Source organism: Alexandromys fortis, unplaced genomic scaffold (assembly GCF_014885135.2).
Source record: "Alexandromys fortis isolate MF-2015 unplaced genomic scaffold, M_Fortis_MF-2015_v1.1 scaffold_243, whole genome shotgun sequence".
Lineage (NCBI taxonomy): Eukaryota > Metazoa > Chordata > Mammalia > Rodentia > Cricetidae > Alexandromys > Alexandromys fortis.
This window is the reverse complement of record NW_026068121.1, coordinates 1,588,881-1,640,165: the sequence shown is the minus strand read 5'-3', so window position 1 is coordinate 1,640,165 and position 51,285 is coordinate 1,588,881. Positions and strand designations below refer to the sequence as shown.

At 51.3% G+C, this 51,285-nt stretch overlaps 2 protein-coding genes across 4 annotated transcripts; both read left to right on the top strand.

The window, feature by feature from the left end:
- Positions 1-2,445: 2,445 nt before the first annotated feature.
- C3 (complement C3) lies at positions 2,446-32,352 on the top strand. Of its 2 annotated transcripts, XM_050125337.1 has the most exons (41): positions 2,446-2,610; positions 3,624-3,813; positions 4,611-4,773; positions 4,869-4,939; positions 5,621-5,715; positions 5,813-5,895; positions 6,006-6,096; positions 6,182-6,284; positions 6,463-6,589; positions 6,704-6,819; positions 6,904-7,050; positions 7,545-7,754; positions 8,373-8,579; positions 8,999-9,157; positions 9,380-9,509; positions 10,038-10,109; positions 10,241-10,441; positions 11,087-11,195; positions 11,598-11,683; positions 12,319-12,461; positions 12,897-13,109; positions 13,956-14,022; positions 14,117-14,203; positions 15,298-15,501; positions 16,018-16,093; positions 16,369-16,528; positions 17,511-17,609; positions 19,070-19,226; positions 19,873-20,036; positions 21,532-21,690; positions 22,140-22,199; positions 22,305-22,395; positions 22,507-22,558; positions 27,072-27,159; positions 27,260-27,349; positions 28,595-28,700; positions 29,196-29,285; positions 29,745-29,828; positions 31,769-31,852; positions 31,932-32,067; positions 32,166-32,352. In XM_050125337.1, exons 1-41 carry the CDS (start codon positions 2,534-2,536, stop codon positions 32,305-32,307), a joined length of 4,989 nt encoding a protein of 1,662 aa, XP_049981294.1. In that variant the 5' UTR covers positions 2,446-2,533; the 3' UTR covers positions 32,308-32,352. The 2 variants fall into 2 exon arrangements, with proteins under 2 accessions (XP_049981294.1, XP_049981295.1); XM_050125338.1 differs by lacking the exons at positions 31,769-31,852; positions 31,932-32,067; positions 32,166-32,352 and having other exon boundaries at positions 29,196-29,330; positions 29,361-29,802.
- A 9,217-nt stretch (positions 32,353-41,569) lies between these two features.
- Tnfsf14 (TNF superfamily member 14) lies at positions 41,570-46,184 on the top strand. 2 transcript variants are annotated; one of them, XM_050125279.1, is made up of 4 exons: positions 41,570-41,874; positions 42,924-42,960; positions 43,191-43,235; positions 44,805-46,184. In XM_050125279.1, exons 1-4 carry the CDS (start codon positions 41,662-41,664, stop codon positions 45,227-45,229), a joined length of 720 nt encoding a protein of 239 aa, XP_049981236.1. In that variant the 5' UTR covers positions 41,570-41,661; the 3' UTR covers positions 45,230-46,184. The 2 variants fall into 2 exon arrangements, with proteins under 2 accessions (XP_049981236.1, XP_049981235.1); XM_050125278.1 differs by having other exon boundaries at positions 43,176-43,235.
- The last annotated feature ends 5,101 nt before the right edge of the window (positions 46,185-51,285 follow it).

The window sequence follows — 51,285 nt, the reverse complement described above, 5'->3', positions numbered from 1 at the left end:
CCAGGACTCTCAGAAAGGTCCTGTGCAGGTGTGTGTGACCACCCACCAACTCTGTGCACTCCAGAACTGGAGGCATGCTGGGGGCAGTGCTTGCCTAGCAAACATGAAGTCCTGAGTTCCATCCCCAAAACCACATAAACCAGGAATGGTGAGGACCTGGCACCCCAGCACACAGGAGGTGACGCAGTAGAAGCAGGGGTTGAAGGTCACCTTTCTTTACATGGGGACTCTGAAGTCAACCCAGGCTACAGAAGACACTATCATAAATCAGAAAAAAAAAAAAAGAAAAAACAGCTAGATTTCATAGCTGCCCCTTTAATCCCATTCAGCACTTTGGAGGCAGAGGCAGGAGGACATCTGAGTTCTCAGCCAGCCAAGGCTACATAGGACCCTTTCTCAACAGATCTGAAATTCATCAAGCAAAACCTAGCAGCCAGGACCTAGGGAAACTGGGAATTCACTTCCTGGAATTTACAACCCAGCCAGCAGGTGTCTAAATCTGTAGAACCCAAGAGAGCAAGCTGGCAAGAGCTAGTAAGCCCAGGGAGACACCAGGTGTGCTGGCACTCTGCTTGAGGCCCAGGGCTCTTCCATGCCTCCAGAGAGTGGCAGCTTAGACAGGAAGTGACTGCCAGTGAGTGAGGCCGGTGATGGACCTGCTGCTTTCACACCAGGGCAGTTGGCAGGAGTGGTAAGGGTTCTGTGAGCATTGATCTGGAACAATCTTTGAGGAAAATCTTTCACACACAGAAAACACAGACTATTCAGGAAGAGCACAGAGAGGCGGCTAAGAGTTACTGTTGAAGCTGTGGTTGGACATTGATCTTTCTCTTGGAACAGAGTCTGTGGGGCCAGAGAGATGGCTTATTGGTTGTCATCTAGCACGGGTTGCCCATCCAAAGAATTCTTATTCGATTCCCAGCACCCCTATTCTGCTCTAACAAACATCTGAAATTCCAGTTCTAGGGGATCCAATGTCTTCTTCTGCCCGCTATAAGCATCAGACATGCATGTGGTGCACTGACATACATGCACGCAAAACACTCAGACACATACCTATAAAATAAATATTTAATTTGGGTGGTGATACATGCCTTTAATCCCAACAGAGGCAGAGGCAGGTGATTCTCAGTGAGTTCGAGGCCAGCCTGGGCTACAGAGCCAGTTTCAGGACGGCCAGGGGAGTTACACGGAGAAAGCCCGTCTCAAAAATCCAAAATTAAAAAAGAACAAAAAAGCATGGAGGTGGTGGTGCACGCCTTTAATCCTAGCCCTCGAGAGGTAGAGGCAGGCGGACCTCTGTGAGTTTGAGGCCAGCTTGGGCTATAGAGCTAGCTCCAGGAGAGCCAGGAAAAAACAGGAAAACCTTGTCTTATAAGCAAAAAGGAAAAGAAACGGAAAGGAGAGGGGAGGGGAAGGGATGGGAGGAGAGACGAGGGAAGGAAAGGTGTCGTGTAGCCCAGACAGGCCACTAACTTGGAGGTGAGGCTGACATTGAACTCTCGATTGTCCTGCCTCTATGTGGTAGTACTGGGCTGATAGGCCTGCAGCACAGAATTGAGTTCCATGCCACTGAGACAGATACCCAGTCCTTCTCGTGTGCTGGGCAAATTCTTTTTCCTAGCACACTTCTTGGCGATTGAACAGCCAAGCTGAACTGTCCTCCCCTCCAAGAAGCCCTCCTGGATCGTCTCAGCAGCTGAATTCTTTCTCGCTGCAGAAAACATCCCACAGAGCTGGGGCTGTGTGTTCAGGGGTACCCAACACCAACCCTCCTCATAGTAGAGGCTTGGTTTATAAATGCCTTTGTAAGTGGCTTGGTTTATAAATGCTTGGTGATGCCCAGCAACCAGGAAGGTGGCGGCAGGAGGATTGCTTAGATGCAGGAGTTCAGGATTATTTAGCACAGTGGTTCTTAAGCTTCCTGATGCTGCAATCTTTTAATATAGCTCCCCATGTCATGGTGACCCCCGCCAACCACGGAATTATTTTCATTCCTTCATTATGGCTGTAATTTTGCTTCTGTTATGAATCATAATGTAAGCACCTGATATGCAGCCCACAGAGGGGTCATGACCCACAGGTTGAGAACTGCTGGTTTAACAAGACCTGTGGGTGGTTGGGGGGTGGGGGGTAGAACCAGACAGACAGACAAGCTCTGGTGCTGGAACCCAGCTCAGTGTGGAGAGAGTCTCTTTAGACTTCAATTGTTTTTTTGTTTTGTTTTGTTTTGTTTTTCTTTTTCTTTTTTTAACTGTAACCAAGTACAATAGGGATCAGCCAAGGTTCAGCATTTGGCCTTGACCCCAAGAGCCAGGGAAATGTGCGTTGGGATACTCCCCCAAGACGTGTTGGCCCCAGGCTTGTGAAAAGCTTAGGAAACAGTGTTGCAAAATCTGGGGCAGTCCCTGGGTGCAGGAACAGGGAGGGCCCAGAGGAGGAGGTCCACATAAGAAGCAGTCCTCCACAGCCTGGCTCACTCCTGCCTGCCCCTGCCCCTCACCTCCCTCACTCCCCACCTTAGTCCTCCACTATGGGACCTGCTTCAGGGTCCCAGCTGCTGCTGCTGCTGCTGCTGGCCGGCTCCCCCCTGGCTCTGGGGAGTCCCATGTAAGTAGTTACCTTCTGGGGTGCAGTTCTGGGTAGACTTCCTAAGTTCCCTGGGTGAGAGTGCTCTCTGTGGGGGAAGGGTACAAGATATGGTTGTTAGGAGTTTGTGGTGGGGACTGGGAGATGGCTCGGTGGGGAAGAACTCTTGCTGCATGAACATGAACCTTGGTCAAACTCCCAGCACCCATGGAAGAGCCAGGAGTGACCTCAGTGCCCGTAACCTCACACTGTATGGGGCTGGAGACAGCCCAGCACCAGGTTCAGAGAATAAAGACCTTGACTCAAGGGAGTAAGGTGTGTGAGTGGGAACACAGGACACGTGGCATTGCCCTCGGGCCTCCACACACGCGCATGTCAGGAGCATATTCATGAACATGTGAACACACAGAATCTGGTCCGCTTCAGTGTGAGGGTATTTACAGGCTCATGATCATCAAATCCCCTACTGTAGCATCGAGGTGCCTACTTATAGAACAGAAGATCTGTCGACTTAGGGTGTCTGATGCCTCATGGTTTAGGCATTGGTGAGGTTGAGATTTGTGAACTGGGGCACTGTTGGGGTCTGCAACCGTTGACTGTGTGGACTGTCAAAAGCCAAGCTCAGATAGGGCCTGATGACTCTGGCCTGTTATCCCAGCTACTCTGGAGACAGAGGCAGGAGGCGCGCACATTCTAGGCAAGCCTGGACTACATAGTGAATTCAGGGCTAGCTTGGGCAACTTAGCAAAGGGCAACTTAGGAAGACTCCATCTCCAAATAGAAGAGTGAGAAGAGGTGAGGGTAGCTCGGTGATAGAGCACTTGCTCCTGCGGCCAAGTGCTAAGACCAGGGAGAGCCAGCTTCCAGTGACCGAGGGGGAGGGAGAAGGAAGGGAGGTGGTGGTCCTTGGGGAGGAACATGGATCCAGATGTCTGCTCTGGAACCCAGCACTGAGAGCCCTCCAGAAGCAGCGACAGGTGAGGGCCGGAGTCTGCAGTCTTGAGGTGACATCCTCTCCGGTACTCCTCACGCAGGTATTCCATCATCACCCCCAATGTCCTGAGGCTGGAGAGCGAAGAGACCATCGTGCTGGAGGCCCATGAGGCACAGAATGACGTCCCAGTCTCAGTCTCTGTGCACGATTTCCCAAAGAAGCAGGTGCTGACCAGCGAGAAGACAGTGCTGACAGGCGCCACTAGACACCTGGGCACCGTTAAAATCAAGGTGGGCAAGGGAATGTGGAGCTACAGACAACTACAGCCCCTTAGGTCCAGCCTGAGTCCCCTCTCCTGAGTACCTCTACACTGAGCTCTGCCCCCTGAACCCCTCCCATCTGAGTCCCACTCCTCTGGGCCCCTCCCCTCAGACTCTACCTGCTAAGTCCCTCCCCTCAGTGCCATGCCCCTCTGAGCCCCGCCCCTGGGCCCCTACCTTCTGAGTCTCCACTCCTCTGAGCCACTCGCCTCAGAATCTACTTTTTAAGTTCTTCCCCTATGTGCCCCAACACTCTAAACCCCGCCCCTCTTAGCCCCCTTCCACGCCCCCGCGCACCTCTGAATTCTGCCATCTTAGACCGTCCCCCATGAGCCCCGCCCACTGAGCCCCTCCCCTCTGAGCGCGGTCCACTTAGCCCCTCCCTTTGAGCCCCTCTCCTCAGAATCTACCATCTAAGTCCCTCCCCTCTTAGAACTACCCCTCTGAGCTCCGCCCCTCTGAGCCCGCCCTCGGCAACTCTGAGCTCCACCCCTCTGAGCCCCTCCCCTCAGAATCTACATTCTAAATTCCGCCATTCTGTGCTCTGCCACTCTGAGACCCACCCCACTGAGTCCATCCCCTCTGAGGTCCGCCCTCTGAGCCCCTCCCCTCTGAATCTTCTTTCCAAGTCCCCTCTGAGCCACTGCAAAACTATACTCCCTGAGCCCCAACTCCCTGACTCCTGCCCATCTGAGGAGTGACACAGGAGGTCCAGAGGCTCGGACTCCTGACTGTCCCCCCTTCCACACACACACACCCATGTGCAGATTCCGGCCAGTAAGGAGTTCCAGACAAATAAGGGGCAAAAGTATGTGACAGTGGTGGCAAGCTTCGGGCAAACGGTGGTGGAGAAAGTGGTGCTGGTGAGCTTCCAGAGTGGGTACCTCTTCATCCAGACAGACAAGACCATCTACACCCCAGGATCCACGGGTAAGTGCTGCGGGTGGCTGCACACACCAGGGCTGGAGGACCCTCCCAGAACCTGAGGTCTAATGGGACTCGCTTGTCTCCCCCACACCATCTAGTCCTCTATCGGATCTTCACCGTAGACGACGAGCTACTGCCCGTGGCCAGGACGGTTGTCATCACCATTGAGGTACCAGCTACTGAGTTTCCCAGAGAGCCTCAGAAAGGGGCAAATGGCTGCACAGCATGGCCAGTGCAGAGGAGCCAGAGACCTAGAGATCCCCATAGGAGGGATACCCATAGGAGGGTCATAGATGCAGGATCTGAACCCAGAGAAGCTTTCTGAGCCTGTTTTCCAATCAGAAGGTAGGGATGACCCTTAATTGTAACTCCGTGTAATATACTCTGCCCAGTAGAGGGCGCCTGGGAAAGCCTGAGTGAGGATCCCCCCCACTTCTCCCCCACAACCTTCCCACTTCTTTAGAGTCAAAGCCCAAGTCTTCCTGCCGTGTTCCTTCCTTGCCTTTCTCCTCTCCGTCTCTCATTCCCTCTGCTACACACACACACACACACACACACACACACCACCCCTGATCTTGTAAACAAACACCCAGTCAATTTGCTGGATGAACTATGTCCTAAGCCAGTGAGGTCAGGACCTTTTATCTAAACATACATAAAATGCACAGCACAGAGAGGTTGAGCCATCTGCCTGAGATCACCCAGCTTGTAAGTGGCATAGTAGGGATTTGAACCTAGGCTGACTGAACAAGGTCTGTGCTTTTAAATGCCACCTCAGCAGACATAGAAATGTTGTGGTTGGGTCTCACAGAGTTGCTTTAATCCATATGCCTTTCCTGACTCCTTACAGACCCCCGATGGCGTGCCCATCAAGAGAGACACCCTGTCTTCCCAAAACCAGTATGGCATCTTACCCTTCTCTTGGAACATTCCGGAACTGGTCAAGTATGTCTGGGTCTCCAGGAACAGGACCCCCCTGTCCCAGGAGAGGGATGGGGAGGCGCTTGGAGGCCCGGTGGGTCACACTCCTCATTTCTTGCAGCATGGGACAGTGGAAGGTCCGAGCCTTTTACGAGCATGCACCACAGCAGATCTTCACCGCGCAGTTTGAGGTGAAGGAGTATGGTAAGTCCCGGTGGGTCAGACAGGCTTGGGATAAAGAAAAGACCGCTGTGCCTGTGCTACCCTGGCAGTCCTGCCAATGCCATCTTTGCTATCTCCACACCCCACCCCAGTGCTGCCCAGTTTCGAGGTCCTGGTGAACCTTGAAAAGCCATTTTATTACATCGACGACCCAAATGGCCTGGAAGTTTCCATCTCGGCCAGGTGAGGGTCGGGGAGGTGCATGGGGGACGGGTCTCCAGCCACAGTCAGAGAGGTCTTCATTACCCGAAGTCTTCTTCCCTCGCAGGTTCCTGTATGGGAAGAATGTGGACGGGATGGCCTTCGTGATCTTTGGGGTCCAGGATGGCGACAAGAAGTTTTCTCTGTCCCAATCCCTCCAGCGCGTAGTGGTACTGCCCCAGCCCCTGACAGCCTGGAACCTTGCCATCTCCCCCGAGACCACGCCCCCGCCCCAGAGCCCCTCCTACCTCTTCGCCCCTCCCAGTCCCTCCTCTAGCTGAACCCAGCCACCAGTCCTGAGCTCCTCCCCTTCCCAGCTCCTCCCTCAGGCTCCCCTATCCTCCACAGATCGATAACGGTTGGGGGGAGGCAGTGCTCCAACGACAGACACTGCTGGATGGGGTACTGCCCTCCAACGCTGATGCCCTGGTGGGGAAGTCCCTGTACGTCTCAGTCACTGTCATCCTGAACTCGGGTAAGGCCTGTTGAGGTGAGGGAAGTCATATAGCAAGGCTAGCCTGAGGGAGGAGGCCTGGCCCTGAGGGGCAGCTGAGGAGCCTGCCCAGACCTTTACCACTCCTCCCCTCAGGTAGTGACATGGTGGAGGCAGAGCGCAGTGGGATCGCGATTGTCACCTCCCCGTACCAGATCCACTTCACCAAGACACCCAAATTCTTCAAGCCAGCCATGCCCTTCGACATCAAGGTAAGATGAGGGGCCAGTCCCCGCTTCCAGCTGCGTCCTTCCTACCACACCACCTGACACTTCCCCGCCCGCCTCTGTTCACAGGTGTTTGTGACCAACCCTGATGGCTCTCCAGCCCCCCGAGTGCCCGTCGTCATTGAAGGACTTGACTCACAGGCTGTCACCCAAGATGATGGTGTGGCCAGGCTGAGTGTCAACACGCCCAACAACCGCAATAAACTGACCATCACGGTGAGTGTCCAGAGCTCAGATCCTAGTCTCCATTGTCAGAGAACTACTCGGGGCTCTGCTCGCTTCGTGACGGGTTCTGTGGGTCACCCAGAGGATCCCAAGTCGCTGTAATAAAAAAAAAAAAAAAAAAAAACTGACAAAACCACTTCAGGAAGGAAGGTGTACAGAGAGTCCAGTGACTGGGTGGGCGCAGAGGCAGGAGACTACCTAAAGCAGCTGTTCATATGCCATCCGCAGAGATGAACAGTAGCATTCGGCTAGGCTGCTCCTTTCTCTTCAGTCCAGCGCTCTAGCTCAGGGGAGGACGGTGCCACCCATAGGGGTCTTCCCAACCTAGAACCCCTCGCTGGCAAGATCAGAGCTCGCCTCCTGGTGGGTTCTCCATGCTGTCAAGCTGGCAGTCAGTATGGAGCATCCCAGAGCCTTTGTGAGCTTCAGGGATTCCACCCTGGGCAGCGCTGGGAACCAGCATGCCTCCCTCTTCCCCTCCCTAGGTGCGCACTAAGGACAATGGTATCCTGGATACTCGACAAGCAACCAACACCATGACGGCACAGCCCTATGGCACTATGCACAACTCCAACAACTACCTGCATCTGGCAGTGTCTCGTGAAGAGCTCAAACCAGGGGACAACCTCAAAGTCAACTTCCACCTTCGCACAGACCCTGGCCAAGAAGCCAAGATTCGCTACTACACCTACCTGGTCCGTGGTCACCAGAAGCCTCAGCTCCCCTACATGACTCTCCAGTATCCTAAAGATCCTTGCCTGGCTCCAGGGTTTCCCCTGCCCATCTTAGGGATCCCCACCCAGCCACGGGGTCTCCCCTGCCTATCCTAGGGTTCCCTGCCCAGTCCTGGGATCTCACCTGTCGATCCTAGGGATGCCTGCCCAGCCCTGGGTCTCCCCTGCCTATCCTAGGGATCCCTACCTGGCCCCGGGATCTCCCCTGCCCATCATCGGGATCCAGGCACAGCCCCAGGGTCTCCCCTGCACATCCTAGATATCCCTGCCCAGTCCTGAGGTCTCCCCTGCCCATCCTAGGGATCCCTTTCCAGCTCCGGGGTCCCCTTAAGAATCCTAGGGATCACTACCCAACCTCAGGGTGTCCCCTAACAATCCTAAGTATCCCTATCAAACCCTGGAGTTTCCCCTGCCTATCTAGGGATCCCTGCTCAGCCCCAGGATCTCCCCTGCCATTCTAGGGATCCCTGCTCAGCCCCGGGGTCTCCCCTGCCCATTCTAGGGATCCCTGCACAGACCGGGGTCCCCTACCCATTCCACCTAGCCCCATCCTGGTTCTCATGCCCATCATCCTTTCAGATTATGAACAAAGGGAAGCTACTGAAGGCAGGCCGCCAGGTTCGGGAGCCTGGCCAGGACCTGGTGGTCTTGGCCCTGCCTATCACCCCAGATTTCATTCCTTCCTTCCGCCTGGTGGCTTACTACACCCTGATTGGCGCCAATGGCCAGAGGGAGGTGGTGGCAGACTCTGTGTGGGTGGATGTAAAGGATTCCTGTGTAGGCACGGTAAGTCTCTCTCTCTCTCTCTCTCTTCATCTTCTCCCTCTTTCATCTCTCTTCCCCTCATTCCTTTCTATTTCTTAAAGACATTGTCTCACTATATACCCTGAGTGTACTGAAATTCATTATGTGGACTAGGTTGGGCCTGGACCTCACAGCGTGCTGCCTGCTTTGCACCCCCATCACTTCCGCCCTTTGCATCCCTTCTTTTTCTCTTCTCTCTTCTCTTCCTAACCCTCTCCTGGCCTCGCTCACTTTCACTTATCTCTTCCCTCCACTCCTACCCCATTCTCTCTTCCTCCCACTCTCTCCCCCCATTTTCTCTTTCCATTTAGTCTGTCTGTCTCCCCTCCCTTCCCCCCCCCCTCTCTCTGTGGTCCTTCCAGGGTTGACTCATCCATCTTGCTTCTCCACCCTCCCTATAGCTGGTGGTGAAGGGTGACCTGAGAGATAACAGACACCCGGCACCTGGGCAGCAAACAACACTCAGGATCGAGGGAAATCAGGGGGCCCGAGTGGGCCTGGTGGCCGTGGACAAGGGCGTGTTTGTGCTGAACAAGAAGAACAAACTTACACAGAGCAAGGTGAGCACCTGCATCCCAGAGTCTGGCCTGGAGGGGAGTCTGGGGAAACGAGGGTGTAGGGTGTGCCCGAGGCTGAGCTGGGAGTTTGCTGGGGGCTGCATATGAGCATATGAGGGATGAGGATGGCCAGGTCAAACATCATGGTGGGTTGAATGAAGCTCTGCCAACCTGGCCTCTCCCCTTCCCACCTCCGCCACCCAACCCATCTCATGCCACCTGCAGATCTGGGACGTGGTAGAGAAGGCAGACATCGGCTGTACCCCAGGCAGTGGAAAGGACTATGCGGGGGTCTTCGCGGATGCAGGACTGGCCTTCAAAACAAATGAAGGCCTGCAGACTGAGCAGAGAACGAGTGAGAAAAGGGATCAGAGGTTGACAGGACGGAGGACATGCCTTCACCCCCAGATGCCCACCAAGAGCAGGACCCTGAGAGCAGGAAACTGAGTCTCAGCCCCTCCTCCACCAGCAGCACCTGCTGTTCTGTTTAAAATTCATTTTCAATTGTATTTGTGTGCATGCTCCTGTGAATGGACATGTGCATGGGTGTGCATGCAGATGTGCATAAATGTGCACATGTGTCTGTGTGTGCTCACACCACAGCATACATGTGGAGGTTAGAAGACAACGTGCAACAGTCAGTTCTCAGCTTCCACCACTTGAGTCCTGGCAATCTAACAGGTCATCAGTATTAGCTGCAAGCCCCAATACCAATTGAGCCATTTCACCAGCTCCATTGCTACTCCCTGAGCCCCAGTCTCTTCTACTGCAAAAAAAAAAAAAAAAAAAAAAAAAGTGCAATAAACCCCCATCTCCCCCATCTCACTCTCGGCTCTCCCCAATAAACCCCGTCTCCCCCATCTCACTCTCGGCTCTCCCTCAGATTCAGAGTGCATCAAGCAGGCTGCCCGCCGCCGTCGCTCAGTACAGCTGACGGAGAAGAGGATGGGCAAAGGTTAGGAGTCCTCTGCTGATGCCCATCCTAACCCTGTTAGAATCCCAAGGGAGGTGGGGAAATTCTATCTGGAGCTGGGTCCTATGCTTTCCTGATGACTAAGGCTGACACCAGGTCCGGGCCTCCCACAGCGGGTCAGTACACGGACAAGGGTCTGCGGAAGTGTTGTGAGGATGGCATGCGCGATATCCCTATGAAGTTTTCCTGCCAGCGCCGGGCACGCTTCATCAGCAAGGGGGAGAGCTGTGTGAAGGCTTTTATAGACTGCTGCAACTACATCACCGCGCTTCGTCAGAAGCACCAGCGAGACCAAGTGCTGGGCCTGGCCAGGAGTGAGTGGCGCCTCACGGGTTGACATTGGGGATGGAGGCTGAAGGGAGAGGACAGGGCTACTCAGTGATGCAGTGGCTGCACCTTTCTGCTGGAAGTGTAGCCCAAAGACTGTGACCCAACCCTGAACCCTGGGAAGAGAGAAGGGGGAGGATGGAGGCCAGCTGGGCTTCATAGCAAGGAAGAGGCTAAGGGGGGGGGGGGGAGGGAGAGGTGGCTCAGGGAAGGGGAAGGGGCAGAGGGAGCCCAGGGCATTCCTCACACTGCCTATGCCCCCATCCCACAAACAAGGTAAGTTTTACAACTCTTCCACATTGAATCTAGATGTGGAACATGCCTCTCATTCCTGCACTCAGGAGGCTGAGGCAAGAGGATTGCTGCAGATCCCAGGCCAGCCTGGGCTACCCAATGAGTTCCAACCAGCTTGGATAATGCTTCACTTGATTCCAACACATCTGTAGAACATGATTTTTAGTTTTTATTTCCTGGATGGAGAGAGGAATCCCCACAAATCCCCAATGTGTCTGAGACCTGCAGAAAACCCTCACCCCAGGGCGAATGCATTTACACAGCTCAGAAATGCATGCTCGCGAGCCACCCCAGAGTGGATCTTTTTCCAGACCACAGCCACATCTACCCATCCTCAGGTGACATGGATGAAGATATAATGCCTGAAGAAGATATCGTCTCCCGAAGCCAGTTTCCAGAGAGCTGGTTGTGGACCATAGAGGAGTTGAAGGAACCAGAAAAGAATGGGTATGGCTCGATGTTCAAGGATAAAGGTGCTGGATCCCAAGACTGACACAGTGGAAGGGGAAAACCAATTCCTACAGGTTGTCCTTAACCTCCACCTAAAGGTCAGAGCAGAAGGATGCCACACTCTCTCTCTCTCTCACACACACACACACACACAGAGTGGATATATTTTTTAAAAGGGAGGTGAGGCTAGGACAGAAAGCATCTTCCCAGACAAGCTAATCTGCATAGGATTTGCTTGCTTGCACCTGCTAACTTCCTGTCTCCTCTGGAGTCACCGTGGAGGTCCATGGCCTGCAACACAGAGCTCCTCTCTAACCTGTCCCCAGGGGGCCTCCCCCTCCACACCCGTCTCCATCCTGCTAGATCTCACCCCTTGATTTTAAATTTCTGCCTTCTCAGAATCTCCACGAAGGTCATGAACATCTTCCTCAAAGACTCCATCACCACCTGGGAGATTCTGGCAGTGAGCTTGTCAGATAAGAAAGGTAAGGGAGGGGCTAGGGAGGGGGCTCAGCAGTGAACTGCTCCCTACAAACATCTACCAAGCTCCTTCTGCAGAACCTGCAGAGAAAGCAGGGTGTCCTTGTGTCAGTTTGTCATCCCAACGCTGGGGAGCCAGGAACAGGAGGAGCCCTGGGTCTTCCTGACCAGGCAGTCAAGCCAATCAGTGAGCTCCAGGGTCAGTAGAAACCCTGGGTCAAAAAATGAGATAGAGGGCCAGAGGAGCTCAGTGTCTAAGAGCATTTACTAATCTTGCAGAGGGCCAGACTTCGGTTCCCAGCCCCCATTTAGGCAGCTAACAACTGCTTGCAGCTCCAGGGGATCTAGTGCCCTCTTCTGGCCTCCTTGGGTACTGCACTGATATGCACACAGACACATGTGTACATACATAAAATTAAACAAGGTGGAGGAGCAATTGACGATGACACCCAGTGTCAATTTATGGCCTCCACATGCATGTGCACATGTAAAAACACAGGTTGGACACAGCTGGCCGTGATGACCATGTGCATGTTTTAGTCTCTACCTATCTGCGAATGGGATCAGCCATGGCCGGCTAGGGAACTTGAAGCAGGTCCTGGCTGCCCCCACCCCACACAGCCCTCCCACCTGGACACAGGGATCTGTGTGGCGGACCCCTATGAGATCACAGTGATGCAGGATTTCTTCATCGACCTGAGGCTGCCCTACTCCGTGGTGCGCAATGAGCAGGTGGAGATCAGAGCTGTGCTCTTCAACTACCGTGATAACGTCGAGCTTAAGGTGGGAGCCAGTCGGAGCTGGGAGGTTGAACAGGACCCGTGAATCCACCCTCACCTGCCCTTGTTTCCCCTCACCTGCCCTGGCCCCTTCCTTCCCTGAGACCCTGCCCCGCCCACCTGCCCTGGTTCCCTCTCTACTGTCTTGGTCCATCCTCACCTGCTTCGGTCCCCCATCACTTGCCATTGTCCCCCATCATCTGTCCTGGTCCCCCCTCACCTACCCTAATCTCCCCTCATCTTCCCTGGTCCCTCCTCACCTGCGCTGGTCCGCCCTCACTTTCCCCAGGTCTTCCTTCACCTGCCCCAGTTCTCCCTCACCTACCCTGGTCCCCCCTCATTGTCGCGGTCCCCTTCACCTACCCTGCCCCCCCACCAGCCCTGCCCCCCCACCAGTCCTGCCCCCCCTCACCTGCACTGGCCCCTTTCTCCCCTGTAGGTGAGGGTAGAACTGTTGTACAACCCAGCCTTCTGCAGCCTGGCCACCGCCAAGAAACACTACTACCAGACCATCAGAATCCCTCCCAAGTCCTCCGTGGCAGTGCCTTACGTCATTGTCCCCTTGAAGATCGGCCTCCAGGAGGTGGAGGTCAAGGCTGCCGTTTTTGGCCAGTTCGTCAGTGATGGTGTCAAGAAGACCCTGAAGGTCGTGGTGAGTCCTTGGAGGCATCTGCTGCCCCTAGCCTTCAGATCTCCCTGCTGTTGGTCTGGCTCTGAGACACCAAGGATCATAGCTGGGCTCAGGTGATACAGAACTTAGAACTGGCTGGGTCTTGGTGTGCAGAGCCCTGAACTGGTTCATACAAATCTCTGGGCTCTGTGCTCAATGGGATATGGACTGTCATCCTAGCACTGGGGAGGTGGGGCAGGAGAATCATGGATTTGAGGACGGCAGGGGTAACTCAATGAAACCCTGTCTCAAATTTTGAAAAAGGGAAAAGTCCTAGGGAGATTGCTCCCCTGGCCAAGTGCTTGCTGTCCAAGCATAAGGACCTGAGTTCAGATCCCCAGAGCCCGAAGAGAAGCCAGAGGAAAAGGATCACTGATTGCCGAGAGACTGCCTCAGAAGGCACGGTCAGAGAAGACATATAGCCTTGACATTTTCACATGCACACATTCACATGCATGCACACAATACGTGCACATGTGTACACACATGCATACACACAACACATACACAAATGCACACCTCACAGTCACACATGCACTTACACAGGCATGTATACTCGAATACACTTGCATACATGCACGCACACTTATACATACACGTACACCCCAAACACATGCACTGCCACGTTCACCTGCACAAAAATGCTAGCACACTTGCACACACTCACACATACACTCACACATGCACAAACATACATGTAGTGTAAGTTTTTTCCCCTCTTTAACCATTAAAGTATTCCTGTTACTCTTGAGCTAGCCTGGTCACTTATTATACCGACCTAATTCATTACAATGTGTCTCTTGTCATTTAATCCATCCTCCTTCACAGCCGGAAGGCATACGAGTCAACAAGACAGTGATCACCCGTACACTGAATCCAGAGAAGCTTGGCAAAGGTGAGGAGGCAGGTAGAGCAGGCAGGGTGGTGTGGGGCACCAGGAAAAGGGCAGGGGGATGGTGCTATCCACCTCTCTCACTCTCACCCTGCAGAGGGCGTGCAGAGGGAGGATGTGCCCGCTGCAGACCTCAGTGACCAAGTGCCAGACACGGACTCTGAGACCAGAATTCTCCTGCAAGGTAAGATGGCTGCTTCCCTGGCCTGAGGGTCCAGGCAGGGGTCAGGGCAGAAGCTAATGGAGCGCCATCTCATGGGGGAAGGGGGAAAACCCTGCACCAGGATACAGGATTCAAATCTCAACTCTACTATTTCAAGTTGATTGATCTGGGACTCATTTCTTAACATAATGCCTCCCCATGCCTCAGTTTCCCCCTGTGAAAAATAAGGGCAACGATACTGTCTTAGTTACTGGTCTATCACTCACTGCCCGGAAACACCATGACCAAGGCAACTCTTATAAAGGAAGCATTTAACTGGGGCTTGCATACAGTTTCAGAGGCTCAGTCCACAATCATCATGGCGGGGAAAGGACAGGCATGGCTGGAGCAGTAGCCAAGAGCTACATCCTGATCTACGGGCAGACGGAGAAGGAGCGAGGCTGGGCCTGCTGTGGGCTTTTGCACCCTCCAAGTCCACCCCAGTGGCACACCTCCTCCAGCAAGCCACACCTCCTAATCCTTCCCAGACAGTTCTACTAACTGGGCACCAAGCATTCAGATGTAGGAGGAGGTGCTGGGGGCCATTCTCATTCAGACACCACAGATACTCTCTGCCTGTTTGCTGGGAGGGTTTGGCCATAGCAGTTCCAATCCCCACTTTATCGGGAACAGTGTGGCTTGTGTCTGCACACAGGAGCCTCCTGCAGAAGTTAGTTCTGCAAATAGCACATGCTGGGAAAGATAATTAAATGAGAAGCCACGCCCTCCAAGTACAGAGGTTCTGCTCCTCTTACCTGGATCCAGGAAGAACGAGAAGGGGGTGTCGTGCCCCTCCAACAAGCCACCATAAGAGACAGTAGCCAACTCCAAAGTGATTTGGGGATTAAATGAGATGCTCTATGAAGCTCTCCAACAGACAACAGCAAGGAACTCTAAGCCAGAGCTGGCTGGCTGCTGCCATTATCTTGACTAAAGGTGAAATTAAATGTCCAAGAGGAGGCACAACCTCCCCCTAAATCCACACAGGATTTAAATCCTTCTGCAGTCCCCAAGTCCTAGGCTTCCTCTGGTCAGAGACAGGCCTGACAGGCCTTTTCCTCCACACTCTGCTCCAGGGACCCCAGTGGCTCAGATGGTCGAGGACGCCGTGGATGCAGAGCGGCTGAAACACCTGATCGTGACCCCCTCGGGCTGCGGGGAACAGAACATGATCGGCATGACACCCACAGTCATTGCCGTGCACTACCTAGACCAGACAGAACAGTGGGAGAAGTTCGGCCTGGAGAAGAGGCAGGAGTCTCTGGAGCTCATCAAGAAAGGTGGGGCCTGTGATGGAAAACAGCAAACCAGCTTCTCTTCCCAAGTTCCCCCTGGCCCCAGGAGCTCCGCCCCTCATGGAGCTCCGCCCCTCATGAAGCCCCGCCCCCTCTGCCCAGAGGCCCCGCCTCTGCTCCAAACCCTCCGTATCCCCCCCCCACCTCCCAAATGTCCTTCAGAGATGATTTCCCTCACGTCTGATCCCTAGACCCACACTGAATCATCTTTCCAGAATCCACGCCCTACTTGAGCGTGCTTCCCTCTCCTCAAGCCTGTCCCGCCCCTCATAGCACTTCTCCTCAGGGAGGCCCACCCCCCATTCCCAGCTCAGCTTTCCACTTCAAGCCTTCCTTTAAAACCCACTCCCTTCCCAGGATCCTGATCCTACCCTCTTTGAACCATCATCCCACCTCACGTAGGTTGCACCCAAGTCCTGCCCTTGGGGCACCCACTGCCCACCTTAGTCAGGCCAGGCTCAACCCACCCCTTCCTTTAGTGACCCTGTCTACTCTCCACAGGGTACACCCAGCAACTGGTCTTCAAACAGCCCAATTTTGCCTATGCTGCCTTCAGGGACCGGGCACCCAGCACCTGGTAAGTACAGATGCTCAGTTTGACCTTCTCTGCCTCGATAGCCACCTGAGCAAGGCCTGAATCTCTACCAAGAGTGGTTTGGCCCTTATCTGTCTACAGCCAAGGGTGGGGAACCGAATGAGCCTTAGACTCCTTTAAGCAACAGGCTTCATGCTCTTTGAGCCACCCAAATTCAGTGAATCGGGCAGCGCCCCTCTCTGTTCATTGGTGAGTGAAGATGTCATTCTCTGTCTCTCAAAGTCGATTGGTTCATACGTGGTGTTCCCCACCCCCAGGCTCACAGCCTACGTGGTCAAGGTGTTCTCTCTGGCTGCCAACCTCATTGCCATCGACTCTCAGGTCCTGTGTGGGGCTGTTAAATGGTTGATTCTGGAGAAACAGAAGCCGGATGGAGTCTTTCAGGAGGACGGACCCGTGATTCACCAAGAAATGATTGTAAGAGGCAGGGGGATTTCAGACAGAGATAGGTAGAGGGTGCCAGGAGGGAGAGGAGAGAACACTGCTCCATCTGCCTGTTCACTTGGTGGAGGTGGGAGCCTGGTTAATAAATTTGTAAAACACTAAAGTATTGCAAGAATCCAGCGACTGACAGATCCAGCCACAGGAGGGACATGCATGGTATCGTGCTTGGTGGAGACCAGAGAGTCCTCCAGGGGCACTCACCTTTTTCTTTTTCTTTTTAAATATTTATTTATTTTGTATACAATATTCTGTTAGTCTGTATGCGTGCAGGCCAGAAGAAGGCACCAGACCCCATTACAGATGGTTGTGAGCCACCATGTGGTTGCCAGGAATTGAACTCAGGACCTTTGGAAGAGCAGGCAATGCCCTTAACCTCTGAGCCATCTCTATAGCCCTTTCTTTTCCTTTTTTGAGAGGGTATCTCCCGGTCCCATGGCTCACCAAGTAGGCTAAGCTGGCTGGTCCCTGAGCCCCAGAGATTTGGCCATCTCTGCCTGTCCAATACCGGGGTCACAAGCACATGCCTCCACGCCCAGATATTTAATGTTTTAAAATGTGAGTTCTGAGACATCAAACCCAGGCTTGAGGCTTGAGCCATCTCCCCAGGTCCTAGTAAGTGTTTTGACTGCTGATAGTCCACATTTTCTGTAGAGCTGTCGGGGGATCTCCACCGTAGATCAAGGAGCATTTGTCTGTCTGTGGAGTAGCTGACCAGCTCATGCCCATCCTGTTGGGCAAGAAGCCCTGTGAAGGCTAGCCATGTGTGCTTTTCCTCAACCATTACACCCTACTACACCAGGGACAGCAGTCCAGGGGGACCCCAGTGACACAGAATGAACAAACAATTCAATTGATTCCCACTAGCGGGTTGGCTGAGCCCAGACTCCCCAAGTCTTCAGGGTCCTTGACATCCAGGTAAAGACGCATAAAGATTCTCTTCTGCTCCTCATCACAGGGTGGACTCCGGAACACCAAGGAGGCCGATGTGTCCCTCACAGCCTTCGTCCTCATAGCACTGCAGGAAGCCCGAGAAATCTGTGAGGGGCAGATCAACGTGAGTGTCCTGTCAGCCACCCAAACTGTGGGGAGGGGTGTTCTCGTTTTTTCTCTACTGCCGTGATCAAACACTAAGACCAAAAGCAACTGAGGGAGAGAAGGGTTTATTTCAGATTAAAGCTCCATGTCATGGACATCCCTGGGGGGAAGTTGAGGCAGGGAGTCAAGGGCAGGCATGTTTGCTGTTCCATTACCTCAGACCAATGACCTCAGCTCACTCACAGCCAAAGCAATGGTGCTGCTGGCTGCTTCGCTGGCAGGCTTAGACCTTCTTGGACAGCTCAGGACCACCTGCCTAGGAATGGTGCTGCCCACAGCGGCCTTTCCACATCTACTAACACTGAAGAGAATCCCCACAGACGACCAAGGTCCCGCTGATCTAGGCAGTTCGCCAACTAGGGATCCCCTCTCATACCCCGGGTTATATCAGGCTGACAGTTGACGCTAATGAGGGGAGAGGTTGTTGCCTTGAGCTGGGAGGTTTGGCCCTCTCTACTTACGAAAAATGGTCTTACGATAAACCATGACACCTGGTGTGTATCGCTGTGATCTCAGACGTTTTCACAAAAACCTCTAAAAAAGTATATGACTTTTCCTGGGGAGACACAAAGAAATGTCTGTCATCCTAGATAGCGATCAGTACCAAACCAAAAAAATGATTTTACCAAGTTCAGCTTGATGAACATTGCATCAAGTTTATTGGGGTCACCTATGGGAGCATGGGGACGCAAGGGCAGCTGAATTGCCAAAAGGCCCACACCACCGTGGACAATGAGTCACAAAAGCTGCACAGCTAGAGATCCCTGTGCAGCCTGTGGGCGGGTCTACCCTAGAGACCCCCCCAGCGGTGGCTTGTGCCTTTATAGCCAGGAGGGGCTTTCTCCATCTCTCAGCTCCCACGAGAGTCCCGAGTTTGGGGCCTTCTAAGCCTCTAAGTCTCTTGCTGTCTTTCTGAGTTTTATGAACCACTGCCACCCTCTCGGAGGGAGTGTTTCAACTCAGCGTGAACAGCTACCCACTCATCCAAGTTCAGTGAATGTGCAAATGGCAAACCCCTCCTAACGCGACATGGTGACCAGGAAGATGGAGGAAGCTCCAGCTGGTGTGCTGGATCTGCTTTCTACTATGTGCCAATGTGGGACATTTTATGACATCATTTTGTTTAGTGACAACCTCTGGGGAGTATTTACATGACCATAATTCACCGTTGTTATGAGGCAGGGCTCATCCACCCAAGAACCCAGAGTCACACTCCCTTTTGCACACCCCTATTGTACAGACTTCTCCAGGCGCATAAAAGGGTTCAGCAGAGGGCACCACACTAGTGGCCCCAAAGACTAAAGGACTCTTAAAGTCAGGGGAGTCCTACCACCAAATACAGGGGAGCCCCACAGGGCAGATGCTATCCTGGTGGCCCAGAAGTCATGTTTGTGAGATCCCAACTGTTGTGTCTCACAGAGCCTCCCCGGGAGCATCAACAAGGCAGGGGAGTACATCGAAGCCAGTTACCTGAACCTGCAGAGACCATACACAGTGGCCATCGCTGGGTATGCCCTGGCCCTGATGGGGAAACTGGAGGAGCCTTACCTCAGCAAGTTCCTGAACACAGCCAAAGGTGAGGAATAGCCTCAACGGGAAGGGTTGTGTGGTTGGGGGTGAGGGTCACCTCAAGGGGAATATCCTGGACACACAGTGAGCCAGGACGCATGGTTCTTAGCTGAGAGGAGGGGTGGACGACCCCACACTGACTGCACTGGACCACTCTCAAGTCTGTTGCCTCTTCAACGTAAATCACACAAGTGTCCTGGGGCGTCTTTCATTCAACCACACCCTAGGTGTCCACATCCTGAAGGGCGACAGAAGGAGAGGCGGGGGCTGCTGGACTGGGGATGCTCTTGAGTTCTTTTCCTGTTTCTGTTATAAAGTGCCCCAGTGAAAGCAACCCAAGGGAGGAAGGCTTCATTTCAGCTCACAGGTGGAATCCATCATAGCTGGGAAATCAAGGCAGTGAGAGCTAATCAGAAAGCAGAGAGGTGCTGGGTTCATTCCTCCATCTTACACATTCTGGTACCCACCCCAGGGAGAGGTCACGATGGGTTCTTCCACACCAGGGGATTGTCTCCCAGGTCACTCAGACTGACAGTCCACACTGAGTACAAGAGAGCTGGACATAAACATGGCCACCCGGACATGGGGTAGACCAGATCCCAAGTCACTCTCAGGTACACAGTGGATGAGAGGCCGGGGTGTTTCCTGTACAGATCGGAACCGCTGGGAAGAGCCTGGCCAGCAGCTCTACAATGTGGAGGCCACGTCCTATGCCCTCCTGGCCCTGCTGCTGCTGAAAGACTTCGACTCTGTGCCTCCTGTGGTCCGCTGGCTCAATGAGCAAAGATATTACGGGGGCGGCTACGGCTCCACACAGGCAAGTGTGCTCTCCGCAGGCAAGTGGGCTCCAGTTTCAACGTTTGCTTCCCAGGTCTCCTGGAGGAGACACCAAGAACCAGGCATGTAGCTCCTCCGTCTGAGCAGTGCAGGAGACGGAGAAACTGGATCTGGTACCTTGTTTCCCAGGCTCCCAATGGCACCCTTGCTCACTGGAGGGTTCTAGATTTATATTCTTCATTAGACTAGGTTCTCAGTGTTCCCCGTTCTCATCAAAATGTTCTTGATCATGTTCCTAGGCTCCCCCCCCAACCGCACCCTACCTGGAAAGTCTATGTCATGTTCCTAGTTTTATCAGTCTCTTGATGCGCCTCCCATCACTGGAAGATTCTAGAACATGGTCTCAATTTGACCAGGCTCCCAGTGTCTCCCTTTGTCTTGTGTGGGCTCTAGATCATGCTCATGGGTTCACTATAATCCTAATGTCACCTTATCACTGGACTGTTCTAGATTGCATCCTTCCTTCATTCCTGGAGACTTCCAATGCCCCCCCTCTCTTGTGTGTGTGTGGGGGTTCTAGATCACATTCTTTGTTCCACTGGATTCTCAAATGTCACATTCACCTATCAATGAGTTCTAGACCAAGATCCCAATACTACCCACCTTTCACGTTTTGTCGTTGGTGTATTCTATTTCTGTTCTCACCTCCACGAGGGCATGCCCAATGCATCTTTCTCTAGAACCTTCCAGATGATGGTTTTGGCACTTTAGGGCATGCTCCGGCTCTGGCTTGATCTTTCTTTGGGCTACCAGTCACTTTTCGGTGTTCCATCCTCCATATCACTTCAGAGCTTGGTGCCCGCACACTCCGGGTCTATTGTCTTTCTCATGAGATGGTTCTAGACTAATTCCTGGCTCACTAAGCCCTAGAGTCCTCCCTTTTGAAGAGTTTTGAGGTTCTAGACCTTCAGTCTTACACTTGAATTGCCACCTGTGAGGTGGCAGGGAAGCCTGTTTCTTTGGCACCCCTCGGCTACAGCTCAGTCCAGGTTGCTGGGAAGGAAAGGGAGGCATGTATATGTCCTGGTAGATACTGGCGTGTTTTCAGCATCAGCAGTATCTGAACAAAACCTTGCTCAACTGTCAATTCTAGACAGTCTTTCGGTGCCCAGTGACCATCCCTGACCTGAGTTTCTAGTGACCTCCGCTTCTTCCTTCACTGTCAGATGGTTCCTAGGCCACAGGCTGACTGATAATCATACCTGACCTGAGTTTCTACTGATCTCTGCTAGTCCCTTCACGCTTTGATGGGTTCTAGGCCATAGGCTGACTGATAACCATCCCTGGCCCAAGTTTCTCTCACAAGGAGCTCTGGGACATCCACCCCTTTCCAGCTTTATCTTTGCAGTTTCCGGCAGCTTCTGTGTGTGGTGCTGATGCCATAATTCTGACCCTTACATGATCATCTCTCCCCAGCACTTCCTAACCACCAATGAGAATGCAAAGCTAACCATCTTTCCTTCGCACGGCTCTAGGCCACCTTCATGGTATTCCAAGCCTTGGCCCAATACCAAACAGACGTCCCTGACCACAAGGAGTTGAACATGGATGTGTCCTTCCACCTTCCCAGCCGCAGCGCCCCAACCATGTTCCGCCTGCTCTGGGAAACTGGCAGCCTCCTACGATCAGAGGAGGTATGGTCTTACCCCTCCCTCCCTCGCGTCCTCCTTCTGTACCATCCAGGGCTGCAGGAGAGAGGTCAGATGCCTTGCGGGAGCCATATGCGCTCACGTGTATGCATGTCTGTGTACAGGTGTGGGTACATTGGTGTGGTGGGGGCGGAGGACAACCTTACATGCCATTCCTTAGGTGCTGTCCATATTACTTGTTGAGCTAAGTCTCTAACTGGGCTAAAGTTTACCAAATAGACTTGACTAGGTGGCCAGCAGGCCCCAAAGATCCCCCTGTCTCTGCCTCCCCAGTACTGGGATCTCAAGCCCATGACCAGTTTGTTTTACATGGATTCTTGGGATCAAACCTAGGTTCTCACGTTTATCAGACAAGCACCTTGCCTACTGGGCCATCGTCCTGGTCCTGAAGCTGACTGTTAAGTTCCTCTCTTCTCTCCCCCAACCCTGTGCAGACCAAGCAAAATGAGGCCTTCTCTTTGACAGCCAAAGGAAAAGGCGAAGGCACATTGTCGGTAAGGAAGGGGACCCACACCTGCTGGGCCCATCTTTTCTCCTGCCCCCTCTCCCTGTCCTCAGCCATTCAGTGGTCTCATGGGATCCTGCGCTCATCCCCCCAGGTAGTCACAGTGTATCATGCCAAAGCCAAAGGCAACGCTGCCTGCAAGAAGTTCGACCTCAGGGTCGCTATAGAACCAGCCCCTGACACAGGTAAGAGGAATGACCCCCCTGTCACCTTCCAACCCCAGTCCTGTCCCATCCCTGCCCTCCTCCTGAACCAGGACCCAAAGATACCGCATATGCTTCTGCTTCTGTTTGTAGCCAAGAAGCCTGCAGATGCCAAGAGAACCATGACCCTTAGCATCTGCACCAGGTGAGGATCTGGGTCCCCGGGGTTCATCCTGGTTACCTTTCCCTCTAGAAAGACTTCGTCTTCATGGTAGGCCAGAGCCCCTGCTTTGGGCATGCCGCAAGCACTGTAGCCATGAGTGGCATCCTCAGTCCATCTCCTTCCCCTCTGTTCACTTCTTCATTCGCGCTGGCAAGCTTGCCATCCCCCGGGCACAGCACACATCTCTCACAAGACCATTCCCTCCATCGTCCCTCCTGCCTAGCGCTGTTGGCATCACATTCAGACTTCACTGCTGGGGCAGTTTTCACTTTTCTTATTTGTGACCATCTCTGTTGGCCTGTTTCCTCTCTCCGTGATCATGTGAGCATGCACGCTCACGCGTGCCTTGTGTATGTGTGTCGTCTGTGTATGCATGCACATGTGTGTATATGTATGTGAGTGTGTGTTTGTGTGTACACATTTTTCATGCCACAGCTTACACATGGAGGTAGGAAGACAATTTGTAGGAGTTGGATCTCTCATTTTGCCCTGTGGGGTCCTGGGATTGAACTCAGGTTAAGTGTAGTGGTTAACACTTTTACCCACTGAACCATCTCCCTGGCCTGCAATTCTCGTTGGCCTGGAATTTGCCAAGTATACAAGGCTGGCCAGGCAGTGAGCCTAAGAGCCTCCTGACTGTGTCCCCAGGGCTGGAACTACAAGTGTGTTCCAGGTAGATGGCTCAGTGATTAATGGTATTAGCTACCACAGTTGATCTCTTCTTCTTAACATGGATAATGGGGGAGAAGGAGCTGTGGGCAGGCCTGCTTTTCATCCTGCCTGGATCTCACTCGGCTAGCTTTACACCCAAAATAACAACATACAAATTGTATTGATTTAAACACTGCCTGGCCCATTAGCTCTAGCCTCTTACTTGCTAATTCTCACATCTTGGTTAATGTGTGTAGCACCATGAGGTGGTGGCTTACCTGGAAAATTATAACCTACATTCACCTTGGGCCAGAGCTTCATCACGACTACCTCACTGCCTTCTTCCTCCCAGCATTCTGTTCTCTCTTCCCCGCCTACCTATATTCTGATCTATCAGGCCAAGAAGTTTTCTTTATTAATTAACCAATGAAAACAACAGATAGATAAAAGACAGTCCTGCATCATTTCCCCTTTTTCTGTTTAAACAAAAAGGAAGGCTTTAACTTTAACATAGTAAAATTACATATAACAAAACAGTTACAAAGCAAGAATTATAGTTACAATATTTATATCTATTTTATCTTTTATCATAACTAAGGAAAACTAAAATTATGACTATCCATCTTTCAACTCCATCAAAGACTCCAAATGGATACAATATTACCTAAGTAAACAAGTAAGCAACTTCCCAACTCTAGAAATGACAGAGACATCTTGCTGCCTGGACAGTCACCCAAAGTTCTTTTGTACCATTGGGGCATCCATCTTCTGCTTTCAGGCCCATAGTATCCAGTAGATTTTTCCATGAAGCAGGAAATTTCAAAGACATTTCAGTCACTCTCTGCTGTGTCCTGCAGAATGTCTCACAGACTCTTTCATGAATCAGGAACCCTGAAAGATCATCTCACTTTTAGGCAAGTTCAGCAGTCCTCTACTCTGTGGAATCTTTGTATCCAGTTTATACAACAGTCCAGGCAAGAGCAGTTGCTTGCTCAAATGGCTAACCAACTCCATAAGGAGGCTCTTCAATGCCCATCTTCCTCTTGAAGTAGATTGGTGCTGCCAGGAACAGACATGTCTCATTGTCATGAAAAACCCTAAGTTATTAAAACATTTTAAATACCATATTCTGCAGACTTTGAAACATATGAAGAATGCCTATCTAACTTAAATATATCTCCATATATCTAGAAAATCCAACTAACATGACTACAAGCTTGACTAATATTGATGATTATCCATTAACATTCTATATTTCCTAATTATACATTACATTTTTAAATGAACTACACAATCACAATACCTTAATCAAGAGCAGAAATACATATACATATAACAAAATTTTTATCAATGTAAATTATTCATATCTATATCGTAACCCCTTTATATGTAAAAAGAACATTTATAAACAGTATTTGGGAATATGGGCACAGTTTTTTCTCTCCAAATTACTTCGTGCTGAATGGGGGCACTGTTATTTAGTTCTTTTATGATATAACCTGTGTGCTAGATTCATCTCAGTCAGCAATTGAGTAAAGTAATTTTTTGAAGGTTTTCACAGCAACATTTCAGGAGGGCATGGTCTATTATACCATATTGGGATAGAAGCAATCCACAGGGTCTCATCCTCTGTGAAAACAAAAGAAGAACTTTTCCAAAGCATCATAACCTTAGATCCAAATTTTGAAGTCAAGGTATTTTCAAAATATCTATGTTGGTTTATTTCAGCAGCATTTATAAATAAATATCTTTTAGTAGCTGTTGCTCCTTCCTCAGCATTTGAACAATGCAAAGAGAGCATACTAGCATACAGTATCAAGTTTCTCTGTGTATTTTCCATCTTTGTGCAGCTTTATTTTAATCTGTATTTCTTTTGTTTTTACTTATACTTTTTGAGACTGGTTCTCTGCATATCTTTGTCCTCGAATAACTGTAGACCAGGCTGTCCTTGAACTCACAGAGATCTGTCTGTCTCTGCCTCCCAGACATTGGGATTAAAGGTGGATCCTGCCATACCTTGAAATCACAGAGGTCAATGTACCTCTGCCTCCCAAGTATTGGGATTAAAGGTGTATACCACCATACCCAACTACTCTCTTTTTTTTCTGTTAACTTTAAGAACATTAACCTTTAGCCTACATATATTTTTAACACACTGTAAACTCTTTAGAGGTTTTCTTCGACTTTGAATCTTTATTTTACTGAATATCTTTTTGTGACCACATGGGTCTTTAATTTACCAAGCAATATCGGTAGGACTAAAACCGTGGCTTTGGTTGCTGGATCCAGTCCATTCCTTAGCGTTACAGCCTCACGGCAGAGGTACCAGCTGTATGACATTTCAAGGTTCCTGCCAGCAAGCAAGCTGCAGCATTCTGCCCACAGACCACATTCAGTCAGACTGCCTGCCTGAGTCAGAGTTTGCCTTGGCAGGATGGCCCAGAAAGCCAGCATTTTAAAACAGCTCAGTTTTTTTCCTGTTAATGCTGAAAACCGAAAAGCCTATGTTCAGCTTTTCATTAACACTGTTTAAGTGTTTCATGGTAGGACCTCTTAAAAGAGCTGTAAGGTTTTGCAGCTAAAGCTGAGTCAGAAAGCCTCTCTTAGATGAGAGTGCTGGCTTACCTCTAGCAAGCAGAGTAGACCCGAGAAATTCCTTCTATCAAGAAGACATGTTTTACTCTATTCTTTCCCAAGCTTTCTCAGGCTTTCTGTGGATTCAGTTATCCACGTCTGGGTGCCATTTGTAGAAGGAGCTGTGGGCAGAGGCCTGCTTTTCATCCTGCCCAGATCACACATGGCTAGCTTTATACCCAAAATAACAACACACAAATTGTATTCATTTAAACACTGCCTGGCCCATTAGCTCTAGCTTCTTACTTGCTAATTCTCAAATCTTGGTTAACCCATTTCTCTTAATATGTGTAGGACCACGAGGTGGTGACTAACTGGGAAGATTCTAACCTATGTCCATCTTGGGCCAGAGCTTCATCGCAACTGCCTCACTGCCTTCTTCCTCCCAGCATTCTGTTCTGTCTTCCCCGCCTACCAATGTTTTTACCTATCAGGCCAAGCAGTTTTCTTTATTAATTAACTAATGAAAACAATAGATAGCTAGAAGACACTCCTACATCATTCAGGTCCTCATGTTTGGACAGTAGGCACTTTAATTGATTAAGCTACCACCTTGGCCTTCCACACTGCCACATTGTCCCTCCACACTGCCACGCCGGCACTCCACACTGACATGCCAGGCCTCCACATTACCAGTCAAGCCCTCTACACTATCACGCCAGCCTCCACACTGCCACAACAGGCCGCCACACTGGCCCTCCTCTTTGCCACGCCGACCTCTTCACTGTCACGCTAGCCCTCCACATTACCACTCAAGCCCTCCACACTGCCACGGCAGCCCTTCACACTGCAAGGCCAGCCCTCCACATTGCCACACTGGCCCTCCATATTGGCAGGTTAGCCCTTCAGACTGCCACACTGGTCTTCCACGTTGCCAAGCCAGCCCTCCACACTGCCACGCCGGCCCTCCACCACTCCATACCATCCTGCCAGTCATCCACACTGCTAAACCAGTTCTGGGATGACTCACTAAGTATCCCAGGCTATCCTCAGCCCATAATCCTCCCACCTCAGCCTTTGACAGCATCACGAACCATGATGCCTGTCTGTGTCTACTTACATTGCCCTCACACAAGTGTTTCCCAAACCAAACGCTTCTTCAGTGCTGGGTGGGAAGCAGGAGCCTGGAGTGAGACCCATCATTCAGACACTGACCCTGGATGCTGCCACCATCCTGAAATCACACAAGCTTTTATTCTGCCATGGACAGGTACCTGGGAGATGTGGATGCAACCATGTCCATCCTGGACATCTCCATGATGACTGGATTTGTTCCAGACACAAACGACCTGGAACGGGTAGGGAGGCTGGGGGCTGGGGTGGAGGAGAAGAGTCTGAGATCTGGAAGAGGCTGCAGGGAGACGAGGAGGGATTTTCACCAACTCTGCTCTCCCCCAGCTGAGCACGGGAGTGGACAGATACATCTCCAAGTACGAGATGAACTCAGCCTTCTCCACCAAGAACACCCTCATCATCTACCTCGAAAAGGTACTGTTGCCCCAGGGGGGCTTCCATGCCTCTCTTCCTTCCCCTTCCTAGCTGAGTTTCTCCCTCCATTGTGACAGTTAGCTCAGGCTAGCCCCAGGCTTGGGAATACAAGATCTGTGCTGTGAGGTGGTCAGAGAGTTTGTAAAATAAGGTGACCTGTCTAAGACGGTCGCCAGTCTCCCCCATAGTCTAATTGGTGTGGGTAAGTGACAAGAGACAGAATGCTGCTCCATATGCAGGGACCAGACTCCTTCCACATTGGGGTCTGTCATCCTTAGGATCTTCGCGTTTGTAATAATAACCTAAGACAAGTGAACTTTGAGTGAGTTTGATAGTGAATGCAGGGTCTGTCCATGTGGCCTGAACTGTCCCCAAACTCACAGTTCCTCCTGCCTCGTCTACCTGACCACAGGAGTGGTAGAGGTGTTGTCACCATACCTGGCTATCTGTGATGTTTCATGAGTACTGTCACAGCACCCTTCACGTTGTTCTCAAAACACCTGAGGTAGTGTGACTTAGCTCAAGGTTTTGGATAAGAACGGCCAGAGACTGATTGATCCCAACTAATTAGCCTCTAACAAAAGCATCTGGGCATGATGGCCAGAGAGAGCGCAAGGATAAAGTCGCACACTGCAGGCAGGGCGAGAGAAGTCCAGGAAGCCCACTCGTTTTTATAATGACCTACATCACAGTGACAAAGCCAGCTCCTCCCAGACAGGCATTAATCCCCTATGACCCAGTTATCTCCCCTAAAGTTTGGGTCTAATGTATGCCATTACATTGTGGCTGCGGTATGAATGAAGAGAAGTCATATTCAAACAACAGCAGGGGACAGTGACCAGCTGGCCGGAGCTCTGTCACCTGATACCTCCAACTCTGAGTGAGGCTGCAAACATTCACTGATGCTGATTCTTCCCACACCTTCTAGAGCAGGGCTTCTCAACCTTCCTGACATCACAACCCTGTACCGTGCCTCCTCGTGTGGTGCCGACCTCCAACCATAAGATTTATTTTGTTGCTTCTTCATGACTGAAATTTACTAGTGTTATGAATCATAACGTAAATATCTGTACTTTCCGATGGTCTCAGGTGACCCCTGTGAAAGGGTCATTCAACCCCCAAAGGGGTTACAACCCACAGGTTGGAAACCACTATTCTAGAATATGCTTGTTCCCACAACTCTTCATGGTGGTTCCAAGGGCTCCCTCTGTGACACTCACTGACCAGCTCCATTCTTCCCCTCAGATCTCACACTCTGAAGAAGAATGTCTATCCTTCAATGTTCACCAATACTTCAATGTGGGACTCATCCAGCCCGGGTCGGTCAAGGTCTACTCCTATTACAACCTGGGTGAGCAGCCAGCGAGGACTGGATATTGGTTGTTCTGGGTGTTCAAGGCACCTGGAGATCTGAGCATCAGATCTGGCAGCACCAATGATCAAAACATTGGGGGTCCTGGGGATCCATGGGCTGAGGTTCTTTGGGTCCTAGGAAAAGAAGAATTGGGAGACTCGGAGTCCAAGGATATGAGGGTTGGGGTTTGAGGGTCCCAGAGACCTAGAGGTTGGAGGTCTGAGGGTCACAGGGATCTGGAGGTTGGGGGGCCTGAGAATCCCAGGGACCTAGAGTTTTGACATCTGAACATCTCAGGGCTCTAGATGGAGTCTCAAGACAATAGCGTCTAAAGGGTGAAAGATCAAAGACCTGGGGTCTGAATGTCACAGGGGTCTGAGTGGGGGACCCAGCATCTCAGGGCTAAGGGAACTCAAACATTGGGCATTTCCTAGTAGGAATGGTCCCCGAGGTGTAGTCCCTGGCCCTCTTACTTCTCACCTCTCTCCACAGAGGAATCCTGCACCCGGTTTTACCATATGGATAAGGAGGATGGAATGCTGAGCAAGCTCTGCCACAATGAAATGTGCCGCTGTGCTGAGGGTGGGCACCAGGAGGGTGGGCGCCTGGAGGGTGGGCGCCTGGAAGGTGGGCATCTGGAGGGTGGGCACCAGGAAGGAGTGCACAGGAGGGTGGGCACCGGGAAGATGGGCACCAGGAGTGTGGACAACAGGAGGGTGGGTACCAGGAGGGGGGGAACCAGGAGGGTGGACACCAAAAGGGTGGGCACCTGGGACATGGGCACTATGAGTGTGGGTACCATGAAGGTGGGCACCAGGAGGTGGGCACCAGGGGGTGGGCACCTGGAGGGTGTGAAGGGTGGATCCGGGCAGGACACAGCCACACAGACTCTCCACTCCCATGGGTGGGGAATGGCCTGAAAGCCTCATCCAGGGGATATGGAGTGGGATAGGTGTCCCCTCTGGGTCCAGCCCCAACACAGACAGTGGGTCCTGGAGGGGCAGAGGGACTCAAGAGCCTATGTCACCCCCCACCCCGCAGAGAACTGCTTCATGCATCAGGCACAGGAGGAGGTCAGCCTGGACGAAAGGCGGGAAAAGGCTTGCGAACCTGGAGTGGACTATGGTGAGTGTGGCTTCTAGTGGGTTAGTCAGACCTTGCAAAGTGAGCGACAGGTGGCGTGATGGTGTGTGACCAGCAGGGAAGAGCCGTGGTGTGTGTGGCTGTGTGTCACTGTTCTGTTTGGAACATGTGTAGATGTGTAGGGAAGGGCCGTTGGCCGTGTTGTGTGATGTTCCCTGGGGAGACATTCACCCCAGATAGAGCACAGACCACCCAGGTCCAGCCTGCTGAACCAGTGAGTTGCTGGGGTTCCTCATGAGAGCTGGAATGAGGAGTTCCTTGCAGGAGGGTGAATGACTTTTATAGGCTCTGGAAGAGGCCTGTGGGCCTTGTAAGTCTCACTTATTTCCCGAGTCTCAAGGGCCCTTCCTCCAGAACCTGAAGTTTCAGTGACAAGACTGTAGCTAAACAGTAGGGAATCTGTGGTGAGAGAAGGTGGGTGTGACCACGGGTGGGGTGAGGCTGTAGTCCATAGCCATAGCTGAGTGGGACTGTGGATGGGGACAGCTCAGTCAGTGTGGCTCTGGATACCCAAGCTTGAGGTTTGATCCCCAGCACCTAGCTAAAAAACTCAGCATGGTGGCACCTGTCGCTAACTTGAGCACCCTCAAGCTTCCTCAAGGAGGAAGAGCCAGGAGGTTCTCAGGGCCAACCTAGCCATATCAGTGAGTTCAAGGTCTCAGTAAGATCCTGTCTCAAAAAAACCACAAGGAGCAAGGCTGACTGGAGAGCTGGCTCTGTGCGTTTGAGCACTCCACATCAGATGCCTGGAACTTTAGCTCCAGGAGATCCAGCACCCTCTTCTGGCTTCTGCAAGTGCTGCACTCACACACACAGACACGCAAAACAGAAAAGGACAAAGGTGGTCTCTGACCTCCACACACACACACATGCACCTGCCCCACACACATGACCGTGTACACGTATTCCGACTGGCCTCTCTGTGACAGAGGATGACGTAAAGCATCTGGGGAGGGAAAGGTTTATTTAATTTTATACTTGACCGTTTGTCATCAAGGGAAGAATTGAAGCAGAGCCCACCGAGGAATGCCGTGTCCTAATGCCCCTACCCCCTGGCCTGCTTAGCTACCTTTCTTACACAGCCCAGGCCCACCTGTCGAGGGATGGCATTGCTCACCGTGGGCTGGACACTCCTTATTAGTTAGCAATGAAGAAATTGCCCCCACAGACATAGCCACAGGTCATGATGATGAAACAGTTCCTCAGCTGAGATTCCCTCTTCCAGGTCTGTCAAGTGGATAACAGATACCATGACAACATGTGAACATACTCACATAGACACGAACACACACACATGGTAGCTACAGCTGTGCATGCACCTGTAGCTGGAGGTGATTGTAATTGCACATGCATGAGTGTGAGTTGGACGTGTGTTTTGGTGACTGTGGTGACTTTGAGTAGCTGTATATTTGCAGCGGTCAACGGTGACTTTAGCAATCATGAACATGACTGTCCTTAGACCTGGCTAATCATGTGTGTGGTGTGATCTGGCCGGTTACCATGGTCGCATGATACTGTCATTGGGGATGGCTGTGCTGAGAATAGTCGCCTCTGTGTGCGTGACTACTTGCCAAAGACTCTGATCGTGTCCATGGTATGGGTTTCTATGAATGTGCACGTGGTTCTGTGGCCTGGGGTTGCCCGTAGCCTCAGTCACATGAGACTTCACCATTGGATGGCTGTGCCTGTGGGCAGCTCTAACTATTCCCAGGTAGCTATGGCGGAATACATGAGTGTGTCTGAGTGTAGCTGTGGGATGGCCCAGTTGTGTGCATTCCTGGGAGGGGACAGGCTGAGGTGTTGGTGGCTCTGACTTAGCCTGTCTCTGCTTTTGGTGGGGGAGTCACATGGTCAGGTGCATGTGCTGGTGAGAGTCCACTGGCCAACCCAGCTCATGTCCATCACTGCCCCGCCCCCTACAGTGTACAGGACCAGGCTAGTTGCTACGAAGCTGTCTAATGACTTCGATGAGTACATCATGACCATCGAGCAGATCATCAAGTCAGGTAGCTAGGCCCCTGTCCTCCCACCTCCCCATCCCCACTCCCTCTGCGTGAGCTCAGCCTCCCCATCCCTGCTCCACAGGCTCAGATGAGGTGCAGGTTGGGCAGGAACGCACGTTCATCAGCCACATCAAGTGTAGGCAAGCCCTGAAGCTGCAGAACGGGAAGCAGTACCTCCTGTGGGGCCTGTCCTCTGACCTCTGGGGAGAGAAGCCCAAGTAAGTATCCACCCTGCTGCTGTGCTGTGCAAGTGGCTGACCCTTTAGCCCCGCCCACTGCCCCAGGAGCCTGCCCTCACCTGTTCTCCCTTCCCCAGCACCAGCTACATCATTGGGAAGGATACTTGGGTGGAGCTCTGGCCCGAGGCTGAAGAATGCCAGGATGAGGAGAACCAGAAACAGTGTGAGAATCTCGGGGCGTTCACAGAGTACATGGTGGTCTACGGCTGCCCCAACTGACCACAGCCCAGCCCTCCAATAAAGCTTCAGTTATATTTCACTCTCTTCCCGGTGTCTGGAGTTATGGTGTGGTGTGTTTGTGTGTGTGTGTGTGTCAACATATATCTGTGCAAGGTATGTATGTGTGCATGTACATGTGGACACCAAAATTCTTTCCTTTTTGTTTCTCTTTTTGTTTGTTTGTTTTTCTTTAAGGGTTTGTTTGTTTCTCAAGGCAGGGTTTCTCTGTCCTGGAACTAACTCAGTAGACCAGTTTGGCCTCAAACTCACAGAGCTCTGCCTGCTTCTGCCTCCTGAGTGCTGGGATTCAAGGCATGGGCCACCACCGCTGACATCTTGCATTTTTTATTTATTTTATTTTCAAAATATGTATCAATGGGGGCTGGAGAGATGGCTCAGTGGTTAAGAGCATTACCTGCTCTTTCAAAGGTTCTGAGTTCAATTCCCGGCAACCACATGGTGGCTCACAACCATCTGTAATGAGGTCTGGTGCCCTCTTCTGGCCTGCAGACATACACACAAGACAGAGTATTGTATACATAATAAATAAATATTTAAAAAATATGTATCAATGTAATGTATGTCTGCATGAGTTTTTCTGAGTCACATGACTGCAGGTGCCCTCGGAGGCCAGGAAAGGGAGCTAAAGCTACAGGTAACTGTCAGCTGCCTGATGAGGGTGTGGGGGTGCTAACTAAACCCAGGTCCTCTGCAGGTGTTTTTACTGCAGAGCCACCAATCCATCCCCAGAAATTGTTAAAGTGTGTGTGTGTGTGTGTGTGTGTGTGTGTGTGTGTGCAGTACCCACCGAGACCAGAAGAGGCCTTAGATATCCTGCACCTGGTGGTTATGAGCTGCAAAATACAGATGCTGGGAATGAGCCTGGGTCCTCTGTAAGAGCTCTTAACCACTGAGCCTTTTCTCCAGGTGTGTGTACCTTGCTTTATGAGACAGGGTCTCTCCCTTTTACCCGTGCTCACTGACCAGCTAGGCTATGTCTCTCTGTACTGGAATTTCGTGGGCTCTGAGGACAGACATCTAGTCCTCACACCTACACAGCAAGCATTTTATCAACAGTTATCTTCTGATCCACTCTGCTGTTTCTAGAGGTACCTGTGACCCCCGACACCTGCTGACTCACCTGCAGCTCACACACACACACACACACCTGCTGATTCACCTGGAGCTCAGACACACACACACACCTGCTGATTCACCTGGAACTCAGACACCCACACACACACACGATGACTCACCTGGAGCTCAGATACACCATCCACACACCTACTGTCTCACCTGGATCTCAGACACACACCCACACACTTGATGACTCACCTAGAGCCATACACAAGCTCACAAACCTGATGAGTCCCTGGAGCTTAGACACACACCCACACACTTGATGACTCACCTAGAGCCATACACAAGCTCACAAACATGATGAGTCCCTGGAGCTTAGACACACACCCACACACTTGATGACACACCTGGAGCCATAAAACATCCACAAACCTGTTGATTCACCTGGAGCTCAGTTACAGCACCCACACAAACCTACCATCTCACCTGGAGCTCAGACACACCCCACATATACCTGCTGACTCACCTGGAGCTCAGACACACTCCCAAACACCTACTGACACACCTGGAACTTAGACACGCACACACATACTTAATTACTCACCCGGAGTTCATACACAAACCCACACACCTGCTGACTCACCTGGAGCTCAGACACACCACCCCCACATACCTTCTGACTCACCTGAAGCTCAGACACACACCCACACATGCTGACTCACCTAGTGCTTAAATATACAGCCACACCTGCTGACTCACCTGGAGCTCACATACACCACACACCTGCTGACTCACTTGGAGGCCAGGCACACTTCCACACACCTGCTGACTCACCTGGAGCTCATACATCCCACAAACACACACCTGCTGACTCTTCTGGAGCTCAGACACACCTACACACCTGCTGAGTCTCCTGGAGCGCAGACACACCTACACACACACACACACACACACACACACACACACACACACACACTCTGATTCACCTGCAGCTCAGCTCCATCCCATCTGTTCTCTTTCCCGGGCTGCTGTGATTCACATTGTCTGTGCTGCTGTTTCCTCCAGGTATAGATATTCCCTTGTGGAAGGAGGATGACAGGGCTCTGGAAATATGCAAATATCAAGGTTCCTGCCCTGTTTATGTCTCTGTCCTGACTTCCTCTGATGATGAACTGTGGTCTATGGTCTGTGATCTGTGATCTGGAAGTGTAATCCAAACAAAACCTCTCCTCCCCGACTTGCTTTGGCCATGATTTCTCATTGCAGCAATAGGAACCCTAACTAGGACGCACTGTCTTTGTCATTATCTACCACTTCTGGCTCTTACAGTCTTTCCACCACTTTTTCTGCAATGGTCCCTGAGCCTTGGAAAGAAGGGGTACAGAATATATGTCCCACTTAGGAATGAAAATCTTCAGTCTTATTCTCTTCATCACCAACCAATGCAAAGAGAAAATTCTCACATCACGGCTGAGAGCTGCGTTGATCTGAGGGTCTAGCAATGAGTCATCAGGATCAGTTCAGCACTGTGTCCGTTGCACAGTAGGTTTTCCCCTTGGTCCTGTGACCTGTCTAGCCACAGATCCCTGGCCTGGTAATTGTGCTAGGTGCAGACGTCTTCCCGCGGAGGGGGCTTAATCAGGAGATGGGTTGGTTACCATGGGGTATTTGTGTCACTGTTGTTCAGTGGACATGTCTTGCCAAGCAGTCATTACTGTAGCTTTCAGTGTTCACAGCTGGGAAAGTCTGAAGGTTACTCTTCTCTGGTGGAGTGCATAGAACCTTCAGGCACTGTGAAAGCTAGCCAAAAGGAATGAAGCTTCCGGGACACATCACTTTGACTTCTCTGTGTTCTGTGACTCAAATACGTGGTGTCTTCAGCAATGGGATCTTATTATAGAGTCCTGGGGTTATCCAAAGCATTGACACTAACATGTAATCTTCGGGGGTCTATGAGACTTCATTAATCAGCAACCCCAAAAGAAGTAAGCCATTCTTGGTATCCAGCTTTTTCTTTGTTAGTCAGTGGTGTCTAAGAGGAGCAATGGCACCCTGTTCATTATAGGGTATGAGCATATATATATCATATCTCACAAACAGTGTGGTACATAGGCTTCCCCAGCACCGGTTCAGCTATCTTCAGTGTTATGTATCCCTCCCATATTTCCTCCTTTACCATGACCTCCTACCCTCCCCAATTTCCCAATCCCTATTCTAAATCTAAACCCCTTTAAACCTTTGTACCATGGGTTCCTTGTCCCCCTTCCTTGGTCCCTGGAAAGCCCCCCACTGTCTGTGGCCCCTCACTAATTTCCTGGCTTCTGTGAGTGTTTCAAATGAAACATGTATCTGAAAACTCAAAGATAACATATACAAAGGACAGAAAATGAGTCAGTCTTTCTGTGTTTTACCATAGTAACAAAAAGTAATTAAAACACACTGAGAAATCAATAAACAGATAATTGTAGAACATTTTAAATTACCAGGGGTGAGGTTGGGAAGAGGGCTCAGTTGGTAAAGTGTTTGCTAGGCATGCGTGAAGACTAGAGCTTGATCCCCAGCACCCACAGTCAAGCTAGGCAGGGAGGTACTGGTCTGTCATTCCACCAGCTGTAGGTGAGAAGATCACACAAGAAACTTACTGGTCAGGTCAGCAAGCCTAAAGAATCAGGATATCTCAGCTAAGAACAGTTAAGCATTACAGAGACACTGTGTCACAAATGAGGAAGCTGAAGAGAAATAAGGAGGATTAAAAGGATGTTAGGAGGGGATGAAAATTTGTAAGGAGAATAAAGAGATGTAAGGATGATGGAGAGATGTGAGGAGGAGGATGGAGAGATGTGAGGAGGATGGAGAGATGTGAGGAGGATGGAGAGATGTGAGGAGGATGGAGAGATGTGAGGAGGAGGATGGAGAGATGTGAGGAGGATGGAGAGATGTGAAAAAGATGGATAGAGTTGGGGTTCCTTGTCCCAAGTTCATAAGGCTACTGCAGAGGACACAGACTGTGTTCTCAGAGGCCAGTTCTGCAAGCTTACACCTAGCTGTAACTCTGTCCTCAGGGAAGTTGGTGCCCTCTTCTGGCTTCTGCAGGCACCAGGCACACAACTTCATACACCCACAAGAACACACATAACTAAAAATATCTATTAAATATTGTAATTTGGCAAGCCATTGAGGAAGATTGCTAATGTGGGCCTCTCCTGCACAGACACGTACATGCAGACACATGTGTGCACGTATCTTCACGCTGCCTACACGTCACAGGGAATCCAAGAGTGCCACCCTTCTTTGGTCATCACCCATGCTCAGCTGGGACCTTTGGTGAGGCAAGTGTCTTTGACTCACTTTGGTTCCTGTAAGGAATCCTCATCCATGCTTCCATCACCAGGATAAACTCACTGGTTCACTGAGCTGTACTCATGTGAGACCTTTCCTTTTGCCCTTTATTCTCCCATTTACTTGCAAGGAGACATAGAAATTGTCTCTCCAGGAAAAGCAAAACCATCCAAGACCTGGGAGCCGGCAGGTTCTGCCCTCCTCCCCAGGCACCGGGCTCCTTCCTCATCCCACTCCCATTTTTGACCGTCAGCTCTCAGTTCTCATTCACTTCAGTCTCACTGCTCTCCTCAGCCACAGCTAGCTGTCCCTTCACTTGTGAGAGATGAGCTTCACGTTCTTGTTTCCCTGTGGGCTCCCCTGAACCTCCCTGGTGCCCCGTGAACCTCCCCAGTCTCCCCTGAACCTCCCTGGGCTCCTCTGAACCTCCCCGGGCTCCTCTAAACCTCCCCGGGCTCCTCTGAACCTCCTCGGGCTTCCCTGATCCTCCCCAAGCTCCCTTGAACCTCCCCGGGGCTCCTCTGAACCTCCCCAGGCTCCCCTGAACCTCCCTGGGCTCCTCTGAACCTCCCCGGGCTCCTCTAAACCTCCCCGGGCTCCTCTGAACCTCCCCGGGCTCCTCTGAACCTCCTCGGGCTTCCCTGATCCTCCCCAAGCTCCCTTGAACCTCCCCGGGGCTCTCCTGAACCTCCCCAGGCTCCTCTGAACCTTCCCGGGCTCCTCTGAACCTCCCCAGGCTCCCCTGAACCTCCCGGGCTCCTCTGAACCCTGCTTGGCACCCTCATACCTGTACTTGCTGTGTGGGTTAATCTAGATTGTCAACATGACAGGAGATAGAATCACCATGGAAACAATCCTCTAACTATCTCTGTCCCTGATAAAGAAGAGGACCTGCCCTACAGCTAAGTTGCATCATCCTCTGGGCTGGGTTCTGGATTGAATGGAAAGGAGAAGATGAACCTAACACTAGGGTTCACCTCTCTGCTGCTTCTCTGTGGACCTGACTTGAGCAGCTGACTCACCATGACAGGCTCTTCCCACTAACTGTAAGCAAGGTAAACCCTTCACCTCTGCCTTCGTTCTGGTTTCTGATGAACCACCACAGCCGAGAGCATCTCGGCAAGGAAAGGGTTTATCTGCCTTACACTTCCAAATCAACATCCATCATTGAAGGAAGTCAGGACAGGAACACACACTGGGCAGGAACCTGGAGGGAGAAACTGGTACAGAGGCCGTGGAGGCTACTGCTTACTGACTTGCTTGCATGGCTTGCTCCGTCTGCTTAAGTACAGAACCCAGGCCCAGCAGCCAGGGATGGCACCACCCTCAATGGGCTGGGCCTCCGTCATCAACCACTAACTAAGAAAATGTCCTACAGGTTTCCTATGGTTGGATCTTCTACAGGCGTTTCTTCACTGAGGTTCCCTTGTCTCAGATGACTTTAGCTTGTGTCAAGTTGACACAAAAATTCGCTCCTTGTCAACCTAGACACACAAACACATAATTGTTAGACCACACCCTTTTCTTTCTTGTTCATTCCCAAGATCACACGTTAATATTAAGATTACAATATAAAACATTTTGCAATCTTAAAAGGCCCCACAGCCTTACAAATTCAAACACTTTGAAATTTAGTTTCCTTAAAACTTCAAGATCTCTTTTAACATCTAAACATCTTTAGTCTCTCAACTGTGGGTTCCTGTAAAATTGAAAACAAACTAAATACTTCCTTATTTCAAGAAGGAAGAACCAGGGCACAGTCAACAACCTGGACAAAACCAAACCAAACTCCAACTGCGTAAGTAGACAATGTTCAATGTCTGGGATCCACACATAACTTCTGGGCTCCAACAAGGTGCTTGGATCACTTCTCCAGCTCTGCCCTCTACTGCACACACAGCCTGTCTTCTAAACAGAGGCAGGTTTCACTCTGCCGCTGCCGCTGTCCTGGTGGTCAGTCCATGGTACTGACATCTCCAAAATGCTGGGTCCTTCACTGACACTGAGTCTGCACCTCACCTCTGGCCTCTCACAGCGCCAGGCCTCAGCTGCTCTCCCAGACCCCCTCATGCCTTCAAAACCAGCACCATTGGGTGACTCTTACACCTCCCAAGTTGGGTTGCCAGCATGAGGTTCAACCCTGGGCACCTCTGAGCACAGCTTGTGTGTGTACCCAGCGGAAGGATGGAGGATGCTTTCCACACACATCCTAGATTTCCTCTCAGTTATGCTGGTCTCTTCTTAATCCCGGCTGATTCTGCAGCCCCAGCTGAGCCAAACCAAGAAAACTTACTTCAAATATCAAGCACTCACCATAGTCTTCTTGTTGTTTTGTCTTGTTGAAATAAGATCTCTCTATAGCCCTTGCCTTCTGATCACTCTGAAGACCAGTCTGGCCTTGAAATCTGCCTCCCAAGTGCTGGGACTAAAGGTGTGTATCCCACACCTCTAGGAAGCCCTAGTTGTTTGAGGGGCTCTCAAACGTCCCTCTGTAACTTCACAAGTCAGGCCCCCATCATCTGCCCTGTCTTCAGCTGTCTGACCCCCCAGGCTCCCACAGAACAGCCCACCGGGCTCTGCATACTCAGAGTTCAGTTGCCACTACAGTCATCCCCAAAACATGGTCATGTCTGTCACCTTAGGATGGCTATTATGTGGTAAAACACCATGAACCAAAACAACTTGGTTTAGAAGCTGTGGAAGGTGCTGCTTACTGGCTTGCTTCCATGCCTTGCTCAGTCTGCTTTCCTAGAAAACCCTGAACCACCAGCACAGGGGTAGCTTGGTCTGCAGTGAGCTGCGCCCTCCCACAGGCCAGTCTGCTGGGGACATTTTCTCCACTGAGGTTCCCTCTTCTGAAGTGACCCCAGCTTGTGTCAAACTGACATAAAACTGTCCAGCACAGACCGTAAGAGACTAGCAAATGCTTCCAGGCAGATCCGGTATGGTGGGACACTCCAGACTACTGAGTTATTTCATGGTCCCAGGAATGAAGCTGAGTGAGACAACAAGAAAAGACAAATGCAGCCGTGTGGGACACCTGGGGTCAGATGGTCTGGGCCTCCAGCATCCCCGTAGCTCAGCACCTGCATCGTACAGGGTTGAACAGAGAGGCGGGGTTACTGCCGATGGCTGAAGGAAGCAGCTTATGACAGATAAGCGAGGAGACAGGGCTTACGAACACCCAGTGATCTGGATCCATAGGAACAGTCTCTGTGGGGGAGCCATCTTCAGACAGACAGCACCAGGGGAGAATGGAGGATGCCTTCCACACACCCTGTCAACATCACACACGGAGCAGAAGAGAAGGCTTCTTTGTTTCCATCAGGTTTGGAAACTCTGTAGTCCTCAGTATGGCCCGTGTCAACAGCACTCATCCCTCAGTACCTCACGTACTCAGGCTTCCTGGAGGGGGGCAGAGCACTGGGGTTCTGTGATCACAGGACTGCCATCCCTTTGTGAGGTCAAGCACTTATAGCATGGGAGCCATTGATGTTGAGAAGGGGAGCTGGTACCTCCTGAGCACCCCTGAGCCCTTGGAATCTGGGGGTGTGTGTGATGAGGCTTAGGTCCAGGCTGAAGACTCGGGGACAAAGTGGTGGGATCTGGAAATCTACCCCTAGCCCCGTCCCTGAGAGGGACACACACGGGCACACTCATGACGCTGAGGTACACACGCGCATACTGATGGAAGATTGTCAGGGGCCAGCCTCAACAAAAACACCTCTTGCCAGGGCAGGGGCATGGGGATTCAGAAATATTAGTAAAGAATGCGAAGACACATGTGAAATAATAAAAAAGAAAAACATAGAATAGTATCAGGAGGGAGTTCCAGTGAATACTTCCAATTGCTTAAAATACCCTGACCCCAAGAGGTAGGAGTAAGATAAAAAAAAAAAAAAAAAAAAAGCCCTGCACTAACACTATACCAGGAAATGAACAGACCGGTTGAAGGTCGCAGGATACCTCCACAGTTAAACATTCTGTTGCTAGGACAAAACAAGTCACGCTCACACCCTAGACCAAAACATTCTGTAGGCAAACCTACAGAATTGGATTCCTGGGTGGAATCCAATGTTATCTCCTTAAGGGAACTAGACCCTTAGTAGGATCCTTAGACTTCTGTTTGAAGTAGAAGCACGTCTGCTTCTCTATTCCTGAAATACAAGGTCTGGCTATTAGCCACTCGGGTTATTGTCTGCCGATCACCTTGAGAGAGCAAAGCTCTCAGCTTTGAGTCTAGGTGGGACCTTCGTTTGAGGTAGAAACACAATAACCTTGAAGGAATAGCTCAAGGTGGAAATAGGCTCACGTTTTTAAGCCTACAGAGATGATGCGATGCACCCTGTAGCCCGTGTGTCTACATATGGGCCTGCAGACACATCAGAAAATGCATGTGTGCATTGACCTGCATGCATACAGGCATAGATCAGAACATCTACACCCGCATGCACACATGCACAAACCTACGCCTTGCATGCCCACAGCCATGCATCTGCACATGCATTTGTACCCACATGCATGGGCTGAAGCATAGACACAAAGGTGTGTGCTTGCATGTGTGTCTACATATGCACGTGTTGGAAGCTTGCATGGAACCCACAGAAGCGCGTCTGAGGGGAACAAAGCTACCACACTGGGCGAGTGGGGGCTGTCCCATCCACCTCCACCTGAGTCACACTTTCTGGAAAGTGTGAGCTATGGTGTGAGTGAGAGTGAGCTGGGGGCCGGGCCTTCTGGGGGCACAGGAAGAAGAGGAGGGTGCATGGGGAAAGCGGAGGCACCAAACCTCAGCTTTAAAGTGAGCCGCAGGGCGGCAGGAGCCTTTTGCAGCTTGCAAAGCCCCAGCGTTGGGCAATCGTGGTTTCCTCCGGAGGGGAGGAACTCAAACTCGCCTACCCTGTCCCTGGGCTTCTGGGCCTCAGCTGCTCTGGCATGGAGAGTGTGGTACAGCCTTCAGTGTTTGTGGTGGATGGACAAACGGACATCCCGTTCAGGCGTCTGGGACAGAACCACAGGAGACAGCGCTGCGGCATTGCCCAAGTCAACCTGGCCCTGATACTGCTGATGGGCGCCGGGCTGGCTACTCAGGGCTGGTTCCTACTGAGACTGCATCAGCAACTTGGGGATACAGTGACTCGCTTACCGGTACGTGGGGCTCGGGGGTCCAGGGTAGCCTCTCCAGCGTCTATCTCTTTACTGCTGTGTATGCGTGCCAGGCAGAGATTAGACCCTAGGTCTTCTGTCCCTGTCTTCTCATCCGTATGTGGGGATCTGATAGAGGGATATGAGTGTGTGGGGCCCGGCAACTTCCCTGGGACTCACAAACATGACCGTTTTTTACTAGCCGGACCCTTGTGCCCAGCGCTGGCTTCATGGCCATCCTGGTTCACTCTCTGTGCCACAGGTGTATCTGTCTGTGCGCCATACCTGGTCACTTGTGTAAACAATACGCTTCTGCAATCTTCGCCTTTGTTTTCTTGTTAAGTTTTTTTTATTACCTTTACTTATTAGTGTGTGGATATGAGCAGGCGTGCACTTGCTGGAGCATATATGTGGGACACCTTTGTGGAGTCAGCTCTGGGCCCCCCTTTATGTGGGTTCTGGAGCTTGAACTCTGATAGCCAGGATCGGCCACAAGCACTTTTACCCCCTGAGCCCTCTCACTGGCCCTCAAATGATTTTTTTAAGATATGTGATTATTCCAAAAACCTTAAAAACAATTCTGAAACACTTATAGTCTCAAGCATTTCAGACACTCAGCTTTCCTCAGATCTTGACTGAATTCCATGGCACACACCTGTCATCCTGGTTCTTGGGCTGGAGAGGCAGAAGGCCCAAAGATTTCAAGGTCATCAGAGGCTAGTTAGGAAGTCTAAGGCCAGCCTGGGCTACATGAGAGTCAATCTCAGAAACAAAACTGTGTGTGTGTGTGCGCGCGTGTGTGTGTTTGTATGTGTGTGTTTGTATGTGCGTGTGTATATGTGTGTGTGTTTCTCTGTGCGTATATGTTGTGTGTGTGTTTCTCTGTGTGTGGGTGTGCGCGCACGCATGTGTGGGACTGTTGTGTGCACATGTGGCCCCGTGTATGTGTCTGTGGGTGGTGTCTACGGCCATAGCCAGACAGTCTCATCACCATGTGCCTGTGTGACTCTGGGTGTGGTCTGTCCTCACCAAGCGCCCTGTTTGCATTTCAGGACGGAGACACAGGCTCCTGGGAGAAGCTGACCGAAGGTGAGTTGGGCCCCAGCTCCTAAGAAGGAGATGGAATGGTTCCCACTCTGGTCCTCCCACACCCTAGGATAACCCAATGTGATTTTGAGGAGCTCCACAGGTACCCCTCCCCCAGAAGCAGAAGTCTGGGTCACTTCTGGAAGAAGCAGAACCTGACACTGACAGGTGGCCCCAACAAACCCCCACCCCTGCTTCTTTCTGTGTCTCTAACCTAGGACTCTCTTCCCCAGAGCGGCGGCGATCTCAACAGGCCCACCCAGCAGCACACCTCACAGGTAAGGGGACCCCGGGTCTTCACACGGGGTGAAGCTTGGGGTGTCCTGGGAGAGCCAGGTCTTGAGAAGGTCAAGCAACCATTTGGGCATTCATTCAGTGTGTTTTGAACTTTTGTTTACATGTACTTCTTTTTGTTTCTTACTGTTGATACACATGCACATCCCACAGCGTGGAGGCCGGAGGACAGCTCTCGGGACGATTGTTTCTTTCCACCTTGTGGCCTCCGGGGACTGAACTCAAGTTGTCAGTCTTGGCTCCAAGTACCTTTACCCTTAGAGCCATCTTGCCGGCCTCGTTCGTACAATGCTTATTGGCAGGTGGCCCAGAAAGCGCAGCCCCTGAGGACTAAATAAAGTCCCCCCCTTTGCCCTACTAGTCATGGGGACACCTCCCAAGGTCCTCAGAGGCCTCAGAGGATGCTGGGACACAGGCCTATCACACCCTCTATTTTGTTAGTAGATAGGGTCTGTCTATGTAGCCTGGGCTGTCCTGGAACTAGCTCTGTGGACCAGGCTGGCTTTAGACTCACAGAGGTCCTCCTGCCTCTGCCTCCCGGGTGCTGGGAGTAAAGGTGTGTGCCCCCATCATCCGGCTGCCACCGTGCACAGTCGGGTGTACCGTATTTTTTCTTGTGCTTCCATACCACAGTCAGTTTGATTTCTAGTCTAACACAGTATGAAGTGAATCAGAACAGGCATAAAATATGCTATAATCAAAAACTATTTACAACATAAAAGGTGGAGGTGGAGGTGGGGGATGGCTCCGTGCATAAAGCGCTGGCCACACAGGCATGAGTCTAAATCCTAGCATCCCAGTCAAAAGCCAGGCACACACCCCTGTGACCCCGGCAGAGGCAGAGACAGGAAGATCCCTGGGATGCGTTGGCCAGCAGCCTCAACAAACAGGGGACTTCCAGATTCAGTGAGAGATAAGGTGGCCGGAAGCTGAAATTGAGAAAGTTGCCTGGTGTTAACCTCTGGCCACACACATACAGATACACACAGACACACACAGACACAGACACACACACACACTCTCTCATTTTTTGAGCCAGGATCTCAAGTAGCCTGAACTGGCCTTGAACTGCCCGTTTGCTAGTAGAGGATGACCTTGAACTCCTGGTCCTTCTGTTTCCCAGGGAACACAGGCATAGGCCACTACGTCTAGTTTATTCTGTGCAATGTTTGGAGCACAGGTCTTCCTGGGCAGGTGTTCTGCCTCTTCAGCCCCCATCTCATTTCTAAGTATTGACACTTCACTAGGAAACTTAGGCACCCCTTCAGTATCCTCTTTGGTATCCAAGTGGCTTTGCTTCTCTCTGCCTCAGTTTCTCCCCCTACAGAAGGAAATGGGGATGAAACAGTCAGGATACATCATAAGCAGATCACTTTGCTCCCCTGCTCCTCAGAGTCCCCCACCTACAGGATGGGAGAGGACTGAGTCAACCCAAACGGCCTTATACAACAGTGGAGCAACAGACAGGAGCTAACAACTAGCATAAGGTCCCAAAGAAGGATGGGCGGGCACTACCTGTGCTGACCGGTTCTCTCTCTCTCTCTCCTTCCCAGGGGCCAACGCCAGTTTGATAGGCAAGGGTGGACCTCTGCTATGGGAGACTCGCCTTGGCCTGGCCTTCTTGAGGGGCCTGAGATATCACAACGGGGCCCTGGTGACCACGGAAGCCGGCTACTACTATGTGTACTCGAAAGTACAGTTGAGCGGCGTGGGCTGCCCCCAGGGCCTGGCCAAAGTCCCTATCACACACGGGCTGTATAAACGTACATCCCGCTACCCCAAGGAGCTAGAACTGCTGGTCAGTCGGCGGTCACCCTGTGGCCGGACCAACACCTCCCGAGTCTGGTGGGACAGCAGCTTCCTGGGCGGCGTGGTGCACCTGGAAGCGGGGGAGGAGGTTGTGGTTCGTGTACCTGGGGACCGCCTGGTCAGACCACGGGATGGCACCAGGTCCTATTTCGGAGCATTCATGATCTGAAGGCCGTGGGTGACGACGGACTGATGGCAAGGGGGCGCCTCTCCAAGACAGACCTCAAACCCAGCAAGCAGGGATCTTGGAGGTTCCCCTTAAGGATCCCCAAATTCTGCAAGTGGAGCTCAGGGACCATGTAGAATGCTGACCTGCCTTGGTAAATCTTCAAATTGAAGACTTGGGGTGTGGACCCCAGGAATGTAGGGTCAGCCCATTTGCCTGATATTCAGGAAGAAAGAATAAAGCTGGGGTATTTATGTGTCTGATGACTACTGTGGACTTGGAGTTTCTGGGCTTATAGGCTGGAGACAAGAAACCTCCTCAGGGTGTCAGGAGAGTTATATCACCGGGACCCTGGCCACTCCCACAGATCATCTGCATTTGGTTTCCAGCCACCAGGGCAGCATTGGCTAGCTGGCTGTGACTGGCCTGAGGCCAGCTCCTGAGCACATGAATCCTTCAGGGATACTCTGATGGGACCTCGGCACTCAGCCCAATGTGTGGCTACGACAGACTCTCCAGAAATGGTGGGGAAAGGAAGGGAGGGAGGGAGGGAGTGCCAAGGAGAAGGAAAAACAAAAGGTAGAAAGAGAGGAGAGAGGTGACCCCCTCCAGAGCACTTTATTGAACGCACTTAGAACAGTGTGTGTCAGACCTGCAGGATGCCTGGAGCTGATGGGAGTGGGAGATGGCTCAGAGGATAGAGAGCTTGCGGCTCTGTCATGAGGATCCAAGTTCAAATCCCCAGAACCAGTACAGAGACAGATGTGGTGGTGGGCACCTGCAACCCCATCAGTGGGGAAAGGAGGATGAGCTTGTTGGCCAAGCAGTCTAGCTGAATCAGTGAGCTCCAGGTTCAGTGAGAGACCTCCTCAAAGAAAGCAGACATCTGAGGCTGTCCTCTGGACCCCACATGCAGGACACACACAGAATAAATAAAATAAAATAAAATAAAAAAGATTTTAAATAATAGTATTTGAGAAGCTCTTTATTGTGAATGAAATTTCTGTCCCACCAGGTCCTGCAGCTGTTCAGTCCCAAATGAGCACACAGAGGCTTATATTAATTATCTTAAACTGCTTGACCTGCTGCTTGGGCTTATTGCTAACTAGCTCTTACAATTTAAATTAACCCATAATTCTTGTCTGTGTTTAGCCACAAGGCTTGGTACCTTTTCTCAGTAAGGCATTCTCATCTCCTCTGCATCTGGCTGGTGACTGTGTCTCTGCCTTTCCTCCTCCCAGAATTCTCTTAGCCTGGTCACTTAGCCCCGCCTATACTTCCTGCCTGACTACTGGCCAATCAGCGTTCTATTAAGCCAATACAAGTGACAAATCTTTACAGTGTACAAGAGCATTATCCCACAGTACTTTGTATCTTTAATCATTTGTCTTCTTCTGTTTGTTCATTTGTTTCAAGACCAGGTCTCAAGTAGCCCAGGCTGGCCTTGAACTTGCTATGTAGCCCAGGCTGGCCTTGAGCTCTTGACCCTCCTGCCTCCATCTCCTGAGTGCTGGGCTGACAGCTGTGTTCCACCATGCCTGGATAAGCACCTTGCATAGATTATATCTTCTTTAGTTTTTTTTTTATATTATTGAGGCAGAGTCTTGAGCAGCCCTTCTGCCTCAGTTTCCCCAGGATCTAGAACTGCAGCTGTGTGTTACCCTCGCTGAATATCTGTACAGAGAAACCTAAGGCCTGAGCAGAACATGTTGTCCCACACCTTCTAGATGGAGAGGCCACACCCTAGAAGGACAGGACAGCTTCCCTCTGCCCAGGAACCACAGCCCGTCTGAGCTTACTTTCCGCCTCCTGTCCTTGCAAGGCCACCGGTGGGAGGAGGAAACACCTCCAATACCCAGCCTCACCCCACACTGGAGTTTCCTGTATGCTCATCGTGGTCTGTTTCCGTGGCTTTGATGAGACCAAGGTGTGGGGACAGCGTATTTATAAAAAGCTGCCAGCAGCCAGCAGTTTCCGTCTAAAGAAGAAGAAGAAAATCATTCTTGAAGATTTTTCTCAGTTTGAGGAGAATAGAGGGAGAGGTTGTGGGTGAGGGTGGGAGGTGGGAAGAAACAGGGAGAGAAGGTAAAGGTGAGGAGAAGGATGAGGAAAGAGACGGGGATCCCCTAGCAGGCGTTGGTGACTTCAGGTAAGGGCTAGAGGCAGGAAGTCTTTAGCCCTATTGACCTATTTCTGATTATCTTCCACGCCTGGGGCTCTACTACCCTGCTTCCTGGAACCCCATCCTCCCCCTAGGCAGTCACCCACCCCTCTTCCCTTCTTCTTTTACCAAGACCCAAAAATAATGACGGTATAACAATGTCTTAGAATGGCCAACCAAGACCACTGTGTTCAAATGGGAGACATGACATCATTGCAGAGAAATCAGAACGTTCTTACGCTCTGGAGTTGATGCTCCAAGTTGAAATCCCTGCTTTGCCACTTCCCAGCTGGGTGTCTTTGAGATCCATCCTTGGCATCTTTGGGCCTCAGTTTAGCTTGGGCTGCAGTGAGCTCTTTTATCTTTGGCAACACTATTCTTCCTCTAAGTGTGGTTGTCACTGTGCTAGACATGTGTCTCCCCAAAGGTGGTACTTTGGTGCCAGGTATAGGGTACCTCCTGGCAAATTGTTGGTCTCCAAGAGACCACCAAAACAATGCAAGCTATTGCTGTTGCTCTTTGTTGCCCACCAGAACGTGATAGGACCTTATCAAGTTGTCTTGTGCAGCAAGCCCCAGTTAAAATGCTTCCTTCATAAGAGTTGCCTTGGTCATGGTGTCTCCTCACAGGGGCAGAACAGTGGCTGAGACTCTCAAACAGGCCGTTCTCTCTGGACTCAGGAGTTATAGAGGACAAGGGCATGAAAGTTGGAGTATGGGGGTCCTGGAGGAGTTGGAGGGGGAGTGACATGGATATGATAAAAATGTACCATATACTGGAATCCTCAAACACCAAAAACCGTGTGGGGCTTGTCGGGAGCCCACCGGACAGTTGGGAGCAGGCCCTCTAAGAAGAGAATGAAATGTGCTCCCTTCTTTCTTCCTCTCCCACTTCCCCACCATGAAGCAATTGCCCCCTCTTAAGGTATTCCCACCATGCCATGAACCAGTAAACCTTTTTCTCTTTATACTTTGTCTCTGCCGTTTGTTGTCGAAACAGAAAACTGACCTGGCTGTGATTGTACACACCTTTAAATTTCTGATTGTCTCAACTATTATGTCAGAGATGCCAACATTGTGTGTGTGTGTGTGTGTGTCTGTGTGCATGTGGCATGTGCTTGCAGTAGTAGACATGTGCCCATGTGCACTTATGGATGCAGAAGCCAGCAGCCAACCTTGGAGTCATTCTTCAGGTACCATCCACCCTTGCGGGCTGAGTAGGTGTCTGTTCATATATCCTCAGTAACTCAACAACCAGGATGCTGGGAGTGGACACCAGCTGGGAACAATCCCTTTAATCAAATGCTCCTTTCCCTGGACTATTGAAGTTCCAGACAGCTTAGGAAGCCCTGAGCTATAAAGAGTGGAAGAAAAAACTGACTGGCTCACAGATGCAGGTGTCCAGATGCAGGTGTCTAAACACAGGTGTCTAGGTGCAGGTGTTTAAGCACAGGTGTCCAAGTGCAGGTGTCTAAGCACAGGTGTCCAGCTGTAGATATCTAGGCACAGGTGTCCAAGTACAGGCATCTAAGCACGCTTGTCCAGGTGCAGGTGTTCAAGCACAGGTGTTCAGGTGCAGGTGTTTCATCAGATGTACAGGTGTATGTATTCAGGCATGTGTGTCCAGGTTCAGGTGTGCAGCCATGTGAATTCAGGTGCAGGAGTCCAGGCACAGGCATTCAGATACGTGTGTCCAGATACACTGTCCACACATGCTCCAGCTGTCAATCACCTCCACTCAGGCACCTGGCACCTATTGCCAGCTGAGCAATCTCCATCAATACTGAGCAGAATCTTGCTGGGTAGATTTTTTTTTTTCGTTGTTGTCATTGAGCTGGGAAGTTCTTTGAGGCTGCCCAGAGACGCCCCTGAGTCACTTCCTGTGGGGAAGCTCCACAGATGCCTTATGGGGAGCAAGAGTCAAGACACTTCCATCTTCGAGTTCCCCCAAACCCTTCTGAGAGAATTTTAATGTTTCCATGGCTCTTTCTAAAAAACAAAATGTAAATTAATTTGCCCTGTTACAGACTAAATTGTGTGTGGCACCCCCAAAAACACGTGATGAAGGCCTGACACGCACTCCCACACCTGTTTTTGCTCTGATTTGCTGTCTGTTGCTGTATCAAATACTGTCCATGAGTAGCATGGGGAGGAAAGGGCTGATTTGGCTTACACTCCCAGGTCACAGTTCATCGCTGAGGTGTGAACCATGGAGGAAGGTTGCTGCCCCACTCCTGCTCATGGCCAGTGAGTGAGCTTCATTACACAGCCCAAGCCCAGCTGCCTAGGGGTGGTGCTGCCCACAGCGGGCAGGTCCTCCTATGTCTACCATCAATCAAGCTGCCAAATGTGGACTAACTTCCCAGTGTGCATCTGTGAAGACTCCGCTAGACGGAGGTCGGTAGACAGCAGTAACCCAGTATGAGTGGAGACTGGAGGGCGGCTCAGTGGGATGTGGCCGGGTCAGTCAGAGGCCAGACTGGAGAAGGAGTCTACCGTCTGCTGCTGTAACAAAATACCCGAGCCTGAATACTTTACAAAGAGAAGAGGGTTGGTTGATCTCACAGCTCAGGAAGTTTGGAGCCTGTGCCAACACCGTGACTTGATGTCAGACACCATGGAGAGGTTCCTAAGGTTTTTAAAGACCTTGACTCTGCTAAACCTAAGATGAGTGGTTTCAACTGCAGAAGAAATTCAGTACAAGTAGGGTTGGGGTTTTAGTCAACAGAAGGGCAATCAAAGACAGACTAGGGTGAGACACAGCAGATACAGCCCTTGTCCGGCCCCTCCTGCTCCCTCCCTCCCCTCCCTTCCATTTCCTTTTCATTGAGATTTCTCCTTGAGACAGAGTCTCACTCTGTAACCCAGATTGGCCTGGAAATTAAAGAAATTCTCCTGCCTCCGCTTCCTGAGTGCTGGAAGAACCGACGTGAACCACTCTGCCCAGCCTGCTTGGTTGGCACAATCCATTTGTACGAAACCTTTAAGTTGAGATATCCATCTCACTTAAGTCCAGACCAAAAATCCAGACCAGCTACGGTGGTGCCCAGCCTCCACCTAAGCCTACAGGAGGCTGACACAAGAGGACTGAGAATTTGTGACCAGCCTGGGCTACCTGGTGAGGCCATGTCTGAAACATCTGCTAATGGATAAAATGTAGGTTCCTGTGGAGTCAGAGGTTCTCTCGGCACTGGGCTGATCTCACTCTCTGGTGGGCGGGTTGTGCATCACAGGGTATGGAGAAACCTCTCTGGTCTCCACCCACTCCCCAGCCAACCACAAACACCCCAGATGTCACCAAGAGTCTCCTGGAGGAACCACCGAGGGACATGATCACATCTGGAAGTTTCCTTTTCCGTGACCAGCCTCTGGTGGCTTCCGCATAACACTTAGCTTCCTTCCTTGGTCTCCCATAAGCAGCAAAGGGAACACATCGTCACCCGCTCGGCAGTGTGATTTATTACATAGTATGCCAGGCTTTTAAATGTGTGTGGGTGCTTACTATTATATTATATTATATTATACCCCCATAGACATCCGTTTCCCATTGCAAATGCTGCGTGTGTAGTTTGTGTGCACATGTGTGCATGAGTGTGACTGAGAAAGAGACCTCCTGTGCCAGAATCACTCCAGAATCTTCCATTGTGACTGACTTATTTCAGTCAGCAGAATTGTCTCCCCCTCTGTCTCCTCCCTCCATCTTTTCCTCCATCTCCTCCTCCACCTCCTCCTCCATCTCCTACTCCTCCTTCATCTCTTCCTCCATTTCCACCTCCTCTACCTCCTCCATCCCCTCCTCCATCTCCTCCTCCTCCACCTTCTCCTCCACCTTCTCCTCCATCTCCTCCTCCTCCATCTCCTCCTCCATCTCCTCCTCCTCCATCTCCTCCTCCTCCATC

Bases quoted from the DNA above. Each gene is read 5' to 3' on its own strand.
- C3 (XM_050125337.1), top strand. From the start codon at position 2,534: ATGGGACCTGCTTCAGGGTCCCAGCTGCTGCTGCTGCTGCTGCTGGCC. The intron at 14,204-15,297 runs GTAAGATGGCTG...ACTCTGCTCCAG, and splicing joins GACCAGAATTCTCCTGCAAG to GGACCCCAGTGGCTCAGATG. The intron at 27,350-28,594 runs GTACTGTTGCCC...TCTTCCCCTCAG, and splicing joins TCATCATCTACCTCGAAAAG to ATCTCACACTCTGAAGAAGA.
- Tnfsf14 (XM_050125278.1), top strand. From the start codon at position 41,662: ATGGAGAGTGTGGTACAGCCTTCAGTGTTTGTGGTGGATGGACAAACG. The intron at 41,875-42,923 runs GTACGTGGGGCT...TTTGCATTTCAG, and splicing joins ATACAGTGACTCGCTTACCG to GACGGAGACACAGGCTCCTG. The intron at 42,961-43,175 runs GTGAGTTGGGCC...TCTCTAACCTAG, and splicing joins CTGGGAGAAGCTGACCGAAG to GACTCTCTTCCCCAGAGCGG.